General features: G+C 41.9%; 1 pseudogene; it reads right to left on the bottom strand.

Annotated features, from left to right (window-relative positions):
* Positions 1–35,404: 35,404 nt before the first annotated feature.
* Positions 35,405–69,305, bottom strand: LOC140724676 (scavenger receptor cysteine-rich domain-containing protein DMBT1-like; annotated as a pseudogene).
* Between the last annotated feature and the right edge of the window lie 2,784 nt (positions 69,306–72,089).

The following is a 72,089-nucleotide window of genomic DNA, read 5'->3' as shown; positions in this document are numbered from 1 at the left end:
TATTACTTTGAAGAACTGTTTTTGCAACATCGCTTTAAGAACTGTTTAAGCTTCAATGCTTTAAGAACTGTTCAAGCTGCCGCACAGCAGCTGACTCCCGGTTACGTCAGTGATTTGTTTACTTTTGAGGGGTTTGTTTTCAGTGTTTAATAAACGTGTTATTTGTTATATAAACCCCTGCCTAACTCATATATTTATTGTTACCTGAATCCGTAACACAAGTAATTTATTATATTTATCTCCAAACATATAAAATTGGCTCTTTAACTTAAGTAGATAACCTTCGATTGGATGATTGAATAATAGATTATTTTGTGATTGAAGTTCCGCCCTTTTTTAAATAAGGCAATGTTATGGGAAACTGCATGGACATTATCTAAATCTTTAATTTATTTTGAAATTTTATCTAATTCTGCTTTTGTCTGTTTTTTTGAGTTTAGCTGAATAAGAAATAATCTGACCACGTAAAAGTGCATGAGACCAATCGCCTCTGTCTGTCGATGGAGTAGCAGTAATTCTGTGCTGCTCTTAGCTTTTTCTCTCAACCCCCAGCTTAAATTTTGAATTTATAATTTTTAATTGCTGATTCTTGAAGGGGAGTAATATGTTTGATATAAGTGGGAAGATTTTGCATGAATCTACTGACACAGGGAATGGAAATGGTAATGGAAAAGGAAAGATGCCGAAGGAAAGATCTGACGAAATGCCATCATGGGCTCGAGACATCGGTCGGACATTGAATTTAATTCAAGAATAGAATAGGGTAATTAAAGATCAACCGGAAAAGAATAATATTGAAATGAAGTTATTTCTGGGAAATCTTAAAGATGTGGAGACTCAAGTTACTAAACACGAAAAGGAATTGAAGTAAACCAAGCAGAAATTGTCTGAAAGTACAACCCGTTTGCAAAAATGTCAGGATAAGATTATAGATTTAGAAACCAGGTCTCGGCGAAACAACATACGAATCGTTGGATTGCAAGAAGAAGCTGAAAATTGAGATTTAACAGTTTACTTTGGCACGCCCTTTCATCTTTTATTTCCGACTATTTTATCAATGCCGCCTGCACTTGAAAGAGCATACAGACTTCCGAAATAAAACAAAAACAACTGAGGAAGACCAAGAGTTATTTTGGTTTGTTTTCATCACTTTAAAATTAAAGAGCAAATAATGTGGCAGGCAAGGAAACAGAGTTTTCAGATTCAACAAGTCTGAGCTCCGTTTTTTTTTTAATGAAGAGTACCCGAAAGAAGTAATGGAACAAAGATTAATATTTGCTTTGGTAATGAAACAAGCATATGATAAGAAATTATTTCCAGCTCTGAGATATCCATCAAGAATGAAAGTTTCTCCTCCTAATTCTTCTCCACCTACTTTCTTCGACACCAAAGCCGCGCTGGATTTTGTTCAGGCTGTTTGATTAAATGGATATTATTCATAGTTTAAAAACAACATATATGAAGATATATGAAGGCTAATTGGATATTTTACTGAGATATTCATAAAAGAAGATAAGAAAAACTGCTTATTATTATATCCTACTGGATTTTTTTTTGGAAAGAAGATTTACGGCTCAGGATTGACTGTTTAAATGGCTGATTAGATATTTGATTGAGAAAAGAGGATAAAGGGATTTGTTCCTTTTATCTAATATTTGTTTTTGATGTTTCTTTTTGTTGTTTTTTTAAATTTACTAACTGGTAGTTTTCTTTCATATTAATAGGGTATATTTATATTTATAGATATATCCGGGAGGGTTTAGTTACTTATGATATTACTAATTAAAATTTCTGTAAACTTAGTTCGGTTAAATATACTATTAACCCTTTTTTTAAAATCTGTTTTATTATACCGATATATAACCGAATTTAATAGTTTTCTTAGAGATTTAAATTTTCTTAGAGCTTAATTTAAGATGGAGTTTTTTTTTTCTCTTTAAGAGATTGTATTATTTTGGTTCTTTTTTGTTTAATACACGAATTTACTGAGACGTTACCGTCTTATTTTTTTGTGTACAGGCACTCGCTGGAGGGATGGGGGGGTGGTTAGGGACGAGACCGACAGGGCGGCCCATGGCTTCGCTTCTATTTTAGTTCACGTGCCTTTTTTCGGACTTTTGGGAGAGTGGGCGGGTTTAGAGGTAGGAGTTTTTTTTTTCCACCAGTGGCTGGTTCCGGAGTATGCGTGTTTTTTATATGGTTGTTTTCCTCATCACCGCCATCTTTGATAATCCCGTATTGGTATGTGCTCTGCGCATGTATAAAGTAAATTCGAATAAAATTATACTATGGCAGTCAAACGGTTTAATGTAATAAGTTGGAATGTACGTGGTTGGAATCATCCTATCAAACGAAAAAAGATTTTTAAAATTATTAATCGATTCCAACCTGATATAATTTTTGCTCAGGAGACACGTATCAAGGCGGGAGATCGAAATAGGTTTTATAGATGGTGGAATGGCCCGCAGTTCCATGCTATTTTGCAAAGTAAAACCAAACGCGTATCTATCTTTATTAAATCTAATATATTTACTAAAAAGGATATTGAATCAGAATCTAATGGTAGATTTTTAATTGCTAAAAAAGTGATTTGTAATAGAAAGGATGTTTCAGTTAATTTGTATGGTCCCAATTTAGATCATCCTTCCTTCCTAAAAAAAAAGTAGTTGCTTTATTGCCAGATTTAAATGAGTATCTGTTAATAATGGGTGGGGATTTCAGCTGTTGTTTATATGTTATGATTGATAAGAGTTCAACTAATCAGAGGCTTCCGAGCCGCTCTGCATCAGTTATCAAATCCTTTTTGATCGATTTTGCGTTGATCGAATTATGGAGGCATTTATACCCTCATAATAGAGAATATTCCTTCCTTTCGCATGTCTACAAAAATATTTGAGGATTGATTATATAATAATTGATCCCCGCCTTTTGCCTAATGTATCTGTGTTCCTATATGATCAGTGATCAGAAGGTGCAGCAAATTATTCCACAGAATGATTTTCTTCTCCAAGGCAGAAGCATAACTGTAGAAAGATGGCTGGTGGTGTGTGCTTACAAGGTCCGGATCCCAAACCAGAAAAGCAATATGGGTTTCCCAAATGAAATAGGAAGATGTAGTAATGTAGAGTTTGGTAGAAGGGGTACTGAGGCCAGTAGCCTCCACTAGTAATTCAACCATATTGCCAGTGAGGATAGGAGATAGCAGTTCGACTTTGACAAAGACCATCGAGAGATGAAAAAAGTAACCCCATTAAGCAACCCTACTGTAGCAACTAACCCGGCGACAAAATGAAAAAGCAGAATGATTCACATCTTTAGACATAAATAATGGAACTGAGTCGATCCCCGTAGAACGAAAGTGTCATGAAAAGTTTTGTATTTACCTTTCAGGGACAGCAGTATGCATGGATTGCCCTACTACAGCCGTTCCATAATCCCCGTCTATACTTCACCAATACTTTTGAAAGGGTTAAAACGGTTGTCAAAACCCGAGTGTTTGGTACAATACGTAGATAATCTACTCCTGTAAACTAAGCAGGAACATTATTAGCTATTGACAGAACTGCTGTAATTATTACTTGTATTGGGTCTAAAGGTAAACCCTAGAAAAGCGCAGCTGATGAAAGAAGAGGTTGGGTATTTGGGAATGATATTCACGAGGAAAAAAAAGAAATTGATAGGCGAAGAGTAGATTCGGTTATAAAAAGCCCTATTCCCCGAGACCTGATAGGGCTGCCGTCCATTCTGGGGCTAGTAGGCAGCTATTGGAATCACATTGATGGATTGTTCATTAAAGCAGCTCCTTTAATGGAGTTACTCAAATGGATTGTGGCGTGGGAATGGCAATCAGGACATACCCAGACCATCATAGTTCTGAAGCGAGTGTTGGCCACTGCGCCTGTGGTGAAAACCCTAAACCCGAATGAGCCATTCTCTTTGGAAGTGGCAACAACCCTCTCAGCAGTGCTGTTACAGGAGGCGCATGGGAAGTTAAGATCATTAGCGAAAGCATTGCTCGTGCTCTCACCAGTAGAACAGGGATATCTTTGAACAAAACACATGTCTGCGGTTTTCTGGGCGTTAAAACTCTTCGCCTACATATCGGGACTTCATCCACTTACAATATTGACAGAACACACACCCATACAACTAGGATGAGATGGAATGATAAAAGGTAGTTCAATAAGGCAAAACAGATTGCATGAAGGACGTTGCTGTTGCAAGGGGAAATATGCGTGTAAAGCGAGAAAATACTAATTCAATATTAGCCGATAACCTGGTGTACCAAGGAAGTGAACATGCGTGTCAAGGTATGCTATTCAAAGATCCCAAGGGTCCATTTGTATCAAAATAAAAAAGAGGGTTTGAAAGCAGATCACATAAAGTCATAGCAGAGAACAAAGACTCACAAAAAAGAAAAACATTGCAGATGGCTCCTCATCAGTTCAGGATGGTGAGCTCGGTGTGGCATATATGTCGAGGATGAACAAGCATAGTAAAGGTATGGTACAGTTTAAAGTTGCCCAAAATCATGAGTGCACAGGGAGCAGAACTGGCAGCATTAACATAGGTGATGAGCCACCCTGAGCATTTTCCGCCAAGGTTTCCATAGCCCTCGATTTTTCTAAGCTCCATATACCGATTCAGCAAACTCTTGAAAGACCATACCGTATCCGCGGCAATCACTGTGGCCGGTAGCCTTTTCTATGCTTTGACCACTCTCTGCGTAAAAACCCTACCCTTGACATCTCCTCCGTACATACTTCCAAGCACCTTAAAACTGTGCCCTCTTGCACCAGCCATCTCAGCCCTGGGAAAAAGCCTCTGAATATCCGCACGATCAATGCCTCTCACCATCTTGTACACCTCTATCCAGATTGCCAAGAGTCTTAGCATTAATACTATATCCTGCATGATTTTTGACCTATCAAAATGAGCCACCTCACACTTATCAACATTGAACTCTATCTTCCACTTCTCAGCCCAGTTTTGCATCCTATCAATTTCTCGCTGTAACCTCTGACAGCCCTCCACACTATCAACAGCACCCACAACCTCTGTGTCATCAGCAAATTTACTAACCCTACCCTCCACTTCCTCATCCAGGTCATTTATAACGATCACGAAAAGTAGGTGTCCCAGAATAAACCCCTGAGGCCCATCACTGGTCATTGACTTCAATGCAGAATACGACCCTTATGTGGACAAGCCAGTTCTTGATAGACAAAAAAATATCCCTCTGTACCTTTGGATCCCATGCTTCCTTACCTTGTCAATAAGCCTTGCAATAAGCATTATCAAAAGCCTTGTTGTAACTCACATACTGATCTACCTTCATCAATGTGTTTAGACACATCCTCAAAATATTCAATCTGGCACGACCTGCCTTTGACAAAGCCATGCTGGCTATTCCTAATCATATTACGTCTCTCCAAATGTTCATAAATCCTGACTCTCAGGATCTTCTCCATCAAATTACCAACCACTGAAGTTCACCATCCTTCACCATCTTTCCACAATGCAATGTTCAAGAACAGAGCGATCAAGCACAATTCCCCAGAATCTAGAACAGAGGTCGAAAAGACAGTCAGTTAGGCATATGGGGTGCTTGCTTTCATCAGCTGATGCCTGAAACAGTTGTGTGACGTCTTGTGACTGTTGAAGAAAATGTCGGTTAGCCTGCATCTGCACTCAGGTTTGCTTACCACACAGCATAAGGCATGTGAGTAAGCTGCGACGGTGCGGAAAGTTTTCAAATGATTGTCTCCTTTATTGAAGGACTCTTGCTATCAGAAGAGATTGGATTGACGAGCTCTTCATTCATTGCAGCAAATAAAGTGTAGATATGTTAGTAGGTTGAAAGTCATGAGCGACCTAGAGAGAGTCTGTCTTCAGTGGTATGTGAAGTCTTAAACTCGGCAGCTTAATTTTAATACGAGAATTGAGGAATTCAGAGAGAATCAGCGGGATACGTATTCACCTAAAAGGTAGTTGATTTCTGGAACGACCTGCCAGAGGAGACTCTAATGGCCGAGACAATAACATCTTTTAACGTACATCTTGTTAGTTATTTGAATAATTAGATCCCAGAAGTTGTAAATATTGTAAATCCTTATGGCTCTCGGACTGCACGCACACTCACATAAAATATAAAAGAGGATATCATTTTTTTCAGATATATAAAGTATAAACGATCAACGTGGATGGACATCGGACCGCTGAAAATTGACGTCATAGAGTTTCTAATAGGGGACAAAGAAATGCCGCATGATATTTGTAAGTCATTTGCTTCAGTCCTTTTGAGGAATACACTACCAGTACGTCAGAAACTCGGAATTATCTTTTGTCAGAAATGTACGCTGTTGCTGTTACAAAGGAGAAGCTGCTTGGGAAGCTGAAAAGTCTGGAATAGATAGGTCATCTGGACCAGATGGTCTAAAAGCATACGTTTTGAAAGCGCTAGCTGAAAAGATTGGGCAGTCATCAGAAATGATCTTTAATAAATCTATGAAATCGTCGGACTAAAGAACTGCGCACGGATTACTCCACTGTTTACGAAGGGAGATAGGCAGATGAAAGTAAGATAAACTGACACCTTGGGAAGATGCTGGATTGTACTATTAGGGACATTATACCACAAGGCAAGGGGCAGAATTAGGCCATTCTGTCCATCGGGTATACCCCGCCATTTCATCATGGGTGATCCTGGAGCCCATTCAACCCCAGAATTGCCTTCTTGACAGATCCTTTGGTGCCTGAACAATTCGAAAACTATTAACTTCCGCTTGAACTATACGTACTGAATTGTCCTCCACCGCTGGCTGTGGTACAGCATTGCTCAAATTTACTACTCTTTGGCTAAAAGATTCCTCGTTAACTCTGTTCCAAATGGTCGCCCCTCAATTTTGAAGCTGTGCCCTCTAGTTCTCGATACCACCACATATTCTTCACATCAGCCCTATCTAGACCGGTCAACATTCAGAAAGGGTTCAATGAGATCCCCACCCCGCAATCTTCTAAATTCCAGTGAGTACAGGTCCAGAACTGCCATAAGCACCTCATATGTTAACCGTTTGAATCCCAAAAAGATCCACGTGAACCTCCTCTGGGTACATCCTTTCCTAGATGCGGATCTCGAAACTGTTGAATATAGTCCACTAGTATCTTATGAAGGCTCAGCATTATCTGCTTGCTTTTTCAAGTCGTCAAGTCACTTTTATTGTCATTTCGATCATAACTTCTGGCACTGTAAATAGTAACAATGAGACAACGTTTTTAGGACCATGGTGTTACATGACCGAACATCTAGACCGAACTACTTAAAAAAAAAAAACACAGAGAAAGTTACACTCGACTACAGACCTACACAGGACTGCGTAAAGTGTACAAAGGCAGTGTAGACATTACAATAAGTAATAAACAGGTCAATAGGCCAAAGTGTCAGTCCAGGCTCTGGGTATTGAGGAGTCTGATACCTTGGGGGAAGAAACTGTTACATAGTCTTGTCGTGAGAGCCCGAATGCTTTGGATCTTTTTCCCAGACGGCAGGAGGTCCGTGATGCAGGGAAGAGAGATCACGATGATCTTCTCAGCGGACCTCACTATTCGCTTCAGGGTCTTGCGATCCCACATGCTGTAATTTCCGAACCAGGCAGTGTGAACCAGTGTGATCCTGTCTTGTAATGTGAACCAGTCACATTAAGAGATAGGTTGTTGGTTCTGCTCCAGTCCGTTAGCCGCTGTACCTCCTCTCTCTAAGATGTCTCGTCGTTCTTGCTGATGAGACCCACCACGGTCGTGTCAGCGGCGAACTTGATGATGTGGTTCGAGCTGTGTATTGCTGCACAGTCGTGGGTCAGCAAAGTGTACAGCAGTGGACTGAGAACACAGCCCTGGGAGGCCCCCGTGTTCAGTGTTATGGTGTTGGAGATGCTGCTCCCGATCCGGACAGACTGAGGTCTCCCAGTCAGGAAGTGTAGGATCCAGTTGCAGAGGGAGGTGTTCAGGCCCAGTAGGCTCAGCTTTCCAATCAGTTTCTGAGGGATGATTGTGCTGAATGCTGAACTGACGTCTACGAACAGCATGCATATAATTTATTCTATTCTATTCTATTCTATTCTATTCTATTCTATTCCCGTTGAAATAAATACCAACTTTACATTTGCTTTCTTAACCAATGTCTCAAACAATAAATTAAAATTCTTGGAGTCTTGCACGAGGACCCCTGTTCCTCTGCACCTCTGATGTTGGAACCATCGACCTATTAAGATGATAGTCCGCACCATTGCACTTGGTATTTTTTTTTCCAAATGCATTATCATATACTTCCCAAAACTGTATTCCATCTGCTACTTGTTTTCCCATCCTTCCAATCTGTCTAATGCTGAGGTCACAGAGTGCTTGGAGACACATGATAAAATAAGTCAATGGCAGCATGTTTTACTGAAAGGCAAATTTTGCCTGAAAAAATCTGTTGGAATTATTTGTGGAAAGATGAAGTAAGAGAGCCAAATCAGTAGATGCTGTTTCTTTGGAATTTCAGTACGCCTTTGACAATTTGCTGCACATGTGGCTGTGCATTGAAGGAAAGATATGAACACGGAAAAACAATTGACTGATAGGCAGGAAACAACGAGTGTGAACAAAGGTCTCCTTTTGCTGATTGGTGTTCAGCAGGGTGCTTTAGACTTCCCTGAAGATTAAGTTGTACTTTGACTAGGTGATAAGGAAGGCAACGACAATGTTTGCAATCATTTGGAGAGGATTAGAATATTAGATGTAAACTGAGGTGTTAGAAGCTATTGGTCAGAACACACGCAGTATTGTGAATTACTTTGGCCACTTTATCTGGAAATGCTGTGTTGTCATTAGAGAATATGCAGACAAGTTTCACACATCCGAATCTAAGAATCAAGAGTTAACTTACGATGAAAGTTTAATGGTCCTAGGTCTGTACTGACAATGCCTCCTAAAGTGGGTAAATATAGAACCAGAAGGCACACCCGCCTGCCGCAAAGGCCATGTGAATGTTGATATTTAAAGCGGAAGTTGATAGGTTCTTAATTTATCACGGCGTTACGGAAAGAAGGCAGGAGAATATGACTGAGAGGAGTAATACATTCACAATAATGGAATGGCACAGATTCGAAGTGCTGAATGTCCCAATGCTGCTACTATGCCCTACGGTCATGACAGTCTTATGGTAGGACAAGTGTCCAATCGAGATACAGCAAACGGTGGTCGTTACGGAAAACCCACGTTACAATGCACCTCTAAAAGCAAATATAAGAAACAAGTCCTCAGATTCTCTGATATGATGACAACTTCACTTGTGTTGGATTTCTCAGAAATAGAAATATGCAATTTGCTTACTGCTGTCTTTGGTAATTTTGATAACAAAACCTTTCCATCTGGTCGTCTCTCGCTATTGCTCTGACAAACGCTCTCACAGACCCTTATTCTTCCCTCTCTGTCTTCCTCACAGCCTCTCCGTCTCGTTCTGTACCTTTATATTGCTTTCATATTTGTAAGGAGTTTTTTTGCGCTCCCTTAACCACGTGGTTTTCCTCTGTGAACGTCGTTTTCGTTTCTCATCCGAAAGAGAGATGGCTTCGTAGTTTAATTGATGCCATTAGTGTAAAATTCGGTGGCTGGAGTTTGCTGACCTGGACGGTCTGTTACCGAGCAGTTTCTGTAATGTTATCGAACGCTTTCTCTCATCCATTTGCTTTCAAGTAATCCATACCATTCAGCAGAGGACGTATAGACACCTTACAGATGTCGTTGAAATTGAACTCCAAACTTCCACGATCGGGATATTTGGTATAATCCTTTAACTTCAGATGTTTACCTTTCGGCAGTATCAAAATGGCGAAAGATGTAGGACTGATGTTGCTGCATTAAAATCCGTGTTACATTTGGAATAAGATGGTCGAGCTCATGGTGCACACCACGGATTCTGCAGCGCTGTAGATACGGCAATTGCGCCTGGTTATTTGCAGATGTCAGCTAATTATTTAATCGTGATGGTACTTAACTCCATACTTGTCGCCATAGTGCTTATTGAGAATTGGACAGAACACAGCAATGCTTCGCTGCCTGTTTTGTTTCTGCCATCCCAGGAAAATTGGACTTTTGAGTCAACTGACTTTGAAGACCAGCGGCATGTTTTTAATGTTTATATTTTCTTTTCAGCTGCAATATGAGCTTCGTTTCCCATTTGAGAGTTTTAGTCAACGGCTCTATTTGGTCTAGTGTTTATTGTTTATTTTCCATTTAAAACTGTTCGCAATAAAGTTTGCGAACTATCAATTTGCTTCAGTTTCTCTCACTCTACACTTGAGCCATATCCGAATCGGGTATCACATAGCACATTAGAGACTGGTCTGCATGACGTTGTGGGCATTACTGAGTCTTGGCTGAAAGAAGACCATAGCTGGGAGCTTAGCATTAAAGGGTATGCGTTCTGTCAAAAGGACTGAAAGGAGGCATGGTCGGTGTTGTGTCTCTGTTGGTAAGAGATGGAATTATATCTTCAGAAAGAGGTGACATAGACTAAGAAAATGCTGAATGTTTTTGGAAGGAGTTTAAAAAAACTACAAGGGTAAAGAAAAAATCCATTATGTGTCTCACATATAGGCCTGCAACTATTAACCAAGTTTGAGATTGCAAAGAGACCTTGAAAAGGATTGTAATAAGCCAATGTCAAAATTGTGATGTGGGACTTCACTGTAACAAGGGGATCGGGAAAATTAGGTTGGCAACGGAATGCAAGAGAGATTTTGTTGAGTGCCGACAAGATGGATTTTTAGAGCTGCTTTGGCTTCAGCAAACGAGACAAAAAGCCATCTTAGATATTAAAAGTAAAGGAGACCCTTAATATGAAGTGATCACAATATTATTGAATTCATACTGCAATTTGAAAATGAGAGGCATAAGTCACATGTATGAATATCCCAATTGAAAAAAACGAAATTACAGAGGCATGAGAGAGGAGCTTGCCCAGGAAACGGTATAAAAACGAGAAAGAATCGATAGGAAATTGGATGATTGAGCAGTTTTTAAAATCCAACTAAAGGTAAATGAACCTATAAGGAAGCTAGAAGACGGGAAAAGATAAAACTTTAGGGCAAACTAGCCAATAATATAAAGATTATACGAAAAGATTTTGTTTCAGTTATATAAATAGGAAAGGGGCGGAGAGAGCTGATAGTGGATAATTTGAAAATAGAAATATAGAACCATAGAAAACCAATAGCATAATGTGGGTCCTTCAGCCCACAAAGCTGTGCTAAATATGTCCCAAACTTAGAAATCATCTAGGGTTACAGATAGCCCTCTATTTTTCTAAGCTCCATGTAGCTATCCAGGAGTCTTTTAAAAGACCCTTTTGTATCCTCCACTAACACCGTCGCCGGCAGCCCATTCCACGCACTCACCACTCTGTGCGTAAAAAAAAAAGCTACCACTGACATCTCCTCTGTACCTATTTCCAAGTACTTCCAAACGCTTTAAAACTGTTACCTCTCGTGCTAGCCGCCTCATCCCTGGTAAAAATCCTCGGACTATCCATATGATGAATACTTCTCATCATCTTGTGCACCTCTAACAGGTCATCTCTCATCCTCTGCCTCTCCAAGGAGAGAGAGAAAAAAAAGTTCCCTAAACCCATATTCGTAAGACGTGTTCTCCAATCCTTTTCTTGTATATCTTCTCTGCACACTTTTTTATGTTTTCCACAATCTTCTTGTAGTGAGGCGACCAGAACTGAGCACAGTACTCCAAGCAGGGTCTGACCAGGGTCCAATATAGCTGCGACATTACCACTCTGCTTTTAAACTAATTCCCACGATTGATCAAGGATAAGGCACCTTTTGCCTTCTTAACCAGAGAGTCAAAATGCGCAGCAGGTTTGAATGTCTTATGGACTCAGAACCCAAGATCCCATTGATCGTCCACACTGCTAAGACTCGTACCATAAATACTATATTCTGCCAACATGATTGACCTACTAAAATCAACCACCGCACATTTTTCTCGGTTGAACGCCATCTGTCACTTCTCAACCAAGTTTTACATCCTATCAATGTCACGTTGTAACCGTTGACAGCCATCCACACTATCCACAACACCCCCAACCATTGTGTCATTAGCAATTTTACTAACAAATTAATCCACTTCGTCATCCAGGACATTTATAATAATCACGAAGAGTAGGGGTCGCAGAACAGATTTTTGAAGAACACCACTGGTCACCGACCTCCTTGCAGAATATGACTGGTCTACAGTATCTCTTTGCCTTCTGTAGGCAAGCCAGTTTTGAACCACACAACAAGGTCCTCTTGGATCCCATGCTTCCTTACTTTCTCAATTAGCCTTATCAAATGCCTTGCTGAAATCCATATACACTACATCTACTGCTCGTACTTCATCAATGTATTTAGTCGCAACCACAAGAAATTCAATCAGGCTCATAAGGCGTGACCTTCCTTTGACAAAGCCATACCGACTATTCCTTGGCATGTTATGCCTATCCAATTGTTCATAAGTTCTGCCTCGCAGTATCTTGTCCATCAAGTTACCAAATGCTGAAGTAAGACTCACTAATCTATAATCTCCTACGCTATCCGGAACCCCTCCCGTCCCCAATGATAATTCAAAGATCAACGACAGAAGCTCAGCAATCTCTTCCCTCGCCTCCCACAGTAGCATGGGGTACATCTCGTCCGTTCCAGGTGACTTATCCCACTTGATGTTTTCCAGAAGCTCCAGCATATTCTCTTCCTTAATATCTACAAGATTTTAGTTCGCTGTAAGTCATCTCTAAAATCCCCAAGACCTTTCTCCGTAGTGAAGACTGAAGCGAAGTATTCATTAAGGACTCTGTTTGTCACGGTCCCTTCGGGCAATGACCCACTTTGGTATTTTCCTGATATTGTCTAGCACCCCGCAACAACAACGTTCACCATGTCCGTCAAGTCCTACAGAGACTGTGGGAAAACCAATTATTTGTGAAGGTGGAGAAATGTGAGTTCCACGTTCCTACGGTGAGCACTCTGGGTTATATCATGGAGAGCGGGCAGTTGAGAACAGACCCCGAGAAGATCTGGGCAGTGGAAGAATGGCCTAGACCCACGATCCACAGACAACTTCAACGATTCCTGGGGTTTGCAAATTTCTACCGCCGACTCATCAGAGACTACAGTCGAGTGGCGGCCCCACTTACCTGGCTTAACTCGCCGACTGCTCCATTCTGTTGGGACTCTGAAGCTGACTCGGTGTTCACCGAAGTCACACGTGTTCAATTGAAGAGGCGTTTCATCACTGCTCCGATCCTGGTCCATCCGGACCCAGCTCATCAATTCATTGTCGACGTGGACGCCTTTGACTCCGGGATAGGAGCAGTCCTGTCCGAACGATGAAGTTCGGACGAACAGCTACACCCCTGCGCCTTCTATTCTCGCCGACTGTCCCCCGCTGCACGGAAAAGCGACGTGGGGAATTGGTAACACCTGGCCGTCAAACTAGCATTGGAAGAATGGAGGCACTGGCTGGAGGGGGCAGAACAATCGTTGGTGGTATGGACAGAACATAAAAAAACCTGGGGTATATTCAAACCCCCAAACGCTCGAACTCCCGCCAGGCCTTTTGGATGTTACTTTTTGGACGGTTGAAGTTTTCCCTCACATACCGTCCAATGTGCAAGAATGGCAAGTTGGACTCACTCTCCCGCCAATACGACTCCAAGGACGACAAATCCATCCCAAGGACTATCCTCCCACCATCCTGCGTGTTTGTCACCCTCACATGAGAGATCGAGTCCAAAGTTAATAAAGCCAACGGGATGACCCGGACCCCGGCAATCGACTCGGCGATCGACTCTATGTGCCCGTTTCCGTCAGGTTCCATGTTCTCCAATGTGGGCACACGTCCCGGTTCGCTTGCCACCCCCGGAGTGATCGGACTCTAGCGCTCCTAAAAAAAAATGGAGGCGGATACCCTTTCCTATGTATCGGCATGTTCCAACTGTGCCCGGGGAAAATCCTCTATCGGCCATATGAGGGTTTACTTCGACCCCTACCTGTCCCTGGTCGCCCCTGGTCGCACATCGCCCTAGACCTCGTCGACTACCCCTTTCACGTGGGAACACCACCGTACTCACCGTGGTAGACCGGTTTTCCAAGCGGTGCACTTTGTAGCCCTCCCTAAACTCCTTTCCTCTCAAGAAACCACAGATCTTTTCGTCCACCTCGTCTTCTGCCTCCACGGAATCCCCGCAGACGTGGTCGCTGATTGTGGTCCCCAGTTAGTCTCACAGTTATCGTCAGCCTTCTGTTAAACCTTAGGTTCATCAGTGAGCCTGCCATCCGGCTTCCACCCTCAGACGAACGGGCAGATGGAAAGAGTCAACCAAGACTTGGAGGCTAGGCTATGTTGTATAACGGCAAAGAACCGGTCGACCTGGAGCGACAACCTCCTGGGGTTAAGTACGCCCACAACTCTTTGGTGAGCTCTGCAACTGGAAGCTCTCCATTCGAGTGTTCCCTGGGGTACCAACCCCCGCAATTCTCCGCGCAAGAAGAGTAGATTGCGGTACCGTCGGTTGAGGACCATATCGACCGGTGCCTTAAGGTTAGGGAGGAGACACGGACGGCCCCACTCAGATCAGCAAAACGCAATTAGAAGACCGCCGACCGACAGCGGACTCCGGCGCCTAAGTACCAAGTGGGGTAGATGGTGTGGCTTGCATCCAAGGACATCCCGCTGAAGAACAAGAATAGGAACCTCGTCCCTCACTTCCTGGGACAATTCAAGATCGAAAATGTTATCAATGTCGCAGCGGTCCGCCTAAAACTGCCAAGAGCCATGCGCATCCACCCGACTTTCGAGATGCTCGTCATGACGCACATCAAGTCGCTGCTACCCGTCTCACTGGATCCCATGCATTTTGCGTACCGTCCCAACCGCTCAACAGACATCGCCATTGCTATCACCCTCCACCTGGTCCTAACCCATCTGGACAAAAAAGACACGTACGTTCGAATGCTGTTCATAGACATCAGTTCAGCATTCAACACAATCATCCCTCATAAATTGATTGGAAAGCTGAGCCTACTGGTCCTGAACAACACTCTCTGCAACTGGATACTGCACTTCCTGACTGGAAGACCTCAGTCAGTCCAGATCGGAAGCAGCATCTCCAACACCATCACACTGAGCACGATGGCCCCACTTGTGTGCTCAGTCCATTGCTCTTCACTCTGCTGACCCACAACTGTACTGCAACACACTGCTCGAAGCACTTCATCATGTTCGCCGATGACACGATCGTGGTAGGTCTCACAAGCAAGAACGACGAGTATGTTTACAGCGAGGATGTGCAGCGGCTAGTGGACTGGTGCAGAGCAAACAAACTGTCTCTGAATGTGAACAAAACAAAAGAGATGGTTGTTGACTTCATGAGGGCACGGAGCGGCCGCTCCCCGCTGAACATCGGCGGCTCCTCGGTAGAGATCGCAAAGAGCACCAAATGTCTTGGTGTTCACCTAGCGAACAAGGTCACCTGGTCCCTCAACACCAGCTCCATAGCAAAGAAAGCCCAGCAGCGTCTCTACTTTCTGCGAAGGCTGAGGAAAGTCGATCTCCCACCCCTATCCTCAGCACATTCTACAGGGGTTGTATTGAGAGTATCCTGAGCAGCTCCATCACTGCCTAGCTTCGAAATTGCACTATCCCGGATCGGAAGACCCTGCAGCGGATAGTGAGGTCAGCTGAGAAGGTCATCGGGGTCTCCCTTCCTGCTATTACGGACATTTACACTACATGCTGCATCCGCAAAGCAGACAACATTACGAAGAAGCCCACTCAGCTCTCATACAAACTCTTCTCCCTCCTACCGTCTGGGAAAAGGCAGCGAAGCATTCGGGCTCTCACGACCAGATTATGAAAGAGTTTCTTCCCCCAAGCTATCAGACGTTCAATACCCAATGTCCGGACTGACACCTTAGGCAACATTGTCTTGTTTATTATTTATTGTATTGCCTGCACTGTTTTGTGCACTTTATGCTGTCCTGAGTAGGTCTGTATTCTAGTGTAGTTTTTTTTTCTGTTTTTTTTTTGCATACTTAAGTCTAGTTTTTGTACTGTGTCATGTAACACCATAGTCCTGAAAAACATTGTCTCGTTTGTACTCAGTACTGTCCCAGCAGTTATGGTCGAAATGACAATAAAAAAGTGTCTTGACTTTTCATGTTTCCCATTTAAAGCTAGTTTCCGTCAGGCCTTTGTGTCCCCTGAGACTCTCCCTCCTGCCCATATCATCGACAACCAGCCGGCATACACCTTCCGAAGACTACTGGATATGCGACGTAGGAGCAGTGGTTTCCAATGTACCTGGTAGATTGGGAAGGATACGGGCCAGAAAAGCGTTCTTGGGTCCCCAGCTCCTTCATCCTAGACCCTTCCCTCATCCATGATTTTCATTGGCCATCCAGACAGGCCTGGAGGATGCCTAGAGTCTCCCGTTGACGGAGCGGTATTGTCATGGCCCCCTCTGGCAATCCACCACTTTGCTACACGCATCCGGAATTGGGCCTGAACACCCTCGTTTAATTTCCAATCAGTCCTAGGTTCCACTAACTACACACAGCTGCATTCCATCAGAAAATGCCGGATGAAGACCCTGTGATCATAACTAGATGCAGCCAGTTCGTTGGTCGACTCTTGCGTGAGTAACCTGGTTTCGTGGTCGTAAGGACTGCCAGATCTATGCCTAGCATCGTTTCTGGATACCGATTCCACGCTCGCTATGTCAATTTGGTCTCCTGACTCTGTCTCCGCGGCCATGTGCTACACTTGGGTTCGTCCACATGTGGGTTCGTGTAACACTGTTATCTACTCCTGTGCCATTTTCCACTGTCACAATTGATTGGTGCTATTCTCTCACGTCATATCCTCTTTCTGTTCACATACCTATAGAATGCTTTGAGTTTTTCCTTAATCATGTCCACCAAAGCCTTCTGATTGCCCCTTCTGGCTCTCCTAACTTCATTCATATGCTCCTTCCTGTTAGCCATATGATCTTCTAGATCTCTATCATTACCTAGTTTTTTGAATCTTCTATAAGCTTCTATTTTCTTCTTCACTAGATTTACAGCAGCTTTGTACCTTCCTTCCTGTACCTTACCAGCCTTTCTCCGTCTGATTGGAATGCACCTATGCAGAACTCCTCGCAAATATCCCTTGAACAAATGCCACACTTCTTCCATACTTTTCACACGGAAATCTTTTCCAATTTATGATCCCAATTTCCTGGCTGATAGCCTCATACTTCTTTTTAACTCCAATTAAATGCTTTTCTAACTTGTCTGTTCCTATCTCTCCCAAATGTAATGGTACATGAGATAGAAATGTGATCTCTATCTCCAATATGTTCTCCCACTGAGAGATCTGTCACCTGACCAGGTTCATTTCCCAATTCCAGATTAAGTTCAGCCTCCCCCAGCCTTGAAGGGTTATCTACATACTGTGTCAAGAAACCTTCTTGAACTCACCTAACAAACTCCAGAGCATCTGAACTTTCGCTTTAAGGAGATCGATATCTGTTAAATTAAAATCTCCCACTAAAGAACCCTGTTATTATTAGACCTTTCCAGAATCTGTCTCCCTATCTTTTCCTCGATTTCTCTGTTATTATTGGGTTGTCTATATATATATATATATATATAAACACCCAGTCCAGTTATTGAGCACTTACTATTCCTAACTTCCACCCAAAGAGAGTCCGCAGACAATCCTTCCATGAATTCCTCCTTTTTTTTGCAGCCGGGACACTATCTCTGATCAACAATGCCACACCACACATCTTTTGACTCCCTCTTTGTCCTTTCTGAATCATCGGAATGGTGCTGGTGAGATAGGAATGAGATCATAAAAATGTGAGATGAACGTAATAAGTAATTTGAATCAGTTTTCACTGTGGAAAACACTGGCATGTGCCAGAGGACACAGAGGTGAATAAGTCACCTGAGCCAGATGCAATACATCCCAGAGTCCCGAGGGAGGATGCAGAAGAGATAAAAGATGAAATGGCTATGATCTTTAAAAAAAAGTAATAATTTGTTTTGGTATGTTCGCGGAGGGCTAGACAAATGGAAATATCAATCCAGTCTTTATGAAGGCAATATAAAGGAAATTATAGGCCAGTTAATCAGTGGTTGGGAACCTGTTTGCGTCATTTATTAAGGAAGAGATTTCCTGGTGGACAAAGGAGAGGCCGTAGATGACATTGGCTTGGATTTTCGGAAGGCATTTGATCAGGTGCATCACATGAGGCTGCTTAATAAGATAAAATTCATGGCATTACTGGAAAGGTACTGCTATGTATAGAGGAATGGCTGACAGGAAGAAGTCAGCGATTCGGAACAAATGCCGCCTTTTCTGTTTGGCTGCATTAACGAATGCTATTCGTCGGGAGTCATTATTGGTATCACTATATTTCATATTGTTTGTCAAAGCTTTCGAGAATTGAAATCGCAAATGGAATTGGTGGCTTTGTGGAAAAGTTTGAGGATGATACAAAGATGGAAGGGCATTTAGTACTGAGAAGGCAATGCAATTGCAGTGCTGGGCTGAGGCGAATTGGAAGTATGGACAAATAGGTAGAAGATGGAATACAGAGTTGGGAATGTATTGATAGTGCATTTCGGTAAAAGAAACAATAGTTTAGATTATTATCTAAGTGGGAAGAAAATGCAATCAACAAAGGTGCAAAAGGATTCAGGAATCCTCATGCAACAGGAATCCTCATGCAAGACTCACAGAGGGTTAATTTACAGTTTTAGTATGTGGCAAAGAAAGCAAATGCAATGTTGTCATTTATTTCAAGAGATTAGATTATTAAAGCCATGAGACAACGTTGAGGTTTTATAAGATACTGGTCAGAACGCACTTGGATTATTTTCAACAATTTTGAGCCCGATGTCTCAGAAAGGGTGTGTTGTCATTGGAGAGAGTCTAGAAGAGATTCCGGGAATGAACGTGTTAACAGATGAGGAGCGTTTGACGGCTTTGGACTTGTATTCACTGGAGTTTAAAAAAAAAATGTGCGGGCATCTCATTGAAACCCATTAAATGATTGAAAGGTGGATATGGCGTGGATGTTTCCTCTGCAGCTATGAATGTGGGGAGTAGTGGAAATTGGAATACTCCAGAAGAGTGATCGCTCCCTTCGTTTTTCTGACTTCCAGCCACATGAACAGTAGATGATGCCTTCACGACGTACTCCATATCTGCAGCTATGATACTATGCCTGACTCGTACTGCCACTTTCAACCTCCTTTGCTTCTCTCCATTTCCATTTCTGCCCTTTCAGCAGTGGAGCCTATGCAAGCACCGCAACATTGTAGATACAATTGCTGACCAAGCTCTAATTTCAACGCCCTTGTTTTGGAATTTCCTCTCAGAAAAGTAAATTTATTTCAACCCACCAATCGGACTGTATTTATGCTCTGACCACTGACTACACCTCCTCACAGTCGTTCTGCAGGTTACGTCTCCCTTTACACTGAAATTCCATGGTCGATTTGTTATTCTGGTCTCACAATCCCTGCCAACATAATTTTAACCATTTCCAGTCGGCTCACAAGCATGTTTGACCAACGGACTTAGATGGAATCCGTCCATTTTGTACAGATTGTCATAAGGGGACGTTGGAAGTGGACCCAGATGCAAGACACAGTCACTGAACTACCAGGAACAGGACTAGGCGTGCGAAGGAAGCAAGGGAAGAGAGGAAGAAAGGATGCTGGACACGACACACGCCCCGGACGTGACAAAGACCCGGGCCTGGGCTAGGATTTGGCTAGGACGGAAGTACCAGGGCATAGAACAAGGAACCAGGAGCCTAGGCTTGGAATCCGAGCAAGAGACTGTACAAGGACACAGAAACTGGGTCCCGACTCTGTCTGGGACTCCAGAAACAAATTATGACAAGAAGCGGCTACAGGACGATGAGAGGCAACAGAAGACTCGTGAACAGGGCAAGAGAACCCCAGAACAGGACGAGAGAACGCCAGCACCGAGTTGTACAATGTACTCCTGTGCTGGGCGAGGCAGATGGACATAACGAGAACACAGAGCCTTGTCCAAGGGAGAAACAACAGGACTGGACGTGAAACTACTGGATGGGACATAGGAACCCCATCACAGGACGAGGGAATACCAGCACCGGACTGGGCAATGTATTCCTGTGCTGGGCGAGGCAGATGGACATGACGAGAACACAGCGCCTTGGCCGAGGGAGAAACAACGGGACTGGACGTAAGGCACCTCTAAAGTTCAAGGGAATCCCAGCACACGACGAGGGAATCCCAGTACCGGGCTGGGTAAGGTGCTCCTGTGCTCGGCGAGGCATATGGACATGATGAGAGCACAGATCCTTGGTCGAGAGAGAAACAGGAACAAGGATTACCGAGCCGGGATCCATCCTTGAGTACAGGACGTAGGATCAGGACTCATAACTGAACAGAACGAGACAGTTCCCAACGCTGGCTAGAGGCAAAATGGACGGATCTACCGAGTGAAGACGTGGACATGGACAGATAGTTCCAAAATTAGGGCGAGGCTGCAGACACAGGCAAGGCGACGCAAGGCTCCAGGCAGAATCAAGGCGAGGCGAAGCAAGGCTCCAGGCAGAGGAAAGGCGAGGCAAGCCGAATCTAGGAAAGCCTCCAGGTGGAAGGTGAAGAGAAGGAATACAGACGGGGTTAGCACAGGAACAATACAGCAGCCAGAGGCTGAATCCTGAAGCTATTTATGAAGCAAGCCCAAACAGGAATCAGCTGCCTCAACAGAAAATGTTTGAAACCGGAAAACCTGGAATAAGAAAATGAACCAGGCCGTGAACCGGAATGCGGACTTCACAGACCGGACCATGACACAGATCATACATTCCCCATTGTAGAACTTCAATGGTCCACATATATGATGCATTGTCCCTTTCTTTCATGAAGAATGGGATATTGCAAATGCCAATACAAGAATACAGGAAAGTACAGACCAGCTAATTTGATCTAAATGGTTGGGATGGTATTGGATTTGATTCTCAATTATGTTGTTTCGGTGTACTTGGAGGCACGTGATAACATGGGCTGCTTCCTTCAGAGAAAAAAATTTCCCCGACAAATCTATGAGAATTTGTTGCAGAAATGACAAGCAGTATAGACATACCAAAATAGCACTTGCGTTTTAGAAGGCCTTTGACAAGATGCCACACATAAGGTTGCCAATAAATCAAGAGTCCATGGTATTACAATAAAGATATTAGCATGGATAAAAGATTGGATGAATGTCAAGAGGAAACAGTTTGGAATAAAGCCAAGCTTTATGGTTGGTTGATGCTGAGTAGTTGTGTACCACAGGGGTCTGAGTTGGGACGGCTTCCTTTTACCTTACATGCAATGAATTGGATGATGGATTTGATGGCTTTGTGGCTAAACTTCCGGATCATAAGAAGATAGCTCGAGGGACAGGTAGTTTTGAGGAAGCAGAAAGGCTGCAGAAGGACTTAGACGTGTTAGACATATGAGGCGTGATTTGGAAATTGCATAGAGGGTAGAAAAATGTATGGCCAAACATTTCGTTGGAATGAATAAAAACACAGACTAATTTATAAATGGATGGAAAATTGAACTAACTGTTGTGTAAATCCACTTGGGAATCCTCGTGAAGGATTCTGTTAAGGGTAATTTGTATGTTTAATCCGCGGTGAAGAAGACAATTGTTATGTTAATTTCGAGACAAATAGAATATACACTCAATTATGTTAATTCAGGCTTCATAATGCATGGCTGAGGCCTCATTTGGAGAATTGTTTTGGTCCTCTATCGAATAACACCAGGGACCGAAAAAGTTTGTCATATAAAGAGGCATCTACTAATTGGAAATCGGAGGAATAAGGGATGGCCCCATTGAAACCTGTCGAAAGGCTTTGATTGCGTTGATAAGGAAGTATGTCTCTGATGGTGAGAAGTCTACGACCAGAGACAACCTCAGTATAGAGGGACCTCATTTTAGAACAGATGTGTAGAATAATTTCTTCAATATTGAGTGGTGAATCCGTGGAATTCATCGCCACTGGCGTCTGTGGATGTCATGTCACAGGTCATATTTAAGGCGGAGGATGATAAATTATTGATTCGTCCAAAGAGTCGATGGTGATGATGGTTTCGCTAAACCGCAACTCCTCGCCTTCCATCTTTGGAAACAGCTTTGTTTCTAACTTTGACATCTCTTTCCCCATTTCAAGTTTCTACTGAAGAGCCTGATGTGGAGTTACTTTCTGACTTCTGCTCTTTGCGGGTATAGGACCAGTTCGCATAGCCTCACGACCAGATGATTTACGATATGCAAAGGATGTGGCCTAGAAGACTAGCGCACCTTCAGTGTGCGGGGTATTTGTGGCTCAAGAGGAGGGCGGGTTCAAGTCTGCTGCCGCCGCCGCAAACTGATGCGTCGTGGGAGAACAAGGAAGATCGGAAAGAACAAGATTATTGTAGGCTGTGTGCCCAAATGCACAGAGCTCGGAAAAAGTGACGTCACAGACTTTTAACACCCTAAATTAGCGAGTTGCTTTGTTATGTCTCCCCTCTCGCTGTAAAGCAGTAAAACCTCCTTTTCCCTTATTAGGGAGGGACAGAGTCTGTGGTATGTCCAATACTGGCTGAACCTGTCGTCTTTGGGCTACTGCAAGTCTGTGCCTTTATTGATGATTGTTGTGCGTTTGATTTCTCGGTGTGGGCGCCAATTATACTTTTCCTTGTGTAGGAGGTGGGGGGCGTTGCCTTTCTCCTTCTTGTGCGTGGGGGTGGGGTTTCTATGGGATTCTAACATTTAACTCTCATTCATACTTTGGGGCAGTCCCCGTTAGTAGATGTTTGCGAAGACATAAACAATCAGGATAATATTGCTTACATTTCTCTAAAATTAAATGCCCCGTTGACTACACCTGCAAAAGTTGCATCCAGCTGCAACTCCTGACAAACCGTGTAAGGGAAATGGAGCTAGAGTTGGATGAACTTCGGATCATTCGGGAGGCAGAGGCAGAAATAAACAGTGGTTTCAGGGAGATAGTGTCTTCTAGGTGTCAGGAGAAAGGTAATTGGGTGACTGTCAGGGGGAGGGGGGAAGGGGAATAGACAGGAAGAGCAGAGCACCCTTGTAGCCGTTTCCATCAATAAATAAGAATACCGTTTTGAATACTGCTGGTGGGGAAGACCTACCTGAAACAAATTGCAGTGGTTGTGTCTCTGGCACTGAGACTGGACCCTCAGCTCAGAAGGGAAGGAGGGAAAAGAGGAGAGCAGTAGTGATAGGCGATCTTATAATTAGGGGGACAGATAGGAGGTTCTGTGGAATAGATCGAGAATCTCGGATGGTCTATTGCTTCCCTGGTGCCAGGGTCCACGATATCTCGGATCGAGTTTTCAGTATTATCAAGAGGGAAGGTGAGCAGTCGGATGTCGTGGTCCATGTAGGGGCCAATGACGTGGGCACGAAGAGTGAGGAGGTCCTGAGAGGTGAGTTTACGGAGCTAGGGCCATGTTAAAGGGCAGGACGTCCAGGATAGATATCTCGGGATTGCTACCAATGTCAAGTGCAGGTGGGTTTAGGTGGTAAAATAGTGCAGATCAACACGTGGCTAAAGACATGGTGCAGGAGGGAGGGCTTCAGATTTATAGGTAATTGGGTAGTTTTCCAAGGAAAGTGGGACCTATTCCGGCGGGACGGTTTACATCCGAACTGGACGGAGACAAATATTCTTGCAGTTAGGTATGCTAGAGAGGCTCCAGTGTATTTAAACTAGTTAAGAGAGGGGAAGGAGAACTAGAGTGTAGGAACAGATGTATGGGAGAAGGAAAAAAAATAGAGTAAAGTTATTTGTACTGTTACAGATAAACAGAGAGGAAGAGGTGGAGAATTTCTTAAATGCATTTATTTTAATACTAGGAACATTTGAAGAAAGGTGGATGGTCTTAGAGCATAGATTGATATCTGGAAATATGACGTTGTAGCTATTAGTGAAACATGGTTGCAGGAGGGGTGAGATTGGCAACTAAGTATTCCTGGATTTCGTTGCTTCAGGTGTGATAGAATCGGAGGGACAAGAGGGGGAGCTGTTGCGTTGCTTGTCAGAGAAAATATTACAGCGCTGCTCCCGCAGGATAGATTAGAGTGCTCGTCTAGGGAGACTATTTGGGTGGAATTGAGGAATGGGAAAGGTGTAGCAACACTTATAGCGGTGTATTATAGACCACCTAATGGGGAGTGAGGAGGAGCAAATTTGCAAGGAGATAGCAGATATTTGTAGTGAGCACAGGGTTGTATTTGTGGGAATTTTAATTTTCCACACATAGACTTGAAAGCCAATATTGTAAAGCGAATGTATTGTGTGGAGTTTGTAAAATGTGTGCAGGATATTTTTTTTGCAGCAATACATAGAGGTACCGGCTAGAGAAGGGGAGGTGTTGGATCTTCTTTTAGGGAATGAAATAGGTCAGGTGACGAATGTATATGTTGAGGAGCACTTCGGGTCCAGTGATCACAATGACATTAGTTTCTATATAATTATGGAGAAGGATAGAACTGGTCACCGGGTTGAGATTTTTGATTGGAGAAAGGCTAACTTTGAGGAGATGCGAAAGGATTTGGAAAAACTGGATTGGGACAATTTATTTAATGGGAAGGATTTAATAGAGAAATGGAGGTCATTTTAAGGTGAAATTTTGAGGGTACAGAATTTTCTGATCCTGTAAGGTTGAAATGGAAGGTTAAAAGTTTGAGAGAGCCAAGGTTTTCAAGGGATATTGGAAACTTGGTTAGGAAAAAGAGAGTTATCTACATTAAATATAGGCAGCATGGAGAAAATGAGGTACTCCAGGAATATAGAGAATGTAACAATTATCTTAAGAAATAAATTAGAAAAGCTAAAAGAAGATACGAGGTTGCTTTAGCAAGTAAGGTGAAAATAAATCCGAAGGGATTCTACAGTTTCATTAATAAGAATAGGATAGTGAGGGGTAAAACTAGCCCCTTAGAGAAAGTGGACAGCTATGTGTGGAGCCGAAAGAGATGGGGGAATTTTGAACAATTTATTTTCTCCGGCATTCTCTAAGGAGAAATATATTGAATTGTGTAAGGTAAGGGAAACAAGTACAGAAGTTATGGAAACCCAACAGTAGAATTGAGGTTGGGGATGGCATTAAACAGGAAATTAGAAATGCGTGCAATAAAGGAACAGTAGTTATAATGGGTGACTTCAATCTACATATAGATTGGGTGAACAGAATTGGTAAGGGTGCTGCAGAAGAGGATTTCTTGGAATGTATGCGGGATAGTTTTCTGAACCAACATGCCAGGGAACCAACTAGAGAGCAGGCCATTCTAGATTGGGTATTGAGCAATGAGGAAGGGTTAGTTAGCAATCTTGTAGTGCGATGCCCCTTGGGTAAGAGTGACCATAATATCGTGGAAGTTTTCATTAAGATGGAGAGTGACACAGTTAATTCAGAAACAATGGTTCTGAAGATAAAGAAGGGTAGCTTTGAAGGTATGAGACGTGAATTAGCTAAGAGAGACTGGCAAATGATACTTAAAGAGTTGACGGTGGATATGCAATGGCAAGTATTTAAAGATCGCATGGATGAACTACAACAAGTGTTCATCTAGGTTTGGCAAACGAATAAACCAGGGAAGGTAGTGCACCCGTGGCTGACAAGGGAAATTAGGGATAGTATCAAATCCAAAGAAGAAAACATATAAATTAGCAAATAAAACGGCACAGCTGTGGACTGGGAGAAATTCAGAGACCAGCAGAGGAGGACAAAGGGCTTAATTAGGAAAAGGAAAAAAAAGATTATGAGAGAAAGATGGCAGGGAACATAAAAACTGACTGTAAAAGCTTTCATAGATAGTCAGAAACAGGTGAATTGATCATAGGGAATAAGGACATGGCAGACCAATTGAATAACTACTTTGGTTCTGTCTTCACTAAGGAGGGCATAAATAATCTTCCGGAAATAGTAGAGGACCGAGGGTCCAGTGAGATGGAGGAACTGAGGGAAATACATGTTAGTAGGGAAGTGGTGCTTGGTAAATTGAAGGGATTAAAGGCAGATAAATCCCCAGGGCCAGATGGTCTGCATCCCAGAGTGATTAAGGAAGTAGTCCAGGAAATAGTGGATGCATTAGAGATAATTTTTCAAAACTCCTTAGATTCTGGATTAGTTCCTGAGGTTCGGAGGGTGGCTAATGTAACCCCACTTTTTGAAAAAGGATGGAGAGAAAAACCGGGAAATTATAGACTGGTTAGTCTGACATCGGTGGTGGGGAAAATGCTAGAGTCGGTTTTCAAAGATGTGATAACTGCACATTTGGAAAGAGGTGAAATCATCGGACAAAGTCAGCATGGATTTGTGAAAGTAAAATAAGCACTGACGACACAAAGAATTTTTTGAAGATGTAACTACTAGAGTAGATAGGGGAGAGCCAGTGGATGTGGTATATTTAGATTTTCAAAAGGCTATTGACAAGGTCCCACACAGGAGATTAGTGTGCAAACTTAAAGCACACGGTATTGGGGATATGGTATTGATGTGGATAGAGAATTGGTTGGCAGACTGGAAGCAAAGAGTAGGAGTAAACGGGACCTTTTCAGAATGGCAGGCAGTGAATAGTTGGGTACCGCAAGGCTCAGTGCCGAGACCTCAGTTGTTTTCAATATATATTAATGATTTAGATGAGGGAATTAAATGCAGCCTCTCCAAGTTTGCGGATGACACGAAGCTGGGCGGCGGTGTTAGCTGTGAGGAGGATTCTAAGAGGATGCAGGGTGACTTGGATAGGTTAGGTGATTGGTCAAATTCATGGCAGATGCAATTTAATGTGGATAAATGTGAGGTTATCCACTTTGGTTGGAAGAAATGGAAACCAGATTATTATCTGAACGGTGAACGATTAGGAAAAAGGGGGTTCAACGAGTCCTATGTGTCGTTGTACACCAGTCATTGAAGGTGGGCATGCAGGTACAGTAGGCGGTGAAAAAGGCAAATGGTATGTTGGCATTCATAGCAAAAGGATTTGAGTACAGAAGCAGGGCAGTTCTACTGCAGTTGTACAAGGCCTTGGTGAGACAGCACCTAGAGGATTGTGTGCAGTTTTGGTCCCGTAATCTGAGAAAAGACATTCTTGCTATAGCAGAAGTACAAACAAGGTTCACCAGATTGATTCCTGGGATGGCAGGACGTTCATATGAAGAAAGATTGGATCGACTAGGATTATGGTCACTGGAATTTAGAAGATTGAGGGGGGATCCTATTGAAACGTATAAAATTCTAAAGGGATTGGACAGGCTCGATGCAGGAGGATTGTTTCCGATGCTGGGGAAGTCCAGAACGAGGGGTCATATTTTAAGAATAAATGGGAAGCCTTTTAGGACCGAGATGAGGAAAAACTTCTTTACACAGAGAGTGGTGAATCGGTGGAATTTTCTGCCACAGGAAACAGTTGAGGCCGGTTCATTGGATATATTTAAGAGGAAGTTAGATATGGCCCTTGTGGCTAAAGCGATCAGGTATATTTAGACAAAGCAGGTACAGGGTTTTGAGTTGGATGATCAGCCATAATCATAGTGAATGGCGGTGCAAGCTCGAAAGGCCGAATGGCCTACTCCTGCACCGATATGCTATGTTTCTATGTTTCTAAACTATGATGATTAAAGATGAGTTACTGGCGCTTTTATGGAATATAAAATTAGATAACTCTCCGAGTCCTGATAGGATATTCCCTAGGACCTTGAGGGAAGTTAGTGTGGAAATAGCAGGGGCTCTAACAGAAATATTTCAAATGTCATTAGAAACGGGATGGTGCCGGAGGATTGGGATACTGTTCATGTCGTTCCATTGTTTAAAAAAGGGTTCTGAGAGTAAACCTAGCAATTATAGTCCTGTCAGTTTGACGTCAGTGGTGGGTAAATTAATTGAAAAGTATTCTTAGAGATAGTATATATAATTATCTGGATAGACAGGGTCTGATGAGGAACAGTCAATCTTTAGTTATTAATATTGAAGTAGTAAAATTGATTCCTCAGTGGCTGGATGGGAGATGCCAGAGAGTAGTGGTGGATATCTGTTTGTCAGGTTGCAGACCAGTGACTAGTAGTGTGACTCAGGGATCTGTACTGGGTCCAATATTGTTTGTCATATACATTAATGATCTGCATGACGGGGTGGTAAATTGGATTAGTAAGTATGCAGATGATACTAAGGTTCGTGGCGTTGTGGATAATGAAGTAGTTTTTCAAGGCTTGCAGAGAGATTTAGGCCAGTTAGTAGAATGGGCTGAACGAGTTTAATGCTGATAAGTGTGAGGTGCTACATGTTGGTAGGAATAATCCAAATAGGAGATACATGGTCAATTGTAGGGCATTGAAGAATACCGTAGAACAGAGTGGTCTACGGCTAATGGTGCATAGTTCCGTGAAGGTGGAATCTCATGTGGATAGGGTGGTGAAGAAAGCATTTGGTATGTTGACTTTTGTAAATCAGAGCATGAGTATAGGAGTTGGGATTAATGTTAAAATTGTACAAGGCATTGCTATGACCGAATTTGGAGTATTGTGTACAGTTCTTGTCACCGAATTATAGGAAAGATGTCATGAAAATAAAGAGAGTACAGAGAAGATTTACTAGAATGTGACCTGGGTTTCAGCACTTAAGTTACAGGGAAAGGTTGAACAAGTTAGGTGTTTATTCTTTAGAGAGTAGAAGGTTGAGGGGGGACTTGATAGAGGTATTTAAAATTATGAGGGGGCTAGATAGAGTTGGCGTGGATAGACATTTTCCATTGAGAGTAGGGGAGATTCAGACAAGAGGACATGAGTTGAGAGTCGGGGCAAAAGTTTATGGGTAACACGAGGGGGAATTTTTTTATTCAGAGTGTGTTTAGCTGTGTGGAACGAGGTTCCAGAAAAAGTCGTACTGGCAGGTTCGGTATTGTCATTTAAAGAAAAATTGGGTAGGTATATGGACAGGAAAGGAATGGAGGGTTATGGGCTGAGTGTGGGTCAGTGGGACTAGGTGAGAGTATGCGTTCAGCACTGATTAGAAGCGCCGAGATGGCCTGTTCACGTGCTGTAATTGTTATATGGTAATATGGTTAAATGTACCTATTCAACCTATTGAAACCTATTGCATGAAGGGTAAGTGAAAAGGCTGAGAAGTAATATGGATCAACCACGATAAAAATGCTTAGCAGACTAGGTGGGACACATGCCACATATCGATCAAATATATACTACCTTTCTTACCCGCATGGGCACGAGGCACTGCTGACAATATAGAGGTTACAACATGTAGTTTCTTGTATTTAGCGATTAGGAAAGATTTTAATGTCCTCCCTCTGGAAAAAATGTTCCAGTCTCTTTAAAGAAACTCGGCGAATTCGTACGTGAATCGTTTCTATCTTTTTCCATAACGATTTTTAAGTGAAGTGGATTATTTTCGCTTCACCCAAAGTGCTTGATGACTGATACCTCCACTATTTGTCCAACTTTATTGTTTTGGAAATTGTTAAATGGTGTAATTTAATAAAGGGAACTTTCTTGAACACATTTCACAAATTATTCACTGTGCAAACTATTTTCAAACACACTACTAATGAAATTTACTGAAGGTAACGTCTTAAATTCAAGTTCACTTTCATGGTTAACTGTCATTCACTCATACACTCGAATACGGACGAACGAAAAAGTATTCCCTCAGGGCCAGGTTGCAGAACACAATGCCAATAGTCACATCCAGCTCAAAGCACATGTAGCACAACAAAACAAAGTAAGCAGTGAAAGATACAGTTATAAAAAAAACACAGATCCCTGACGATCATGAACTGTAATCAATTGTGCGTGGAATGTTGTTCTTAAGCCACGTTCCGCAAGAACTAATGCGCCGCAGTCGACATAACGTGCTAGTGAAAGCAATCTAGCTTGTCTTACGACGAGGGAACATGGAGATGTACACCGACACCACAGTCTGTAAAATTAATCACTTATCAGAATATCAGGAAACTAAAAATATGACAGATTAATCTAGAGTTTTGATTCTATTTCACTTAGAATGCGTTGTCGTATTGTTCACTTAATTATGTGGTAGGAGAGATCAACCCTCGTTACTATGAAATGTGACTATGAAGTTGATGCAAGGTGCAGCAGTTGACAGAGGTTGGTTTATTCGAGATGAAATAAAGTAGAGATAACAGGAAGCCCGGTTCTGATTCATAAAGACCGGCTTGAAATTTGTGGATCTTGATTTACCTCAACTGTAAACTAGTTCCAGATTTGTATTTAAATGATACTTCAAAATCTAATTGTCAAACCAAAATTTGAGAGCAGTCTTCAATATATTATTATAATATAGTTCAAAATGAATAGAGAACTCTTGAGTATTACAGGTAGGGACGCAATGACCAAATAAATAACGACCAAATGACATACCGATCATCTGGCAATTAGAAAAGATATTTCACAATGTTGTCCATCAATGCATACTTTTAGTAGGTCGAACTTTTTGCAATTTTTTTGCCATTAGAAGATGCAGAGTCCTGAGCCCGACTCCGAAAGGAGGAGGGTTGGACACAGATTTAGCAAACCCACTACGTAAACAAGCTCAGAGCTAAAGAGGCAACAACAAAGGCTCCAAAGAACTCATCCCTAGGAGATGAAGGACCTTCGCCTAGAAAATGGGCTAATCTGTGAACAACTTGAAATCAGGGCCCAGGGCAGAGGACTCTGGCTGCAGACTGTTTGCAGCCTATACCCCAGTAGGGATGTTGGCTTAAGAAGGTGGTCCATTCAAAAGTAATCAAGAGATGAGAAACGTATTTGAGCAAATGTATTTCAAGGACCGATACATACATTGAAAGAAAAATTGAAAAACTGCATCGTTTGTTGAATAAACCATAACTAATATAACGTGCTAGAAGTTCAGCTGTGTAAAATAGCAAGACATTTACCGGCAGCGTTAAATTCTATTTAAAATCATTTTACATTTTATCTCACTGGCATCAGGCAACCTGTTCAGAAGTTATATTTTGTTTTCCACTTACGGAAAGATTTCACTTCAAATCCAAAGAGGGAGTTGAATTCCATTTACAACATTACATTATATGAGTTACCAAACATAGGGGGGGGGGGGAATTGCACGGTTGTTGCAAAAGACCAGAATATGTTCAAGCACAATTATTCAATGTCGTCATAATCTTCTCCGAAATTTGCGTCAAGCGGCAAAGGTGATTCTGAAAAGTGAGAGACAATTCCTGAGTGTATTGCAGAAAACGCGGCCACAACACAATAAATAAATAAATAAATAAATAGATAGATAGATAAATAAACAAATAAATAAATAATCTACACTTTAATTATCCAGTCGGCTCATTCTCAACACAATATTTCTCACTATCTCCAGTGATCTGAAGAGCGGACATGTTGCAAGTAGGAAACAATGGCAGAGAAAATTTCTAATCGCCAGCAGGTTAGGTAGCGATGACCGACACAGGAACAAAGTTTTCGTTACCATAAGACCAAAACAGATAACAGCAAAATTATACCATTCCGCCATTTCATCATGTCGTTTGTATTACTCATCCCCACCCAGATTCTTTTCATCTCCGGGTAACTAATCAAGAACCTATCAACTTCTGCCTTAAGTATTCACAATAGACTGGATTCCGCAGTCGTCAATGGCGAACTGTTCAACAAATCAGTTATCAATTTGCTCATGATAAGTTTCCTTCCCTCTCTTAAATCGGCAGCCCTCTATTCTGACGTTGTGCTCTCTCGGCTTTGACTCACTCACTATAAATCAAGTACCCTACCCGTTAACTCTACCTAGGCTTCTCGGTATTCCATATGTTTGAATGAAATTCCCTACACCATTATTCAGAACTATCGTGTATATTCGGGAACAAGAACAAACTCCTAATACTTTAACCCGTTCATTCCCGGAATAATTCTCATGCACCTCCTCTGTATCTTTTCCAATGCCGGTGCATCGATTCTTAGAAACGGAGCCCAAAACTCTTTACAATACTCTGCGTAGTCTGAATAATGCCTGTAATACCCTAACATTATACACCAATATATCTTTCTTCTTATATTCGTGTCCTCTCCCAAATGTTCATATTGCATTTGTCTTCCTCACCACCGACTCAACCCACAGGTTAACTTTTATGGAATCCCAAACAAGGCTTGTAAAAACCCTTTTCAAAACTGATTTTCGAAGTTTATTTCTGTTTGAAAATAGTTAACGCATGTATTCATTCAGGTAAGTTATTTTATCGATCACTTTGAAAATGCTCTATCCCAGTTACAGCATCAAGACGTTACTTTCAAGCCTATTCCAAATGGCATTTTTCAACGTAATGCTGGGACTAGGCATTGTATCGCTGTCGTCCTGCAGTGAAATCATGAAGGAATTTCTGCTCTCACACCTCTGCAATGGATGTTCCCAAGCCCGGCTGCGAAAGAAGGAGGTTGGACATTGGTTTTGCAAACCCATGCTGAAAATGCCCAGAGCTGGAGAAACCCCAACAGAAGTTGCAAAGTCCTTATACCTGGGAAAGAAACAATCTATATCGAGAGTGGATACATTTGGGCAAACCTGAAAGACTGGACCAGGACTCAGAGCTCTTACAAACTTTGTCAACAGCCAATGTCCCAGCAGTGTTGATGGGCTTAATTTACTAAGCTTCTCCCAAGAACGTTCCCAAGTAATTTCAAGACAGGATTGTACAACGAATGGAGGGAAACTACAGTGGTGACAGTAACCTGCATCAGTAGTTTTTATATTTGGTGATATGATTTTTGTCTTAGAGATATTCTGTCGGAATAACTTTGGCAGGAAAAATCAACTGAATTAACAACAATCGTTGCATAATGCTGATGAAAGGTATCACTGTTGAGGGTGGAGTTATTCAAACAAAGGAACTCCTGTTACATCGATGTTGTCGACAGTCTACATCATTGTTAGAATTGCTCATATCCAGGCAATTAGAATATATTATTTTACTCCTGATTCATATATTGTGGACAAACCTACAGGTCTCTTCGTCGCAGATTTGTCAGTCTCCTTTCTACTCTTGTAGTTACACAGCATATGCGTAAATCAGTATCTAAAGTCTGACTAAAGGAGGGACAATGCTGAAACTGATTTTAGGAATGAGATCAACCAGGTGACTAACCATTCAGTAGGAGAAAGTATATGGGGAATTGCCGAACATAACATTTAAGGAAGCCATGCAAATTAATAATCACTGACATTGCCTGAAATCATTAAACAAGACATAGCAAACTATATAATGGTTAAGCCAGAACTGCGCAGAGTTAATTGAGAACAGCTATTTTAGGGCAAGTCTATGTTGCAGATATTGAGGGTATTTGAAGACAAATCGCACTGACAGCACCCCAGTTAGAGGGAACGACAGGATAGCAAGATAAAAGTATCTCGGATATTAAGAAATCTGGATTACTGTGCTTAGTTCTGGTCGACTCACTAGGGGAAGGACGTGGACGTCATAGAAAGGCTGCAGAGGAGACTTAAAAGGATGTTGCCTGGTTTGGGAAACAAGCCTTTTGAAAAAAGGTTGAGTAAACTCGGCCTTTTCTCCTTGGAGCGACGGAGGATAAGAGGTGACATTATGGAGGTGTATTAGTTCATGAGAAGCATTGATCCTTTGGATAGTCAGAGGCATTTTCTCAGGGCTAAAACGGCTGAAACAAGAGGACACCTTTTGAAAGTGCTTGGGAGTAGGTACAGAGGAGATGTCTTTGGATTGTGCTGCCGGCAACGGTGGTGGAGGCGGATACGATAGGGTGTTTTAAGAGAATTTCGGATAGGTACATGGAGCCTACCAAAATTGAGAGCTATGGGCAAACCTAGTAATTTCTAAGGTAGGGAAATTTTCGGCAGAACTTAGTGGGCCGAAGGCCCTGTGTTATGTTGTAGGTTTTCTATGTTTGTATTTTTCTAAGCACAGAACGGAAACTAAAATTAAACAGATCCATTCAACACAATACACAATAAAGAAGATGGGTTTTCTGGTGTTATGGTTTTATATTTTACCTCTAAGTCTTTCTGTATTTTATGCTATCTCTGAAGACAATTCTTAGAGTTGTGTCTATTTACATTCTCTGATAATAAAGCTATCCTTTGATTCTTTGAAATAGGAACGAGCTGATGAAGGGATTTGCAGTCCAATCAAGAGTCATGAAATGACATTCACAAACAGAACTGAAGGCAAACTTATGATATTCTATTTATGAACCATGAGCCAAATGATTACCAGGGAAAGGTTTGAACCTTCCAACTATATAGCACGAAATATGTACTTGGAGGAGGAGAACGTGTAATTGACTGTGCGCTGGTATCTACAAAGGAGTATTAGATTAAGAATAAGATGATTTCTAATATGCTATTGAATTTGAATGAAAAAGGGAGACATATTGTTGGATCTACTGAGGAAGATGAAAGTAGATTAGATCCAGAAAACACGTTGAGAGATATACCACAAATTGAGAGAGGTATGATGTCCAAGATATTCATGTCCTATCTGGAGCAAATGATGTCGTAGTAAACTCAAATTAGTTAATGTTCTGTTCTTCAACAGAGGACATAGGAATAACCTTGGAAACCATAGACCTGTTACCGTCACGTCCGTTGCAGGGCGGATATTGGAAAGCATTCACAACGATAGGATTTATCGGCACAGCCAAATTGGGAAGAATTATCATGACTTTCTGTTAGACAGGCTATGCCCTAATGGACTGAGATTTTCGGGTAAGCAAAGGTAATAGATAAACATAGAGTTGAGGGGAGTAAACTGTATGGGATATATAGTGAGGTATTTGACTCTGTCTCACACATTGAGCTCAGCCAGAAGGTTAAAGTGGATCAATGGTGTCTTGTTTGTTTGGTTCGGAGGGGGCTTCAACATTGCGCACAGTGGAAAAAAAAAGTGCATCGTGTACATGGAGCATTTAGGCTGGATATCGAATCACTGCTTTTGTTTTGCATAACATCTTGAACCCAAAAGTTCATCTGTTGCACTGTTTCATATTCTGTAGCCAGTTCAGTTGATTATGGCGATTGTTAATGGGATATGTAGCGATTATGCAGCCTTTGAACGTACAGATTTTGGTTTTACAGTCTTTCTTGTGAGACTCGGTAAATATTACGAGACATTTCTGGTATTCCCTTTGTTGTGCATATATTCCACAGGAAGCAGGGAAGTTTCTTCGGTCATATCTTTAAATCTAGCACCCATTGTAATGAGTTATTTTTATGTTTGAGGAAAGTAATTACATTTTAAATTTACGGTAGAGATCTGAGAAAAAAAAGTAATAACAGTAATAGTTAATACGTGCATCTTTGAAAGAAAGCCTGATCGAATTGTGTACATGCAAACGAGACTTGCGTGCAGAAGAGTCTGCATTTCGGTTGAGATATTGCTGATAATACTCTTGTGGTCTGAAATATTATCTCAGCTTTTTTGTTTTCCTTGTTGTTCTTGTTTTTGTAAGTATTACCAAACGATTAGTTTTCTCGATGTTTTCCATACTTATTTTGCTAGTAGATTCGATGGGCAGAAAGGCAAAAATCTGCTCCACAGTGTTACGGTATTCTCGTTCAAACTTCTCTATCTGTATTTGATTGATTCCCTTTTTAATTATTTTCCATCTTGTGTGTTGTAATGTGCTTGCATTTGGTTCTAAGACCATGACTTATTTCGCTCTCTTCTGATGAGACTATTGTGGGGTAAAATTCCATCGTGCTTACCTTCCATATTTTCATTTTGATAGCCATGCAAATCACCGTCCAGGTAATATTCCAATTTATCTGCTGACCTTATAGATTGCGAATCTGCTAATGAATGAAAAACCTGGATTTAATATGATATAGTTCACCTCACATTGAAAAACAACTGATGCATACTATTTAAGTATGATTACCGACACCAGGCCCAGTCTTCTGAATGGCGATCTCCTCATAAAACTTGTGTACATAAGGCAGTGACTTCTTATCGCCTGAAATACCGAAAGGTGAACAAAACAGACAGAAATTTAACCTTTACTGTCCTTTTTTTTACATCCAGCAGAGTGAGAGAGGGGAGAAAAGGGGAGAGAGGAAGGAGAGAGAGAGGCGGAAGGAGGGGGAGGGAGAGAGAAGAGAGAGAGGAGAGAGAGTGAGAGAGAGAGAGAGAAGAGAGAGAGAGAGATGAGAGAGAGAAGAGAGAGAGGAGAGGAGGTGAGAGAGAGGGAGAGAGAGAGGAGGGAGAGAGAGGGAGAGAGGAGGAGAGAGGAGAGGTGGGGAGAGAGAGAAGAGAGAGAGGAGAGAGAGAGAGAGATAGAGAGAGAGAGAGAGAGAGAAGAAACAAACGCGTACCCGTGCAGGCATTCATATTTACTTATCTATTAGGTATATATTGCTTAATTAACATCCCTTTCACTTTGTCAATTCCTTAAAATTCCCTAGAAACATTCTTCGCAAACTTCCTCTGTGTGATAGATTTAAAAATAAAAACAGCTACATCGTCCGTGCCTTCATCAAATTCATCTGCAGAAGTTCCAAAGTCCAGCATCCGCTCTCAGTGAACCAACGATGCTGACATCATCTCAACCACACTGAAATATTTGTCTGTGCAAACTGCTCTCTGTTAAGCTGACAATCTTCAACATGCAGCAGTATTCAGGATTGTCCTGCTAAACGTTTTGGAAAGAGGACTAGTGAAGGACGATAAGAAATGGCTTGTTGGGAGGCATGCAAATGATAAGAGGCATAGATCAAGTGGATATAATAGAAAATTTATCTCAGAGCAGCAATGAGAAAATACAAGGGAGCAAATTTTAAAGTGTTTGGAGGGAAGTATAAGGGCAGATTTTTTTTTTCCTTTTGTTTTTGTTTTTTTTTTACACAGAGGAGCGAGTGACACGTCTTGATACGGCTGGTGGTGCAGGCTGATACATGACGGATAATTACAATACACTTTGATAAACATACAGGTGATAGAAAAAAAAAACAGAGAGCTATGCGCGGCGTGATGGGGTATATCGAAATTGGAAGTAGGTGAAAATATCGACACAACATCGGATGCAGGAGGGCCTGTAGTGTGCCGTAATGCTACCAGTTCAGTAATAATATCATCCTAATTCCCAGAATATGTTTCTTTCTGCATCAAACTCCGCGTTACATCCATGTGCTGTTTCTTTCGTCCATCGAGCGAACAGATAAGACTGACAGCATCATTTTCCCTTACATACGCTGAATGCAGCAAAGTCCTCCTAGCTGTGTTGTAGCACCATCTTGCATTTTCTAGCTCATCTTACCAAATAAATATATATTAACATTCCCACGCCGAAATAATCGAGTATTCTAAACTTACTGAGAATAGATTTACCAACCATTCTGGAACTGTCTTCGTTGGATTTTGATCAGGTAGAGAGAAACGATGACCAGAAGAGAACCAAGAATGAAAGGGGATGGCGTAACTGACGGCTCTCAGATTATTAAAAGTCGGAGTATGAGGCTGGTGATCTGAAAGAAAGACGTTAAACAAATTTAAATACACTTTGTCAGGAGCAAATACACTGCTGTCAGAAAGTAAATTGTCCCTACTCCCACTGACAACGTGGGTTTTTCTCCGACCTTCCAGAAATGTAAGGATTGTTAGATGAATGAGTCACCTGACGCAATTGCGCTATGCAGTCTTGTTGGGCCAGATATGCTTGTGACTGTGCTGTATCCCCTAGTAAATGAATATTACAAAACATGTCTTTCATTAAATCACTGATTCAGGTATCAGAGCAGACAGAAAACTGTCAGTCTGCATTAAGTGACGTTCCATGAGTACGTCAGAGCTCGATTTTAATTCTGAACATTATTATGATAAACGTAAACTTAGAAATTACTGCCTCACTGAAGACAAGAGAATGTAAATGCAAATTTCACCCAGACCTGTTCCGGGAAGTTCGAAATAGTGTGAATATTTCAACTCGAAGAACAAAAATTATCTAACTTCCGTCACTGCCCCCTCCTCCACTTCTTATCCCATCCCTTATCTATCTATCTATCTATCTATCTATCTATCTATCTATCTATCTATCTATCTATCTATCTATCTATTCATTCATTCATTTATTCATACACCATCCCCTTTCTCATTTTTTCCTTCTCTCTGCCCCTCTCAGAATCACTCATTGCCTTCTTCTCCACCTCCCTCTGGTCCCTTCCTCCCCGTTTCTTTTCTTCCTAGGCCTCTCGTCCAATGATCTTTCCCTTCCCCAGCTGTTTTTCCCTTTTGCCAATCTAGTTTCCAGCTCTTTGCTTTAAACGCTCCCCCACTTGTGTTGTCTTATCATTTCGGATTTACCGCTCCCCCTCTCACTTTCAAATACCTTACTATATTATCTTTCAGTTAGTCCTGATTAAGGGACTCGGCCCGAAACGTCGACTGTACTTCTTCCTATAGATGCTGCCTGGCCTGCTGAATTCCAGCAGCATTTTGTGTGTGTTGCTTGATTTCCAGCATCTGCAAATTCCTCGTCAATGCTGGAAAGGTTAACTTTGTGATCTCCATTCGAAGATATCAGGGTTTATTGTAGTGTTGTGTTACAGATACAGAGATATGACGAGAAAATAAGTAGAAGTGAAGAAAAGTAGAAAGATAATTGGATTACATACCAGAACATATCACACCGACGGTTTCTTTGTGCCCACAGTCATGACGGTGCAATGTAGAAAATTGGCAATCCCACAGAAAATTTCTCACTCCCTCTGCATTTGACCTCATCCATCCAAATAGTACCGTTCCCAGGGGGGAATAGCATCCCCCCGGAAACCAGGACTGGATCCCCACAGTTTAATTGGCGACAGACGACAGCAGCATCGTGTCCGTCCCATGAATCGTCACACACTGTTCCCCACGTCCCACTGAAGAAAATTTCAATTCTTCCAGAGCAATTATCGAACCCCGCCACGAGCCGCAGGTCTGAAAGAAAAGACGCACAAATTCTATTTAAATCTACTTGTATTGGAAGTCCTATCTACCAACTTCTCCCTCTCAACCTCTAGGGATGAGTAATGGTTTTTAATATTTTGGGAATCTCATTGTTCCTGGATGCATTCGGACAATACAGTAGAAGAACAACACATTCGATAGAATACGTTGATCCACTCTGTTGTTGTCATTATTTTCATTCGGAAATAAATGGAATCAATATTATTGGAAAAAATATGGATACAGTTATGTAATATCCTATATTGCACTGTCACGCTGGAATTCACAACTTAGCAAAATATACCAGGATTTATAATGGCGTCATTATGGCTCATTTTATTTAACGCAGAAGTAATTTTTTGTCAACTAAGCCACACGCCAGTATTGTATGGCACCCAATTTTCTGTCCTACTGTAGTTAAACGTTCTGGTGCTGTCCAAATTTAGCCTACCTCGAATTTTTGATTACAAAACTTTCAGCAAGAATGTTCTGTTGTTTTTGCCAAAGCAGCGAATTGACCTACAATGAACGTACTAGCTCCCTGGCACTGATACGGCAAGAAATGAAGTGAGGGCAGGAAAAGTGAAATTGAGGAAAGAAAAGACTGCATCCTTCTGAGATCAGGAACAGAGAAAACGCCTTAAAACAAGTAGCATGAAGGAAACCAACAGATCCGTACATCTCGCATATTTTGAATAATTGAAATATCAGTAATTACTGAGGCTTTTGGAAATGTGTTGATGACCCTTCTCCCTCTGGACCTTCTCAATTAGCGGTTTCGATGGCCATCTTTCTGTAAAACATTCAACTCACCATTTCAGAGAATTATTCCGAATGCAGTTCCTTATGATTATATATACATTATATAATAAAGATTTCAATACCATTGTCACAGTGCAGAGAAAAATTATCAATTATGCTGCCAGATTTGAGGATATAAGTTATAGCGAAATGATGAATATGGTAGGCCGTTATAGCGTAGGACATAGAAGAATGAGGTGAGGATTTGTTAGAGATAACCGCCATTTTGAGGGGCTTAGATAGGAGCCATTCAAAAAAGCTTTATTACACTCAGGTTCAGGTAGACTAGAACTACAGCTCATGGTTTAAGTGTAAAAGGGTGAACTCTTTAAGGGAAATATGAGGGGGGTATTTTCTACACTCAGAGTGTGGACGACTAGTCTGTGGAACTGTCGGAGAGGGTTTATTTCAACTTTTTAGAAAAATTTGGATAGGTCCGTGGATGGGAGGGAAATGAAGAGCTATAATCCGGCTACGAACTGATCAGGCTAGGGAAGATTAATAGTTCGGCAAGGATTGGAGGGCTGAAAGGCCTGTTTCACAATCTATAACGCTATGACAATATAATTACCTGAACAAGTGATCCCAACATCCTCCTGGTGATTGCAGTTGTGCTGGCCCCATGCTGAAGATGGGCATTGCCATAAAAGTGAGTCGCCAAACCGACATCTCACTTCGTCCAACCAAATCGGTCCACTCCCTTCTCCAAATGCAACGGCGTTTTCGACTAACTTTGCCGAGCCGCAGTTGAGCTGGGAGCAAACGACTTGTGCATTCTCCATGCCAAACGCATCAGAGCAAACTGTTCCCCATGTTCCGTTAAAGAAAACCTCAAGTCTGCCCTCGCAGGGATTCTTCCCATTTTCTAACCTTATCTCCCTGTGGACCTGAAGAACAAAGAACAAATCTGATTATTGATTACAGCTTCATGCAAATAATTAATTGTGATGTGGGCATGTGGTAATCAGGGACGTGCAGCACTTCTGATGATGGGACCTATAGTGTCCACACTCACTTTTGGATACTCAGCTTGCACCAATGACTCGAAATACTTGTTAGCATGCGACACCCGACCATACATTATTGCACCGCTTCGACAAGGCAGGCAAAAGGCAGGTAACTATAAACCAGTTAGGTTAATGGCTGTAGTTGGGAAAATATTTGAAGACATAACTGAAAAAGAAAACAGTGTAGCATGTGGAAGGAAATGGATCCATCAGGCAGACGCAACATGGATTCAGAAAAGGCAGGTCCTCTTTGAGGTTATAACGAACACAGTGGGATAGAGGGGAGCAGATGGGCATTATAGAACATAGAAGAGTACAGTACATTAATGGCCCTTCGGGCCACAATGCTGTGCCGACACTCAAACCCTGCCTCCCATTAAATCCCCCACCTAAAATTCCTCCTTATACCTGTCTAGTAGTCTCTTAAAACTTCACGAGTGTATCTGCCTCCACCACCTACTCAGGCAGTGCATTCCAAGCACCAACCACTCTCTGAGTGAAAAAACCTGCCTCTAATAGCCCCCCTTGAACTTCCTTCCCCTTACCTTAAAGGCCATGTCCTCTTGTACTGAGCAGTGGTGCCCTGGGGAAGAGGCGCTGGCTGTCCACTCTGTGTATTCCTCTTAATATCTTGTACACCTCTATCATGTCTCCTCTCATCCTCCTTCTCTCCAAAGATTAAAGCCCTATTTTTAAATTAAAATAGTACCTCCCGTACAGGTTTCCTGTTATTGTTGGAGACTAAGGGCAAAGAAGAACCTTAGAAGATAACGAGCTTTAATCTCAGAAGCGCAGAAAGGTTTATATTTGTGACTCAAATTTGCAGTCCTTGCACCGTCAAGTTGATCAGTGCAATCTTTCGGAACCAATGGGTTTTAACTGCGGAATCTGATTTAGTGCTGCGTTTTACTGGATATGTTCCCATAAAGTCATAACCACTACTAACGTAATTATAAATATGAGAAATTCTGTCGAATCTAGAAATCCAAAACAACACCCGCAGTTTGCTGAAGGAACTCAGTAGATCAGGAAGCTTCAATGGAACTAATTGACATTTCAGACCTTTCCTCGGAACATTTGCAATTTTCCCGTTTTCCCGTGAAGACTGATGAAAAATATGTATTCAGTTCGTCTGCTATTTTTTGTCGTCTGTTACAACTCTACAGCATCGTTTACCTGATATCCAGTCTCAACCTCTCCTTTACACTTTATGCATCTGAAGAAACGTTTTCAGGCCTCTTTAATATTATTGGTCTAGCTTGTGTTTTTATTCATGCTTATCTTCTAAGTGACTTTTTACTTGCCTTTTGTTGTTATTTAAAAGCTTCCAATAGCTTCCGACTACATTTTGCTCTGTTATATGCACTCTCTTTGGCTTTAATGTTCGCTTCCCTTCATAGCCACGGTCGTGTCATCTTTCCTTTAGAATACTACTCCTCTTTGAGATGTGTATAACCACTGCCTTCCATCATGCTTCCAGAAACTCCAGTCATTGCTTCTCTTCCATCATAATCGCCAGTGTATGACTCTGAGCAACTTCTATCTAATATCTCTGGGGATTGCTTTTACTCCAGTGAAATGTTGATACATTTGAATTTAGCTTCTCCTTCGAAAATTTAAGAGTGAATTTGATTATATTATGATCACTTGCCTCGAACGGTTCTTTTATCCTGAGTTCTCAAATCAGCTCTGTTCATTGCATAACACTATGTCCAGAATACACGATCCCCTAATGGGCTATACTATGATCTGCTGTAAAAATAAATTTCGTTAGCGCTCTAGAAAGTCCCTCTTCTAGACTGCCGCGCCAACCTGATTTTCCGAATTTACCTGCATATTGAATCCCCCCCCATTTCCATTTTAATACTGTCCTTTTGGCATTCATTTCTTATATTCCGTTTTAATTTGTAGGCGACATCCCTACAACTGTTTGTGGGTCTGTTTTCAAATCCCATCAGTGCATTTTTACCTTTGCAGTTCCTGCACTCTATCCGCAATGATTCAACAGCTTCCGACTCGATGAGTTATCTTTCCAATGATTTGAGTACATTTTTATCCAACAGAGTTGTGCCGCCCCCTCCTCCTTCTTGTTTGTCCTTTCGATGGAATCTGTGCCCTTGAACATTATTTTCCCAGCTATAACCTCTTTTAGCCATGATTTAGTGATACCTAAAACACTCTACTTGACAATCTGCAATTGTGCTGCAGATTCATCTACCTTATTCTGTGTACTGTGTACATTCAAATGCTGTATCTTCAGTGCTGTATTCACCCTTTTTCGATTTTGTCCACCATTCACTTTGGATCTCACCCTGGTGACTGCAATTTTGCCTTATCGACAGCCTCAGCCTCTCCTGACTACACATTGCCTCTATTTGGAAACCAGTGACCACATCTCCCGCAATATTATCCGCCTTGCTTTCAATACGTCTTGCACTGATATATATGTAGCTCAGGACACCAGTTACACCATGCTCAAACTTTTAATTCCTAACTTTGCCTCAGGTCTTACCAACATATAATTCCACAATCTCTCCACTAGCTCTTCTGTCACAGTGGCTTCCATCCACCGACACCTCTAGTTTCAAACGCTGCATGCAGGATCAACAAACCTTTCGTCTAGAATATTTTTCCCCTCTAGTTCAGGTGCAAGCTATACCTACTGTACAGGTCCCACCTTCCCAGAACCAAATGATCCAGATTCCTAAGTCTCCCTCTTACACAAAATCTTTAGGCACGTATTAAATTGCATGATCGTCCTAGTTCTGTCCTTACCGGCACCTGGCACGGGTCGCGATCGTGAGATCACAACACGGGAGTTTCTGGCATTTAACTTTCCAACTAACTCCCTGACATCCCTTTTCAGAATGTCGTCACTCGTCCTGCCCATGTCATTGGAACCTATGTTGACCACGTCCTCTGGCAGTTCACCTTCTCACTAAATTATGCTGATATATATTAGATCCTGGCAGGAGGGAACCTAGCATCCGGGAATCTTGTTTTCGCCCACTGTACCTCCTGCTTATTCCCCTAACGAGTCCCCTAACACTGTGTGTCTTCTTCCCCCTTCTCTTCTGAGTCACAGGACCAGATTCAGTGGCAGTAACAAGAAACGCACAGAACTTGATCTGCAGAGTTCTACAAAAAAGATTCCAAGCACCAATATGTGCTGATGAAACCTTGTCCCGAAAACCATGATCCCTGCACCTTCCTCGAGCAAGAACAGGTGAGAGGGAGGGGGATCTTGCTCAAACGCGGACAAACGATGCCGAACACGCCGCTCTCGTGTTCTCTCTCTCGAGAATATAGATCAGTATCGTTTCTGTTTAGACGACCACAAGGATCAGAACGAATTGAAAAAAAATCCTAGTACTATTTTTCTATTTATTTGCAGTGAATTTATTGAATCTTTGTTGGTTTTGTGGTAGGGTTGGTGTTTGTTCAATAAGAGGAATAATGCCATTTTGATCGATTATCGTTACGAAATTATTTTACACCGGTATGTCAAAGATAGACTTCATCACAGTGAGAGAAAAATATACTTATATCTTGCATGCTTTAAGGAACTCCTCACCCGAACAGATAACTCCAGCATCTTCTTTGTGAATGCAATCGTTCTTGCCCCATGGTCTCGCCGGACATTTTCCACAAGGCCGAATTATTCGCTGAACACTTGAGATTGTCTAACCAGATTGGACCTGAGCCTTGGCCAAACCAAATGGACTTCGTGGCATTAATAGCATATCCACAATTCAGTTCCTTGCAGACGACATGTGCATCTGTTAAATCCCAAGCATCATCGCAGACGGTCCCCCCAGATTCCGTTGTAATAAACTTCTACCCGTCCGGCACAACGACTTCCACCATTCACCAGCCTTACGGGAATATCATCTGCAGCACGAAATAATATCATTAAATGAATTGACTTTCTGGAAACAATTTGACTAAGGCTTGTAATCATGCAGGATCAATAGGTAATTGCCAAGAATAACTTTATTAATCTGCTTAATAACATTTCGCAAAGCATCGGCCATTTATAAGAAAGAAGAGGGCTGCCTTATAGGTGCTTGCAATCTATAAAAGACTGTATCTAAAGTGACACAAGGCACGGAGTGTTTGTACATAAGGTTACTCTGACCGAAAATGATAAAGCAGTGGGAGTTGTGTCTGTGAAGGTGTCAGTTGCTGACTGGAGTTGTGGATCAGCCTGACTGCTTGGGAAAAGTAAATATATATATGGTTCTAATGTACCTGACGTGGCTACTAATTAGCCTCCTGATGGGAGTGGAGCAAACAGTCAATGAGCAACCACATTTTGCAAACTGTCCTTTTGAGCAACTGAGGGTATTTACGATGGATTACAGATTTTTCACATCCATTCAACATTTCTCTGCACTTTTTGAATGTGCATTCCTTCTTAATTCCTTCCAAACTGTGGTTCAAGTTTTCACAGACTTGATCTGGAAAGAGGTGCGTGACATATTCATTTATTCAGCTGTGATTACCACTGCACTTAGAATGTGAACATGAACTTGAATTCCATCAGTTTAGGGCTCTTACTTTGGCGTTGGTAAATAGTATCAATATCTCAATATGTACCTGTAAGTAAAGGTAACTGTAGATTGTGATACACATAACAGGTTCTGCAGATGTTGCAAATAAAGATTAACGCACACAAATTGCTGGTGGAACTCAGCAGGTCAGGAATCATCTTTCCCGAAACACAGAGTGGTCATTTTGGTTTAAGAACCTTCATCACAACAGCATTGTGGAAAGGCTCACAGTAACAATAATAGGCAAATATTTCCCTTCCTTTCTTAAATGGAAACGGGAAATCAAGAGAGCTAAAGTGGTCATAGATTATCCTTCGTTTGTCATAACTCGGTGCAGATGTCGCGTCTTTTAAACTTGTTTATAAGGTAAAAAAGGCACAATTGTAGTTTGATACAGAAGATCACAGCAAAAGGGTTCCCTGTGAATGGCATATTAGCACTGAGAACAGACTCTCTATGACTGTACAGAATGTATACTTTATTAAGGAACAGCCTGGTCTTACCAGAACAAAAGACACCAACATCGCCACCCAGAGGTAAGTGATCCGCTTGTGTGAAAGTGCAGTTCCAGAGGTAGGATTCACCTCCAGTACAACTGACGTTGCTCATTATCACAGGCCCTTTCCCGATTCCATACTTCTCGTGGTTGTAAACATTTACTGGGGAGCCACATTTCAGCTGTCTGCATACCACATCTGCGTCTTTGAAATCCCAGAAATCGTCAGTAACTCTGCCCCAGACACCGTGGTGATAAACCTCCACTCGGCCATCGCATCGACCCTCTCCAGCAGCCAGCCTCAGATGCCAGTGATCCACTGAAAAAAATATAATTAGTTATCGTTGTCCTTCGACATTCAGCATCAGCATATTGTAAACAACAGTTACACATTCGCAGGTTTCCACACTGGTCAACATTAATTAAATTAGGAATTGTTGCAAATATGATATGTGACTGTTACTGGAAAGAAAGAGAGTAAAATGCTTACTCTCTAACGTACTGGAAAAACATGTCCGAACTGCGGTGGCCAGAGGACATCTAGCAGACTCAAGGAACATGATGATTCAGATCATCTTGGAGGCAAGGTTGGTCGGAGATTCGTGAACCACAGATGTTTGCACCAAGATAGCAAGTTAGGTTACTTTCTTCCATCCCAAACAAAGTTTTTTTTTTTTGTAATTTATTTCTTATTGAAGTTTATCATTAAACATTTCCATAAGATGTATTTCAGATATTGTACATATGTATCATATTGTAATCAGGGGACGGGAGGAGGGTGAGAGAAGTATATCAGGAAGAAACTGTGAGTTTTCCGAAGACAGCCTTCACTCCCTCCAGAACAAACATAAGGTTTATTAGCTTTAAAGGTGACGATAAGCTCAACGGAAGGAAAATAGATGGAGCTTTACATATCTCAAGAAATACTTATTATAATTTGGATATTGTAATGTAATATTTTATATTAAATAAGTATATTTCACACACACAGACACACACACACACACACACACACACACACACACACACACACACACACACACACACACACACACACACACACACACACACACACACACACACACACACACACACACACACACACATAGTTTCATCCAGAAGAAGAAGAAAAGGAGGTAATCCCAGATGTTTGTCTAGCTGTGAAACAGCTAGAAACCCCCACAGGGGTCTGCGCATTTTGATGAAGCTCAATGAAGGACTGAGAGTTCTGATCGAGTTAGGAAAGGGTCCGATCGTTTTATGTAAGATGAGTTTGTGTCAGTAAAAATAAAGAGTCAACCCCGGTACCAGTGTAACTTCTTCGAGATACTGGGGCTGCTTTAGTGCCTGTGTTGGTTTCGGGAACTGTTAAGATAGGACTATGCGCCACTTTACCGGTGGAAAATTTTACTTTGTAGTTAGGGAATGACCTAGCAGATGGTAAAGTTGTTCCTGCAATGCAGTTCACAACTAAGCCATCCACTGATTACCTACAGATGGATTCTGCCATTTACCTCTCCTGTGCAGTAACTCTGTTATGTGTGATGAGAAAACCATAGGGAGATGTGGTCCGGAGTTGCCCCCCCCCCCCACCCGAACTATGCTGCTAACGAGAGAGAGAGAGCGATAAAGAGGGGGAGAGGCGCCATGCTGCACATGCTGATAATAAGAGAGAGATGCAAGGATTTAAATTTATGGCTTCTTCGCTGATTGTTGACTTTACTTCCAAGGCCTTTTCTCACTTTGCCTGCTTGTGTGAATCCTTGCTGACACAGGAGAGTGATGCCTGGAGCTTGCTGAGACAGCAGGGAGTGGCCCAGTTTGATAGACATAGACATGGTCAGTTAATGGATGGCTAGTACCTCGGCAGGGGAGATAAAAGACGAATCTGCTGAGACACAGGCAGACACGCCACTGGACACTGAAAGAGTGTTTGGCAACCACAGGAAGGTGGGGGCTTGGAGGATCGATACGGGGGAAACGGTCAGAGGCTCACAGTGTGTGAAACCAGGCCAGTAGTGGCTGGTGTGTGTGTCCACCCACGCCTGGGTGACGAGCCCACCACAGAAGAACGGTCTGGCTTGGAACGGAGGGGTCATAATCGGTGACCTCAACGGTACAACGGAACAAGAAGACAACGGAAGGTTTGCCTGCTGCAGCTGCTCATCTCTCGCTCGCTGTCTCTCTCGCTCTCCAACGTCACAACAGCAACTACCTCAACCCAAACTGAACTGAACTCTGCATTATCTTAAGACTATTCATTTACCCCTACACTTCTGTATTTATCATTGCTAACCTGTTATATATGTATATTTGCAGTTTGGATACTGTATTACTTACTTTGCTAATAAACACGTTTAGTTCCAGTATCACCAGACTCCAACGTATCATTTCATTTCTGCTGGTTTGATAACCCGGTCACGGGGTACGTGACAACTGTAAGTATGCCTAAGAAGTCAGCTAATGCAAATAGTTCTGTGCAACATTATCCTGCTGCCCATGACAGCCAAAGTCAAAATGTAGGTCTTGATGACTTGTCGGGGACTTTACTAACGTCATTGTTTCACAAGGATCCAGGTATTAAAACCGACGAGAAAGATCTATCTCTGTCTCGGAAGACGTTTGCAGCATAACAGAACCGAGACCCTGAGATGGAAGCTTTAAAATTGAAAGCTCTCACAGGTGATGACTTTCAGAAAGTGCCGGTTGGGTATTATATCAAAGGTGACGTGCTAATGAGGAAGTGGAGACCACCAGAAATATCTGCAAAGTGAGGAGTGGCCATTGTAAACCAAGGTGTAGTTCCTAAAGTGTATAGGAAGGAGATTTTAACATTGGCCTTTGGTATGCCTTAGGTGGCCTTTCTGGTGTGAATAAAACTGTGAAAAAGATTTTGATTTTTTTTTTTCTGGCCTCGACTGAGAAAAGGATGTTGAGACCTTTAGTCGAGCTTGTCACACTTGTTAAATTGTGGGTAAACCTAATCAAGTCACTCTAATAGCCCCACTGCGGACTATTCCTGCATTTAGAGAAACGTTTTCTACAGTTATTAAGGATTGTGTTGGTTCATGGGCAAAGATTAAAGCTGGTCATTAGTATTTGCTAACTATCATGAGTACAGAATTTAAATTTCCCGAAACAATACCTCTCAGAAATATAACGGCTAAACTGTACCAAAGGCTCCGATTTTTTTTTTTTTACTTCGTTTGGTTTCCCTAAAGAAATTCAGTCCTATCAGGGTAGTGGACAATGTATTGTGTATGTTAATCAAATGGCTTCTTTGTTTTGTTAAGAGTAGTAATGCTTCTTTGTATGGTAAGTGCTTTCTCTCGCAGTTGTTTAGCTTTAGACTTGCTGTTATCGGGATTGTATTCATTTGTCGACCAATGGGGAATGTTATTTTGTCTTGTGAGTCTGGGAGCGTATGTTTCGCGGTCTTTTCAGGGGAGTCGGGAAGAAGACGCCGGGGAAGGTGGACGTGTGCTGCACTGCTCGGTCGACCACCCGGGTGGTCCCAGGTGCGAGGACGTGGAGGACGGAAGAATGTGACGAGGGATCAAATGGTTCGATGGTTGAGCTCCAACAATGTGCACTAAACTGACTGAACTTTGATAAGTTGGCGCCTTTTACTTTATTTTCTTTTCCTTCATATATATTGTATTGAATAGTACTCTTTTAGTTTTAGTAAAATCTTTAAAGTATATTCCATAACAGTATCTGGTGTGAGTTTGATATGGTGTGTGTGTGCGCGGCAAAAACTTGATTCTCAAAGCACCTGCGTGTACGGGAGGTGGGGTTGAGTTTATGAACTGGGAACCAAACAGATTACGTCGTCAGCGTACCATCCAGAATCACAAAGGGCTTTAGAAAGATTCCATTCCACAGACAAAACCAGGATTAAGACTTTAGACCAGGATTAATGTTAGAGGAGCAGAGAAGGTTATTGGGGTCTCCCTACTTACTGCCCAAAACCTCGTTCAGAGTCGATGCCTCCAGAAGACACGGTACATCATTAAAGACCACTCACACCCTCTCCATGAACTGTCTGTTTTTCTGCAATCATGCAAACGTTCCAGGAGCATCAAAATTAAAACCACAAGGCTACTAAACAGCTTCATCCCACAGGCAGTCAGACTGCTAAATAGCTGCTCCACCTTACTCTGCTTTGGACAATTTTAACTTGCCCTGGACACTTATAACTTGATTTTAACTGACATGTGGCCGTTGTGTTTTACTATTTATTGTTATGGTTAGTATTTAGTGTTGCGTTTGGTATGTTATGATTGCACTGCTCCTGGGAAACTCTGTCTCTTTCTGCCCTGCAGAGCTGATATACGGTTAGAGTGACAATAAAGTTTTTTGAATCTTGAATATTAAATCCTGAATCTACTGTGTTGATAATGAGAAGGATCGGGATGAAGCAGTTCATTTGCTTTTATTCGCAGTAAGCGAATCTGTACAGGCATCACTAGGCTTTAGCAGGCTTTAGTCCTTTTGAACTTGTGTTTGGTGATATGGTTCGAGGACCTTTGACACTGTTAAACGAACAGTGGATTAATGAGGACATGCATATCAATTTGTTGGATTATGGTTTGACATTCAAAAATAGATTACACAAAGCAAGACGTAACTTGAAGTTTTCTCAGGATAAAATGAAGTGTTGGTATGATAAACAGACACGTGAGAGGAAATTCCAGGTGGGAGATAAGATACTGGTGTTATTTGCAATGTTGACAAACCTACTTCAAGCGAAGTTCAATGGACTTTATTTAATAGCGTCAAAAATAATTGATGTAAATTTTGTAGTCAAAACAACCGATCGGCGAAGGTCTACACAGGTGGTACATGTAAATATTTTGAAAGGATATTTTGAAGAGCAGGCACAATCTGTCAATGTTGTTGTCAAAGCAAATGAGTCGGGCAACACTTGGAGCGAATTGATTGATTCATCTGAGGTTTATTCTAAATCAAACTTTGTCCCAATAAGACTAACAAACTTGATTGTTCTAGAAAACTTTGGTAACTAGTGGCACATTTACAGACGCAGCAACAAAAACAAATGAATTAATGAATTTTGAAATTTAAAGACTTATTTCCCGATGTTCCAAGGAGCATGATGTCCATGTCAGGGATGCTAGAACGATACAACACGCATATCGTATGAACATAGAAAAAAGTAAACTGACTGAACAAGAAGATAAGTGCATGTAAAGAAAAATGGTATTGTAAGTCCTTCAACCCCAAATTGGCTCTGTGCTTATGCTATAGTACCAAAACTAGGTGGTAGTATTTGGTTTTGCACTGACTACAGAAAGTGTAAATGTTGTAACAAAAGCCCATGCTTATCCCATGCCTACGGTGGATGATTGCATAGATAAGGTTGAAAAGCTAACTTTCTTACAAATATCTATCTGTTGAAAGGTTTATGGTGTGTTCCTTTGACAAATAGAAGTAGAGAAATGTATGCGTTTATGACACCTTCTGGATTGTATGAGTACAATATTTTGCCGTTTGGGATGAAAAAAAAACTGCTCTAGGAACGTTACAGAGAATGATTAATTCTGTAATTCGAAGGTAAGAGCACACTGGTGAATATGTTGATGATTTTAACACAGGAAATGACACGTGGGAAGCCCATATCTCTATAGTAGAAAAGCGGTCTGACAGACTTTCCAAGGCAAAACTTACAGTTAACTTAAGTAAGAGAGAATTTGGCCATGCTACTGTGACCTTTCTTGGTTATGTGGTAGTTCAAGGTGACGTTCCCATTCCAACAGCTAAAAAGGCGCTTGGAACGTTTCTGGGAATGGGTTGATATTATCGGAAGATCTATAAAAAATTGTTGATATTTCGCTTCCTTTGACTAACCGCTTGAAGAAGGGTAAAGCGTTTCTTTGGACAGAAACTTGACAGGAGACATTCGAACAATTGAAAGCCATTTCATGTCATCAAACTGTGCTCAGGGCAGCTGACTTTACAAAGCCATTCTCTATACATGTGTTATATGTTATGTGGTAATTGCAAATATATTTTTTCACATAATGTAGATTGCAGTTAAAATTTGGCTCTCGTAAATGGAAATTTTCCTTTTTTGTGGGGATCTGTAACGAACCCACAGGTTTCGTTCACTATGGACTTTCGCTTTAAGCGCCTGAGTGATGCGGGTCTATGACGTCAGTCGGAGGCTGAAGCGGTTTGCTTCAGATTTTTACACAGATAGAGAGAGAGCGACATTCAGTCGAAAGAGAGAGAGAGAGAGGAGAGAGAGAGAGAGAGAGAGAGGAGAGAGAGAGAGAGGAGAGAGAGAGAGGAGAGAGAGAAGAGAGAGAGAGAGAGAGAGAGAGAGAGAGAGAGAGAGAGAGAGAGAGTAAGATAGACCTGGGAAGCCGGTAGCTTCAGCTTGTCGCACCTGAGGCTTGGGACTCTCCTGTGCTAAAAATATTGGGTTAAACATCGACACACAATGCACAATGAATGCGGAACTGTCACTTCGTATGATCCATATGAGTGTAGTTTTGGGAATATTTTGTGGGGACCTCTTGTGTAGCCTTTGCGTGAGTATGTTGTGTGGTAACCACTGGAAGTCGATATTACTGTGACAGATCACTCTCGGTAATAATTCGTATGTCAATTTGGAACGTCACTTCTCATTCATGGCAAAACAGATTGACTCAATATCCTGGAATCCCAGGTGCATAGCCCTGTATTATGCTCATGGAGTTCCAGGATATTTAACCTCATATAATTTTTTTTATCAGCACGGACCACAGTTAGGAGGAACTCATTTAGCGAGATGAATTCGTGGAATTAAATGTCGCAGACGGCTGCGGAGGCAAAATCATTGGGTATGGTTAGGTATTAATATTGAAGTATTAAAATGGATTCAACAGTGGCTGGATGGTAGATGCCAGAGAGTAGTGGTGGATAACTGTTTGTCAGGTTGAAGATCTGTGACCAGAGGTGTGACTCAGGGATCTGTACTGGGACTAATGTTGTTTGTCATTACATTAGTGATTTGGATGATAGGATTTTAAATTGGAATAGTAAGTATGCAGATGATACCATGCTAGTTGACGCTACGGATAATGAAGTAGATTTTCAAAGCTTGCAGAGAGATTTGTGTCCGTTAGAAGAGTGGGCTGAAAGCTGGCAGATGGAGTTTAATGCTGATAAGTGTCAGGTACTACACTTTGGTAGGACTGATCAAAATAGGACATACATGGTAAATGGTAGGTCATTGAAGAATGCAGTAGAACAGAGTGATCTAGGAATAATGGTGCACAGTTCCCTGAAAATGGAATCTCATGTGCATGGGGTGGTGAAGAAAACATTTGGTATGCTGGCCTTTATAAATCAGAGCACCGAGTAGAGGAGTTGGGATGAAATGTTAAAATTGTACAAGGCATTAGTAAGGCCAAAATTGGAGTATTGTGTACAGATCTGGTCACCGAATTATAGGAAAGATGTCAACAAAATAGAGGGAGTACAGAGAACGTTTACTAGAATGTTATCTGGGTTTCAGCACCTACGTTACAGAGAAGGGTTGAACAAGTTAGTTTTTTATTCTTTGGGGCGTTGAAGGTTGAGGGGTGAATTGATAGAGTTATTTTAAATTATGCGGGGGATAGATAGAGTTGACGTGGATAGGCTTTGTCCATTGAGAGTAGGGGAGATTGAAACAACAGGACATGAGTTGAGAGTTAGGGGGCAAAAGTTTAGGGGTAACACGAGGAGGAACATCTTTACTCAGAGAGTGGTAGCTGTGTGGAACGAGCTTCCAGTAGAAGTGGTAGAGACGGGTACGATATTGTCATTAAAAAAAGATGGATAGATATATGGACAGGAAAGGAATGGAGGATTATGGGCTGAGTGCAGATCGGTGGGACTAGGTGAGAGTAAGCTTTCGGCAGGGACTGGAATGGGCGAGATGTCCTGTTTCCGTGCTGCAGTTGCTATATGGTCATTTCGTTATATTTAATGTTAAGTTTAACTGATTCTTAATTAGTAGGTGTCTCAACTGTTGTGAGGAGAAGTCAGGAAAATCTGGCTTGGAGCGATAATAACTCAGCTATGATGGAAAGGAGAATCGGACTTGATTGGTCGAATGGCGTAGTTCTGCACAATTGTTTTACGATCTTATAACGCCAGCTGATTACACGCCTTGCATCTCTCACGGTATTTGAATACATAGAGGAAACGGCAATTTCCACAGTGCAGCAGTAATCATTATATAAATTTTTAAAAATAATTTTCTCATCTCAAGCACGTAAAACCTGACGTGGAGGCATAACCAAGTACATTTATTTCTCGATGTCTAGCAACACTCGGACTATTCAAGCGGTATTGAATACTTTTTCTTTCTGGAGAATCTGGAGACAAATATAAAGCAGTGGATGTAGTCTATATGGACTTCAGTAAGGCCTTTGACAATGTTCCGCACGGAATGCTAGTTAGGAAGTTTCAATCGTTAGGTATTAATATTGCAGTAGTAAACCGAATTCAACAGTGGCTGGATGGGACATGCCAGACAGTAGTGGTGGACAGTAGTGTTTGTCAGGTTGAAGGCCGGTGACTAGTAGTGTGCCTCAGGGATCTGTGCTGGGTCCAATGTTGTTTGTCATATACGTTAATGATCTGGATTATGAGGTGGTAAATTGGATTAGTAAGTATGCAGATGATACTAGGGTTCGTGGCGTTGTGGATAATGAAGTAGTTTTTCAAGGCTTGCAGAGGGATTTCGGCCAGTTAGTAGAATGGGCTGAACGAGTTTAATGCTGATAAGTGTGAGGTGTTACTGATTGGTAGGAATAATCCAAATAGGGCAGATATGGTAAATGGAAGAGCATTGAAGAATGCAGTAGAACAGAGTGATCTAGGAATAATGGTACATTGTTCCCTGAAGGTGGAATCTCATCTGAACAGGGTGGTGAAGAAAGTTTTTGGTATGCTGGCCTTCATAAATCAGAGCATTGAGTATAGGATTTTGGATGTAATGTTAAAATTGTATACGGCATAGGTAAGACCGAATTTGGGGTATTGTGTACAGTTCTGGTCACCGAATTATAGGAAAGATGTCAACAGAATAGATAGAGTACAGAAAAGATTTACTAGAATTTTACCTGGGTTTCAGCACCTAAGTTACAAGGAAAGGTTGAACAAGTTAGGTCTTTATTCTTTTGAACTTAGAAGGTTGAGTGGGACTTGATAGAGGTATTTAAAATTAAGAGGCGGATCGGTAGAGTTGAAGTGAAGGGGCTTCTTCCATTGAGATTAGTGGAGATTCAAACAAGAGGACATGAGTTGACAATTAGGGGCAAAAGTTTAAGGGTAACACGTGGGTGAATTTCTTTACTCAGAGTGTGGTAACTGTGTGGAACGAGCTTCCAGTAGAAGTGGTAGATGCAGGTTCAGTATTGTCATTTAAAGTAAAATTGGATAGGTATATGGACAGAAAAGGAATGGTGGTTTATGGAGTGAGTGTGGGACAGTGGGACTATGTGACAGTAAGCGTTTCGCACGGACTAGAAGTGCCGAGATTGCCTGCTTCCGTGCTGCAATTGTTATATTGTTATTTGGTTTCTATAAATCTGTATTCTTTCTTGTTCATCCTGTACTATTATATCTGGACGAGTTTTTTTTTTGTATAGTACTATCTCTAATAAGTGAATAATCATAATTAATTTGTAGTATTCTAACTCTAAAATAGATCCATGTTAATTGTTTACTGAGGTGAGATTACAGTTATGACTTTGTATTTTAAAGTGGTATTCTGCTGAGTGATGTTTGCCACTTGATTATCTCTGTATAAGTAATCAGATTGTGTTAAACTGCAACAGGATCCTGTAGTATGTTGGATTGTTGCAGCTGTTGTCCGGCATTTTCTGCATTTATCACCTTTAATTTGTTGGTCTTCAGGTTTGTTTTTCTGATATTTTTTTTTGTGTTAACCACCCGGTCCTGTATTGCCCCAAATATCCCCTCTGTTTCTGGGAGGAGGTCTGCGGCACTGAGTGAGGCTTGGGACGCTTCCATGTCGGCACCCGGTCTCTTAGATTGTGGGGATGTCTTCCCTAGAGGGTCATGACCTATCATCAGTTAATATTTATTTCAACAGTAATAAATTTATTTAAATATATTGTCTGTGTTTTCAGTTAGGATTAGTTATGTATACTTCTTATCGTAATTGCATGTGCTTGCCTGGAGAGCTGATTCCTGCTTTCGTTGATTAAAGTATATTTGTACTTGTTTAACATGGCTGTTTTGTAGCTTTTTAATATCACGTATTCCTGTTCACACTTTTACCCTTGATATTGCTAACCTAAGTACATTTGATGTACAGAATGTTTTCTGAAAGTTGATACCTCAGATATTATTATTTCTTTCTAAATGTGCCGGAATTGTTTCAGTCCAAGATATTATGCAAAAGAATATATTAACATAGGTATAGCCAAAGTGTTTATTGTTGTTCTTATATTTTTACTGCACGGCTCTGTCTGGTAGATTGTATTAACGCTTGGGGTAAATTTTGTCAAAAAGTTTCCTTATGCACTCGGGAATGTATTTCCATTCCTGATTGTTATCCTTTATAGTTTTTTTTTTAATAGATAGTCATCCATCGGGTTTATTGTAACGTGCTCCTGTGTTTTGTATTCGATTAGGTCTATTACATCTATACTTATGTTTAATATTCTGCATTTATCCAGTTCAAAATCCATGTTTATATCTTTCAAAAATAGTTCTACTATTTGCATTAATTGCTTTAGCTTAACTGTTGAAAGAGCACATAATTTCAAATCATCCATCTATAAATGTCGTGGTACGTCATAGCTGCTCTGATTTGATATTATTATTATTATTATTATTATTATTACTATTATTATCATCATCATCATCAGCATGGTCGACACTTAATGGCAAATCACCTACCGGAACAGATAACGCCGGCGTCATTTTTGTGTGTACAAGGTTGGTCTCCCCATGATGAAATGCGGCAGTCATTCAAACGCATTTCATTACCGCGACATTCAATGACGTCTTTCCAAATCGAGCCATTTCCCTCACCAAAGAATGCACCTGATTTCGCTGATAAAACCGCTCCACAATGGAGATGATTGCAGACGACAGCGGCATCCTGTAAATCCCAGTAAACATCGCAGAACGTTCCCCATGTTTTGCCGCGTAATACTTCGACTCTCCCTGAACATCTGTCCATGCCACCAATTAACCGCAGTCCTTTTTGACCTTATAAATAAAAAGAATGGGGAATATAGTTAAACTGTCTAGGAATTCCACCCACCAACAGACTCCATCACCACTCCTTATTTCCTGTCATTTTATGTGCAGACACTCACGTGTCCAGAGTGAATTTTTATATTTGTCGTGTTTTCTATCATTGTTTTTACCTTGCGCCTCAGCGGGTCTGGCATAACAACTAATTCCATCTCCTTCACTGGATATCACATTAAACAACTTTGAATTTTGAAGCTTGAATTTAATTTCTCTCTCCCTTCTAGCGACTTAAGAACTGACAAAATGCAATTCTGAAGATTGCTTCCTGAACTTGAATAATGTATTACTCTTCCTCTTGTAGAGCATGGTGCTTTCAGCCACCTTCTGTTCTCTATCTCAATGGAATATCACACATGCAGAATCTCAAGCAAGTTCTCCCGATACTATCTCTGTATTTTTCTGTGTATTTCCATGAGAACATCAATTCCAAATTAAAACTATCGAGTTCCTGTCCAGTAGCACATAAAATATCCCTCGTCAATTAGATATTTTCCATCCATTCTGCTACTATCTTTATCCACGATTGTGCTGAAAAATCAGGGAGCTGTCTCCTACATGCGCGCCCAGCGACACATCTGGACCTGAGCATATAACCATATAACAGTTACAGCACGGAAACTGGCCATCTCGTCCCTTCTAGACCGTGCTGAACGCTTACTCTCATCTAGTCCCACCGACCTGCATTCGGACCATAACCCTTTCCTGTCCATATACCTATCCAATTTTACTTTAAATGTCAATATCGAGCCTGCATCTACCACCTCTAATGGAAGCTCGCTCCACAGATCTACCACTCTTTGAGTATTTATGTTTCCCCTCGTGTTACCCTAAAACTTTTGCACACTAACTCTCAACTTATGTCCTCTTGATTGAAACTCCTCTACTTTCAATTGAAAAAATCTGTCCACGTCAACTCTATTGAACCCACTCATAACTTTAAATACCTCTATCAACTCACCCCTCAACCTTCTACGCTCCAAAGAATAAAGACCTGAAATGTTTAACCTTTCAATGTAAATTAGGTGCAGAAACCCAGATAACATTCTCGTAAATCTTCTCTGTATTCTCTCTATTTTGATGGCAGCTTTCCTATAATTTGGTGTCCAGATCAGTACACAATAATCCAAAGTTTCTCTTAACAATGCCTTGTACAATTTTAACATTACATCCCAAATCCTAAACTCAACGCTCTGATTTATAAAAGCCAGCATACCAAACGCTTTCTTCACCACCCTATCCAGGTGAGAGTCCACCTTCAAAAAATGATGCACAATGATTCCTAGATCACTTTGTTCTACTGCATTCTTAAATGCCCTACCATTTGAGACCTATCATTGCCCTATCATTGGAGCGTAGAAGGTTGAGGGGGGATTTGATCGAGGTATTTAAAATGTTGAGAGGGATAGATAGAGTTGACGTGAATAGGCTGTTTCCATTGAGAGTAGGGGAGATTCAAACGAGAGGACATGATTTGAGAGTTAGGGGGCAAAAGTTTAAGGGAAACACGAGGGGGTATTTCTTTACTCAGAGAGTGATAGCTGTGTGGAATGAGCTTCCTGTAGAAGTAGTAGAGGCCAGATCAGTTGTGTCATTTAAGGTAAAATTGGATAGGTATATGGATAGGAAAGGAGTGGAGGGTTATGGGCTGAGTGCGGGTAGGTGGGACTAGGTGAGATTAAGAGTTCGGCACGGACTAGGAGGGCCGGAATGGCCTGTTTCCGTGCTGTGATTGTTATATGGTTATATGGTTATTTACCATGTATATCCTATTTTGATTAGTTCTACCAAAATGTAGAACATCACACTTATCAGCAATAAATTCCATCTGCCAGCTCTTAGCTCAATCTTCTAACGGGCCCAAATCTCTCTGCAAGCTTTGAAAACCTACTTCATTATCCACAACGCCACCTATCTTAGTATCATCTGCATACTTGCTAATCCAATTTACCACCCCGACATCCAGATAATTAATGCATATGACAACAATAATGGACCCAGTACAGATCCATAATGCACACACTAGTCATCGGCCTCCAAACTGACAAACAGTTATCCACCACTACTCCCTGCCATCTCCCGCCCAGCTACTGTTGAATCCTGTTTACTGCTTCAATAATAATACCAAACTATTGAACCTTCCTACTACCATTTCGTTTGGAACTTTGTCAAAGACCTCAGTGAAGTCATATAGACAACATCCACTGCTTTACCCTCGTCAACCTCCCTAGTAACCTCTTCAAAAAATTCAATAAGATTTGGCAAACATGGCTTTCCACGCATAAATCCATGTTGACTGTTCCTAATCAGAACCTCTCTATCCAGATAATTATATAAACTATCTCTAAGAATACTTTCCAATAATTTACCCACCACTGACGTCAAACCTATAGGTCTATAATTGCTAGGTTTACTCTCTGAACCATTTTTAAACAATGGAACACCATGAACTATACGCAAATCCTTCGGCACCATCCCTGTTTCTAATGACATTTGAAATATTTCTGTCAGAGCCCGTGCTATTACTACACTAACTTCCCTCATGGTCCGAGGGAATATCCTGTCAGGACCAGGATACTTATCCACTTTTGTATTCCTTAAAAGCGCCAGTAGTTCCTCTCCTTTAATCATCATAGTCTCCATATCTTCCCTACTTGTTTCCCTTACCTTGTACAATTCAATGTCCTTCTCCTTAGTGAACACCGAAGAAAAGAATTTGTTCAAACTCTCCCTCATTTCATTTGGCTCCACACATAGCTGTAAACTCTTATTCTCTAAGGGACCAATTTTATCCCTCATTATCCCCTTGCTATTAATATAAATGTAGAAACCCTTTGGATCTATTTTCACCTTACTTGCCTACATAACCCCGTATCTTCTTTTACCTTTTCTAATTTCTTTCCTAAGATTATTTTTACATACTTTATATTCCTCGAGCATCTCCGTTACTCCATACTGCCTATATTTATTCTGGTTATTTCTCTTTTTCCGAACCAAGTTTCCAATATCCCTTGAAAACCATGGCACTGTCAAACTTTTAACATTTCCTTTCAACCTAATAGGAACATAAAGATATGTAACCTCAAAATGTCACCTTTAATTGACCCCCATTTCTTTATTACATCCTTCCCATAAAACAAATTGACCCAATACATTCCTTGTAAATCCTATCGCATCTCCTCAAAGTTAGCGTTTCTCCATTCAAAAATCTCAACTCTGGGTCCAGTCTTAGCCTTCTCTATAATTAAGCTGAAACCAATGGCATAGTGATCACTGGACCCGAATTGTTACCCGACACATACCTCCGTCACCTGATCTACCTCCTTCCCTAAGAGGAGATCCAACACTGCAACTTCTCTAGTTGGTATCTCCATGTATTGCTGCAAAAAACTATCCTGCACACATCTTAAAAACTCCAAACCATGCAGCCTTTTTACAGTATAGCCTTCTCAGTCTATCTGTGGAAAATTATGATCTCCCACAATCACAACCCTGTGCTTACTACAAATATCTGCTATCTCCTTAAAAATTTGCTCCTCCAATTCTCACTCCCCTTTAGATGGTCTATAATGCACCCCTATCAGTGTTACTACACCTTTCGCATTCCTCAATTCCACCCAAATAGCTTCCGGAGAGGAGCCCTCTAATCTATCCTGCCAGAGCACTGCTGTAATATTTTCTCTGACAGGCAGTGCAACAGCTCCCCTTCTTGTCCCTCCGATTCTATCACACCGGAAGCAACGAAATCCAGGAATAATTAGTTGCCAAACGCAAACCTCCTGCCACCATATTTCAGTGATAGCTGCAACATCATATTTCCAGGTATCAATCCATGCTCTAAGCTCATCCACTTTTCTTACAATGCTGACACATGCTGAGCATGTGTCATTGCCTGGTACTAGATTACGTATTGCTTTTCCTCTGGTCTTCCTGCCAACATACTGTTTCCAGGATACTTCATGGACAGTACTAGCAAATTACGACCATAAGATATCGGAACAGTTTTAGACCATTTGACCAATACAGTCTGCTCTGAAATTTCACCATGGCTGATCCATTTCTCTCTAAAACACTATTTCCAGGTATAATGAGAAAATATTCTCACCGACCTTGGTGGGTTTGTAACCGAATTCGACTTCAAACATGATGTCCAGACTGCATCCAGGCTGTGAGGAATTTGCCATATAGTATCAGCCGAGACGCGGGCGATTTTTCCTGTAGTTATTATACAGGCATGGATGATTTCACCTTGCCTCAGTACTGAACTGATCACTGAATATGGACTCACTTTCAAGGGCACGACAACTTATGTGCTCGGTGTTATTTATTTCTTAATACTTTTTTGTAGTTGCACAGTTTGTCTCCTTTTGCACATCGGTTGCTGATCAATTCACGCAAGAAAAAGAATCTTAGAGCAGTAGATGGAACGTTGTTAATAAAGTTACTTTGAACTTTGTACTTTGAAATGAACAAATCTAATACAGCCTGCCTTGTCTGATGTTTACTTGTCTGTACACGAGTTCGAATTAGATCGCTAAAAGTATCGTGAATAATACATTAATTCTTTGTTAACAGTTCTGTCCGTTTTCTGAATCCAGCCGTACAAACGACAGAAGTACTTACCTGAACAAATAATGCTCACAGCACTTCTATGCGTACAGTTGTGTTCATTTCTTGAAGTGGTTGGGCAATCCCAGAAAATAGTCTCATTGCCTTCACACTCATAGGACTCCTGCCACATGAGACCGCTGCCCTCGCCAAAGTATGCCCCTCCGATTACTGAGATCACTTCCCCACATTTCAATGACCTACACACTACGCGTGCGTCCTGTAAATCCCAATTTGAATCACAGACAGTGCCCCACGTCTCTCCATGCTGTACTTCCAATCTTCCGGAGCATTCATCGTATCCATCAACCAGTCTGGGCATTCTGTGTCCTGCGGTAAATTAGCAGAATATAACACTCAAGATTCAAGAAATAACTCTAAGATTAACGCAAGACGGTAGCTGAATTCATTTGCAGTTTCAGAATACTTAGCATTTCATAGAAAACATACAGCACAATGCAGGCACTTCGGCCCATAAATCTTGCCATTTCAGCACTGGGGAAAAGTATCCGACTATCCACACGATCAATGCCTCCCATTATCCTGTAGCCCTCTACCAGGTCACCTGTCATCCTCCTTCGCTCCAAAGAGAAAAGGCCGTGTTCAATCAATCTATTCTCATAAGGCTTGCTCGCCAATCTCAGGCAACATCTTTGTAAATCTCCTCTGAACCCTTTCTATAGCTTCCACTTCCTTCTACACTGTTCTCCAAGTGTGGTCTGACCAGGTCTGACTCGGCATTAATTATAACCACATAACCATATAACAATTACAGCACGGAAACAGGCCATCTCAGCCCTTCTAGTCCGTACCGAACGCTTACTCTCGCCCAGTCCCACCGACCTGCACTCAGCCCATAATCCTCCATTCCTTTCCTGTCCATATACCTATTCAAATTACTTTAAATGACAATATCGAGCCTGCATCGACCACAACTACCGGAAGCTCGGTCCACACAGCTACCACTTCCTGAGTAAACAAGTTCCCCCTCGTGTTACCCTAAAACTTTTGCCCCCTAACTCTCAACTCATGTCCTCTTGATTGAACCTCCCCTACCCTCAATTGAAAAAGCCTATCCACGTCAACTCTATTATTCCCCCTCATAATTTTAAATAAGTCTTTCAAGTCCCCCCCCCTCCTTTCTTCGTAACGTAGGTGCTGAAACACAGGTAACATTCTTGGAAATCTTCTCTGTACTTTCTGTATTTTGTTGACATCTTTCCTATAATTCGGTGACCAGAACTGTACACAATACTCCAAATTTGGCCATACCAATGCCTTGTCTAATTATAACATTACATCCCAACTCCTATACTGAATGCACTGATTTATAAAGGCCAGCATACCAGAAGCTTTCTTCACCACCCTATCCACATGAGATTCCGCCTTCAGGGAACGATGCACGATTATTCCTTTATAGCTGCAACATTACTTCTCGATTCTTAAACTCAATCCCACGATGGATGAAGGCCAATACACAATAAACCTTCTTTACCACAGAGCAGACCTTCTTTAAAACAAACGTTCTTTGCGCAGCAGCTTTGTTCGTCCTATGGACACGGACCCCAAGATCCCTATGATCCTCCACACTACCAAAGTCTTACCATTAATGCGATATTTCGCCTTCATAACTAACAAAATGAACGCCCTCACAGTTACATGGGTAGTACTCCATCTGCCACTTCTCCGCCCAGTTTTGCATCCTATGAATATCCCGCTCTGACCTCTGATAGCCCTCCATATTATGTATAACACCCCCAATCTTTGTGTCATCAGCACATTGACTAACCCACCCCTCCATTTCCTCATCCTGGTCATTTATAACAATCACAAAGAGTAAGGGTCTCAGAAAAGATCCCTGAGGCATTCCACTGGTGACCAACCTCCATGCAGAATATGACCACTCGACAACCACTCTTTACCTTAAGTGGGCTAGCTAGCCCTGGATTCACAAAGCAATCTTGTTTCCCATGCCCCCTTTCTTTTTCAATGAGCTTTGCATCGGGTACCTTGTCAAAAGTCTTGCTGAAATCCATGTACACTACACCTATGGCTCTACCTTCATCAATGTGTTTAGTCACATCATCAAAAGAAAAGATCAGTCAGACTCGTAAGGCACGATCTGACTTTCACAAAGCCATGCTGACTATTTCTAATGGTATTATGCCTCACCATATGTTCACAAATCCCCCCCTCTCAGCATCTTCTCCATCAACCTACCATAAGACTCACTGGCCTATTATTTGCTGGACAATCCCTACTCGCTTTCTTAAGGAAGGGAACAACATCCGCAGCCCTCTAATCCTCCAGAACCTATCCCGTCCTCATTGATGATGCAAAGATCATTACCAGAGTGTCAATAATCTCCTCTCTCGCTTCCCACAGTATACTGGGATACATCCCGTCCGGTCCGCCTGACTTATCCAACTTGATGCTTTCCTAAAGCTTCAGCACAGCCTCTTCCTTAATATCCTCATTCTCAAGCCTTTCAGGCCACTGCAAGTCATCCCTACAATCGCCAATATGCTTTTCCGTAGTGAACACTGAAACAAAGTATTTAGTACCTCCGCTGTTTCCTCCGGTTCCATACTCATTTTTCCACTGTCAGCATCATTCATGATAATCCTCGCATTAAAATAGACACATCTCAAACCATCGGACTGACAGCATCCCTTCTCTATCACTTGCCTATCCTCCCTTCCGCACTGTCTCCAAGCTTTCTGTAATTGTGAGCCAACCTCCCTTTCCTCCGTCAATTCAGATCGGTTCCCACCCTCTAGCATTCTAGTTTAAACTCTTCCTAATAGCCTGAACGTTTTCGCCAGGATTTTGGTCCCCCTCGGATTCAAGTGCAATCCATCCGTTTTGTACAGGTTACAAGAGGTACAGAAGAGGTCATAATGATCCAGAAATGTGAATTTCTGTCCCCTGTTCCAACCGCTCAGCCGCGCATTTATCCTCCACCTCATTTTATTTCTATACTCATTGACAGGTGGGGCAAGCAGTAATCCCGAGATTACTACATTTGAGGTCCTGCTTGTCAACTTCTTTCCTAGCTACCTCTGTTATGTTTAAAGGACCTCACGCCGTTTCCTAAATATGTCGTTGGTACAAATAGGTACCACGACCTCTGGCTGTTCTACTTCCTACTTCAAGATATCGTGGACGCAATCAGAAATATCTTGGACTCTGGCTCCTCGGAGACAAACTACAATCATTGTTCTTTCCTGCGTCCATAGAATCGCATATCTGACACCCTAACAATAGTATCCCGTATCACTACTGCCATCCTCTTCCTTTTCTTACACTTATGAGCCGCAAGGCCAAACTCTGTGACAGAGGCGCGACCATTGTTGCTTACCCCAGGTATTTCGGTCACCCAACAGTGCTCAAGCAGGAATACTTGTTGTTTAGTGGAACAGCCACAGGGTACTCTCTAGAACCTGCTTCTTGCCCTTCCCTCTCCTGAATGTTACACCAAATTCTCTTGTAGTTTTCTTTCGACGTGCTGTGGAGTGTATTTTGACTGATTGCATGCAGATCTGGTGCAGAGGGGCCATTGCAGAGTATCGGAAAGAGCTAGAGAATTTGTAAAATTAGCATCGGCTCTATCCTCTCTATCAGCGAGGGCATCTTCAAAGAGCGAGGCGTCAAAAATGCTGCATTCCTCATGAAGGAAACTAACACTCAGGATGTATCCTCTTCTTACAGCCACCATCATATATAATTTATTTTGATTATTATAATTTGCTTTATTTTATTATAATAAAATATAATATTGGACTGCATTGTAAATATGCATCGTACTGCCGCCGCAAAACAACAGCTCTACAATTGATGACCTGCCAAATGCCAGTTATATTAAATCTGATCAAGTGATAATCTGCTGACATAGAACATAGACGTTGAATGGCACTGCACAGTACAGGCTCTTCGGCCCACAATAATGTGCCGACCTTTAAAACCTGCGTCTCATATATTCCCATTTTAAATTCCTTTATTACCTGTCTAGCAGTCTCTTAAATTTCACTAGTGTATCTGCCTCCACCGCAGACTCAAGCAGAGCATTCCACGCACCAACCGCTCTCTGAGGAAAAAAAAAAGACTTTCCTCTAATATCCCCGTTCAACTTCGCACTCCTTACCTTAAAACCCTGTATACTTGTATTGAGCAGTGGTGCACTGGAGGAGAGGCGCTGGCTGTCCACTCTGTCTATTTTGCTCAATATCCTGTATACATCTATAATGTCTCCTCTCATCCTCCTTCTTTCCAAAGAGAAAAGCCCTAGCTACTTAATCTCTGATCATAATGCATACTTTCTAAACCATTCGGCATCCTGGTAAATGTCCTGTGTACCTTCGCTAATGCTTCCACATCCTTCCTATAGCGAGGCGAACAGAACAGGACACAATACTCCAAGTGTGGCTTAATCAGAGTTTTATAGAGCTGCATCATTACCTCTCGACTTTTAAACTCTATCCCTCGATTTATGAAAGCTAACACCCAATAAGCCTGCTTAACTACACTGTGAGGCAACTTGCAGGGATCTGTGGACATGTACACCTAGATCCCTCTGGTCGTACACAGTACCAAGTCTCCTGCCATTTACCTTGTACTCAGCCTTGAAGTTTGTCCTTCCAAAGTGTACCACCTCACACTTCGCCAGGATGAACTCCACCTGCCAGTTTTCAGTCCTGTCCTGCATCCATTCAATGTCTCTCTGCAATCGTTGACAATCCTGTGCGCTATCCACAACACCACCAACCTTGTGTCGTCTGCAAACATGCAACCCAACCTTCTAACATCACATCCAGGTCGTTAATAAAAATCACGAAAAATAGCGGTCCCAGAAAAAATCCTTTTGGGACACTAGGAGTCACAAACCTCCAATCCGAATGTACTCCCTCCACTACAACTCTCGGCTTTCTGCAGGCAAGCCAATTCTAAATCCACCTGGTCAAACATCCCTGGATCCCATGCCTTCTGACAATATAGAATATACCAGAGAAGCCAAGGTCACGCCCACCTTGAGGCAACAGGCCTATCTAACTCCGCCTATACTTCGGTACATCAGACTACCAAGCTTCACTGTTGCTATGTCATCAACATCACAAGCCTTCTCCGCAAGTATGTTGAAGACTGTGCACCAAAGTGGGTAATCTTCGTATTCCCAAACCGGAAGTAACAATTGAAGCGGGAGGCCCACTGTTCACTAACGATTAGGACTGCAGCATTCACTGATCTTTGCCAGAAATTGATATACGACCGCCGGAAGGTTATCGGGTATGTCAAGAGACAACACTACTCAAATATCGACTGCCAGACCAGCCAACAGTCGTGGCAGAGCACGAATGCTATAACGGACTAGAAAACAAAGTCAGACATCTTCGAAACTAAACTTTCATTACCTATGCGCTTAATATATTTTATACATCATTAAAACAGACAGACAGACAGACATTCTTTATTGATCCCGAGTGAAATTGGGATCCACAGTTGCACCAACCAAAAATAGTGTAGATATATAGCAATGTAAAAACATAAATAATTAAATAATGATAAATTAATTAATCCAAGTGGAATTAAATCCAGGATCAACCTATTGACTCAGGGTGTCTGACACTCCGAGGTAGGAGATGTGAAGTTTGATGGCCACAGGCAGGAATGACTTCCAAGCTCAGTGTTGCATCTCCGTGGAATGATTTTCTGGCTGAATGTACTCCTGTGCCTAACCTGTACATTATGGAGTGGATGGGAGTCATTGTCCAAGATGGCATGCAACGTGGACAGCATCCACTCTTCAGACACCACCGTCAGAGAGTCCAGTTCCACCCCTACAACATCACTAGCCTTTCGAATGAGTTTGTTGATTGTAGTGGTGTCTGCTACCTTCAGCCTGCTGCCCCAGCACGCAACAGCAAACATGATAGCACTGGCCACCACAGACTCGTAGAACAACCTCAGCATCGTCCGACAGATGTTAAAGGACCTCAGTCTCTTCAGGAAGCAGAGACGGCTCCGACCCTTCTGGTAGACAGCCTCAGTGTTCTTTGACCAGTCTAGTTTATTTTCAATTCGTATCCCCAGGAATTTGTAATCCTCCACTATGTCCACACTGACTCATAAAATTTGTAATCCACCACCATATCCACACTGAGCCCTAGAACTGAAGGAGTTGCCGGGTCACTACCAAACCCGACCTCTTGAATGCACAGTCACCTTTTCAGATGTGAGATCTCTTTTCCGGAGAGTGACCACGGGGAAAACAAACCACTCGGTTTCGCTCTCTGGCCGTTTTCCTATATCCTATGCACATCAGCCGTCTGGCATAATTCCAAACATTTTACTCGCTCCCTATTGCAATCCTCTTTAAGCGACACACCCTGAAATATTTATGCATCATGGCGGTATGAATTCTTGTCTGCCTCTAACACATATGATCTCTCAAAAATACCGAGCATATGCAACATGTCTCTTCTTACTTGCTGCATCTGGCATCACAAGTACTTCTGCTTCCAGAAATGCATATTGGGATATTTTTTGTCAACATTTCTCAGAGAGATTACACAGCATTTAGCTTCGGGTTTAAACCTAAATGCGTTACTTATAGTACACAATGTCTCCCTTTGGCAGCGTGGGTTTGCTTTATGTGCTCCGATTTCCTCCCACAGTCCAAAGACGTATTGGAATTCAGGTTAGTTTATCACCACAAAATGTCCTGTGCTTCCGCCAGAGTTTATTAGCTGAGTTGCTGAGCGATGTGGCTCATTGAACGAGAATGGTCTGTTCCATACTATACCTCTTAAAGAATGAATGAACGAATGAACGATTAAGTACGTAAATTAGCAATTGATTAGCAAACAAAAACATACAAGAAAACAAGCAAACAAAGAAATAAAAGCAAAGATAAATGCCTTCCTTAATAGTATTTACTACAAGGTTAATCCCGCTGTGCTGTAGTCCTCTGTCTTCTGTGTTGAGATTAAACATCTACTTTCCTTCGCTTCGTTTTTCTATATCTTCACATTACATTCAAAATTAGTGACTAGTCTATAGACTGATTTGTTTAAAGTTTTTTTTTACTTACAGTAAAACGTTCACCTGAAGCTGCGCGCCATCATACTGATTGGAAGGGTATGTGTTAATTTAGAAGGGTTAGTTCTTATTCAGAAATGTCCTTCGGTGTTTTGGAGAGGTGCAATTAAATTCTAATTTTCCTTGACTATCATAGAAGAAATTACCTGCACAAATAACGCCGGCTGCTTCAGTTTCCTTCGAGCAGTTACGGTGAGCCAGTTGTCTCCTTTCACACGTCCAGGGGTCATTCTCGGTTCCATTGCAACGAAACTCAGTTTGCAGAACTGGCCACTGTGAATATCCAAATTTTGAATTTGCTGATGAAGATATGGCGTCACCGCATCCTAGGAATTTGCACACGACCGTTGCTTCATACATATCCCAATGACGACCGCAGACGATGAAGAATAAAGGCAGGTAGTTAGTTGCCTCCACTCTCCCAGCACAAGGGCTGCCTCCATCTGACAGAACCAAGTGTATTCTATCTATTGTAGATATTAAAAACAAATGAATCGAGTTAGTCCTTCTCAAATAGAAAAATGATTTAAAGGATTGATACAAGAAGCTTAATTAGCTGACCGAAATATATGACCTTTATAAATGGAAAATGAAATGAACTGTTAACAAGGCTCAAAAAGATAGAAACATAGAAAACCTACGGCACAATACAGGTCCTTTGGCCAACAAATTTGTGCCGAACCTGTCCCTATCTTATAAATTACTAGGCTTACCTATAGACCTCTAATTTACTAAGTTCCATGTAGCAATCTAAAAGCCTCTTAAAAAACCCTATAGCATCCGCCTCGACCCCCGTTGCCGGCAGCCCATTGCACGCATTTACCACTCTCTGAGTAAACAACTTACCCCTGATGTCTTCTTTGTACATACGCCCAATACCTTACACCTGTATCCTCTTGTGGCAACCTTTTCAGCCCTGGTAAAATGCCTCAGACATAACACACGATCAATAAATCGCAACATGTTGTACAGCTCTTTCAAGTCACTTCTCATCTTCCTTAGCTTTAAGGAGAAAAGGCCGAGTTCACTCAACCTGTTCTCATAAGAAATGCTCCCCATTCCAGGCAACATCCTGTAAAATTCCGCTGCACCCTTTCTATGGCTTCTACATCCTGTCTGTAGTGAGGCAAACAGAACTGAGCACAGTACTCCAAGTGGGATCTGACCGTCGTCCTATATAGCTGCTACATTATCTCTCGGCTCCTAAATTCAATTCCACGAATGCTCAAGGTAAATGCACCATACGCCTTTTTAACAACGGAGTCAACACCCGCGCAGCTGCATTGAGCATACTATGGACTCGGACCCCAAGATCCCTATGATCTTCCGCACTGCCAAGAGTCTTACCATTAATATGATATTCTGCCATCATTTTTGACCGACCAAAATTAACCACTCCACACATATCTGGGTTGAACTCCATCTGCCACTTCTCAGTCCAATTTTGCATGTCGCCCTGCACCCCATGCCTCCTTACTTTGCTAGTAAGCCTTGCATGGGCTACCTTATCAAATGTCTTGCTGAAGTTCATATTGTTATGAGTGATGAACTGATTTGATGGACAATAGGGTGCAGAGTTAACCATTCCCAACCCCCCTCCTGAGAACTACGAACTATTACTGATGTTATGCTGCTCATCGGAGAGAGATAAAGCCCAGACAAGAACATTTGCTACAGATAAGAGGGGAAGAGAGACTGTTGATGTACTGTATTATGGCTCTTCCTTGATATATTTACTTTCTACTACAAGGACTGCACTTTGCTCGTTAACATTCCTCAGGAGATATCAGGAGTGACCTCATTTGATGGACACGGCCATTCAGAGTTGATGGATAGCTGAGACCTCGTGAGTGGGGATAAAAAGACAGATCTGAAGAGACACTCTTCAGACACACCAGTGCACACTGATTGAGTGTTGGGAACCAACAGAAAGGTGGAGGCTACGAAGACCGAACCAGGAGATCGCTCAGTAAAGCTCACGGTGTTACAGCAGGTCCGGTGGTGACGTGTGTGTGTCCACTCATGCCAGAGTGACGAGTCCACCCCAGAAGAACGGTCTCTCTCTCTCTCTCTCTCTCTCTCTCTCTCTCTCTCTCTCTCTCTCTCTCTCTCTCTCTCTCTCCAGCGATTTCAACACAACAAACATAACCACCTCAGCATTTATAAACTGAACTCTATACTTTCTTATGACAATTAATTTACCCCTAGACATCGATAAAGGTTGTTTATTATTGATTATTATTATTCCTACACTTTTAGGTTTATTACCGCTAACGTTTTTATATGTATATTTGCATTTTTATACTGTATTGTGTAGTTTACTAATAAACACAGTTAGTTTGGTACCACCAGACCCCAACGGATTCTTCTTTCTCTGCTGCTCAGACACCCAGTTACGGGGTACGTAACAAATTGGGGCCTCGTCTCCGGGATTTGATTACCAAATTGGTGGGGGCGGGGATCGAATCGGCATAAAAGTCCTTTATCTGATCTGGCTCTGTGGATAACCAGACGGGAAACCAGCAGCGATGGAAATTGACAAATTTTTAGAAGACCTGACTCCGGGGGCATTAATGGATGCCAAGAAGGCAGAATTGGTGAGCGTTGCAAAACGATTAAATCTCTCGGTGGTGAAATCGTCGATGAGCAAGGTGGATATACAGAGAGCAATAGCTGTGCATTACGGATCCGAGGGTGTGTTCACGTCGGATGTACTGGACCAGTTCCCTGAGAAAAAAGAACAGTCGAGGGTGAGCTTCAGATACAGATAGAAAGATTAAGGTTCGTTGCGGAGAAGGAGGAAAGAGAGCATGAGCTCCAGATACTCCGGATAAAGCAGATAGAAGCTGATAGGCAGAGGGAGGACAGAGAGAAAGAGAGGCAGATTGCGCTGGAAATGGAGAAGTTGAAGGCATCGCAGGGAAGAGACCGGGCAGCAACCCCAAATGAGGGGTTTAAGATTATTCAGGAGATCCAGTTAGTAAATCCATTCGAGGAGATGTATGTCGATAAGTTCTTCCTTCATTTTGAGAAAGTGGCTGTGAATCAGAACTGGCCTAAGGGGAAATGGGCTGTTCTGTTAAAGAGCCCACTTAGGTGGAAGGCTCAACAAGCGTATTCGGCATTGTCTATAGATGAGTCTAA

This window comes from Hemitrygon akajei, chromosome 3 (assembly GCF_048418815.1).
Source record: "Hemitrygon akajei chromosome 3, sHemAka1.3, whole genome shotgun sequence".
NCBI lineage: Eukaryota > Metazoa > Chordata > Chondrichthyes > Myliobatiformes > Dasyatidae > Hemitrygon > Hemitrygon akajei.
Note: the sequence above shows the minus strand (reverse complement) of the source record. Positions and strands in the feature narration are given on the sequence as shown.